We start from the raw sequence: 72,089 nt of genomic DNA on the forward strand, positions 1-72,089 counted from the left end.
AATCTTTTCTCCTCTCAGTTTTAAAGAGTTGTTTATATATTAGGTATATTAACTCACTATCTGTGATATATGTTGAAATAATTTTCCAAGGTTACTAGTTGTCTTTTGACTTTGTGTATATGGAGAAGTCTTTCATGTAGTTTAATTTATTAATTTTTTTCTTTTATTGCATCTAAGTTTTGAGTCATAGTCAAAAGCCTTTCCCTACATCCAGGTTCAAGGAATCCACTCATGTTTTATTTTAGTACTTGTAGGGTTTTCTTTTCTACATTTAGATAGATGATCCAGTTGGAGTTAATTCTTGAATATGATAATTCTACCTTTATTTTTAAATTTTTTTAATAGTAAAGAAATCTATTTATTTATTTACAGGTGTGTGACCTGTATCCTTGAGGACACCTGTAACCTGCCTACTCAAGCAGGTCCTGCATCTGAGTCCAATGTCACAGTGTCTGGCAGGGGTACTCCCATAGTCTGTGGGGGTGGTAGCTGCTTCCTTGTTTCATTACATATTATGTCCACTCCCCCTCAGTTTTTGGTTATTGTTGCTTTGGTGGGTCTTAAGTAAAGGGGGTAGAGTAAAAATTGTCTGTACTCTGCCATTTTTAACTGGAAGTCAGTTAAATATATTTTAAATATGACATTTTAGCTCTATAAAATAATTAAAGGTATGGTTTGAACTTCTATGAAAACTAGAGACCAGCTGTCTGGGGGAAAGGCCTCCTGGGATTAAAAGGGAGAGAGTTAAGCCCAAGTGAGAAAGTAAGGGTGGGGCAAAGCAGCTAAATGTGTAGTAAAAGACAGGCTTCAGGGATTCCAAAACCTATGGAAGTATGAAAATTCCACATTTCCTCCCATATTATTCCAACTGGCTGAGTTAGATTATGTTATTCTTCTCAAATTCGCAATAAAACCAGATGGCAGAGTTAGTAAACAGTCACTGAATAAGGTTTTTGTATTTTCCCAAATTATGCTCTGAATTATATACCATCCTTCCAAAGGTAAACTATGCTAATATTAGTAATATTACTATTAGTGAATAGACTGATCATTTTAATAAATTCTGTTTTAGTAGAAATAACTCAATTGGGTAGAAAAGCATGCTAATTTGGGGATTTTTTTGTGTGATAACTTTTTATTCAGAAATTCTGGCCATTTGGACCATGTCTCTAGCTTAAGCGCCATTATTTATCTGTTGGAAGTGACCCAAATTTTAGGCATGAAACCTAAAAAGAAAGAAATAGCTTCTATGTGTAAACTTAGTCAAACCCAACCTATAGTATGGAAGGTATTATTAAATCTTAATCCCTAAGACTTTACTGAAGATTATTTTGTCAGATCAATGTGCTGGGGGACATCCAGGTAACCTGGGAGCAGTTGGCACATTTTGGGGGGTCAGAAAGAGAAGACACACTGAAAACAAGCAAATCCTTCTTTACAGTTTTGCCTGACGCAGGCCTTCTCTTGATATCCAAAGAGACTGTTATTTATAACTCATATGGCACCAAAGAACTGACTGAGCATCTTCCTGTAAGAGGGGGTTGCCATGAACACACAGGTCAAAAAGTGCAGGTGACCCTGACTTGTCATTCTGCCCTTTACTCTTCAGCAAAAGAAGGAAATAGGTAGGGGAGAGTGTATGGAGCTAAAGATCAAGTGTTTCATTTTTTTAATTTTCAAGTTTAAGGTGTTTTAGGATCATCATCCAACTTTTTCAGAGTCCTCCCATAAAGCAGAGATGGTCTAAATTAGATGAGCAACTGCAGTTTCCAGACAGCGGAGAGGAAGCATAAAGGTCCATCACTTGGTAACTGGTCCCGTCTCCCAGTCCACGGCATGACCTCATGGATCAGGTGTCCCCTGAGTTCTCTCTTCACCACTCACTTGGCAAATGCTTACCGTCTACTCTGTGTGCTCAGTGTTATACTAAGTGCCAAGATCCTGTGAAAACAGTTTAGTGGATTTTTGCAATGTTTCTGCATTAGTCTGCTAGGGCTGCCATAAAATATCACAGACTGGGTGGCTTAAACAACAGAAATTTGTTTTCTCACAGTTCTGGAAGCTAGAATTCCAAGATCAAGGTGCCATTGGGTTGGTTTCTGGTAAGGCCTCTCATTCTGGCTTGGAGATGGCCGCCGTCTCTGTGCCCTTACAAAGAGGGATCTTTAGTAAGAGAGACAGAGATCTCTGGTGCCTCTTCCTCTTCTTATAAGGTCACTGGTCCTATCAGATTAGGGTCCTACCCTTATGACCTCTTATAACCTTATTACCTCTGTAAAGGCCCTATCTCCAAATACAGTCATATTAGGGATTAGGTCTTCAACATATGAATTTTGGAGGACACAATTCAGTCCATAACAGATTCCTTCTGGAATTTTACGATTTTAAAAAAGAGTTTGAATCACAAATATTTTTAGTCCAAGTGCGATTTTACTTTGGCTAACACATCCACCCTCACTTAAAGTCTGTGGGATGACTGGGCAAACCGAATTAAGGACTTTATATTTCCAAATACACAACGTGTAAATCACTGAGGTGGGTCCACACAGTATTTACACCTACAGGGCCTCTCGTAACTTGCAGGCTGGGGAGTCATTTCAACAGCCCTGTAAGAGATCACTCACCCTCCTAGCATGCACAGAGCAGGTGCTCCACCAAAATGGGCTGAATGAATGAACAAATGAGTGAGTGAATGATGATGACCTCTGCTGAATACGGTGAATGCCAAATACACAGGATTTTAATAAAAAGAGACTTGCTATCTCCCTTGTGTCTGTCATTCACACAATTCTGAGTTTGAACCTGAACATCTCATTTTTTAGCTCTGGGTTTATTTTACTTCGTGTGCTTTAGGAAGGGCAGAGCTCCCTCCAAGTCGTTGTGAAGCGAGCCTTAGACAAACTGCAGAGGTGTGAAGAGCACCTGTCTAAGAAGATCTATAATACATCTCCTGTAGGTCTTTAATCTGGTTCCTCCAGGGTGTGTGGCACTGGCAGTTCACAAAGGTTCAATGAGACGCAGAGAAGTGGAAATGGATTTCCTCTTTACGCAGCTGGCTAGACAGTGAGCTTCTTTTCTTTCCTTTCTTTCTTTTTTTTTTTTTTTTCCTTCTTTTGCTTTGCAGTGTTCACAAGCTTATTTTGAGATCTAAGATGGCTGGGACTCCAAAGGATCAGACTAATGCTATTCGATAATCAAGGAGAAAGCTGTTTTATAAAAATCTGTTTAAGGATTCTGCCAGCTTAACTTTAAACTGCGTATGAACTACACTATGTAAGAAAAATGTTCGGCCTCAGTCTAGTTCACAATGACTTATGTTAATGACAAAATATTTTATAATTTTTCAAGCTATTTGCGATAAATTAAGCAAATTAAGTCTACCCTGCAAAACTTGAATTGGAATAAAGCTATTAGAGTAGGATTCCTACTCTAGCAAAACTATATCATTAAATGTAGAAGACAATAAATATTTGATAAACTCAATTCAACTTACATCCACCAAGTGCCTACTATGTATGTATAAGGCATAATGCTCAGTGCTACAAGGTTTACAAGAAAAGAATAAAACAGCCTATCAAGGACCCTTGGCTTCTCAAGTATTTTATGTCACAATAATACAAAAATACACAATTTTTTAAAAATCAGCTTATGCACTGTTTCTTTAGGACTCAGCTTCCCCTATATATAATTGTACTTTTGTACAATTGAGGTAAAATTGTACCCCAGAGGAGTTCTGTGGAAATGAACAATTTTAAAAAAGTCCCGGCCTAGGGCTTCCCTGGTGGCGCAGTGGTTGAGAATCTGCCTGCCAATGCAGGGGACATGGGTTCGAGCCCTGGTCTGGGAAGATCCCACATGCCGCGGAGCAACTGGGCCTGTGAGCCACAACTACTCAGCCTGCGCGTCTGGAACCTGTGCTCCGCAACAAGAGAGGCCGCGACAGTGAGAGGCCCGCACACCGCGATGAAGAGTGGCCCCCGCTCACCGCAACTAGAGAAAGCCCTCGCACAGAAAGGAAGACCCAACGCAGCCAAATAAATAAATAAAATAAATAAAAAATAAAAAAAGTTCCAGCCTTAAGACTAGCTTGTCAAATGTTAGTAGAGCTTAAATAATACTATTAAAAACATTAAACATGGTGTTCTAGCTGAGAGCCAAAACAAAGGAACAGAATTCATTTATAGGCTTCTCTGCCAGGGGTATACATACACACTGTCATTTGCTGATCTGATTCTCTCATCGGCTTGAAATGTTTTCCCAAAGCTCACGATGAGAAATCCACCAAGAGAGAAGAGCGTTCTCTCACCTACAGAACTCAATCTGGATTCGAGAGCAGATGAATAACACTAGTTCCTCTCAGAAAGGCCCTTATTACTGATAGGATTCTTTTTTTTTCCCCCTCTCCCTTCCTGCACTCACCAAAAGGCTCTACAGAACGTCTCCATAATTTGCTCCTTTGTATTTCTCATTAGGGCCTGAGAGGAACCCTATTGAGCTTCCCTGACATTATCTCAGTCCACCTGATGCCTGTGTGTTTCGAAATGTCATACTGCTTGAGAGATAATACCAGTCCTGATTGTGTCAGTCACAGAGCTGGGCATGGAATAAGTAAGTGAAAAGAGACTACAAGAAAGTCAAGGTCGTTCACACATGTTGAAGAAACTGGGCCCTTCCTATGCTCCAGGAAGTTTGGGAGCCAAACTGGTGTTACCAACGCAATCTCAGGGTGACCTCAACATATGCTGTTGGTGATGGGTTTCTGGGCCCCGGTTAAGAAGTGGGTTTGAGCCCCTCCGCCATGAAGAGGAGGAATCAGGGGCAATGAAACCTCATAACAATGACAACCACAGACAGCAAGAGAGAGAGGTGAGCTGGACCCGTCAAGGTTGACACTATGCAGGCGAGGCTGGTCGGCATCCAGTGGAACGGTTTCCACAGCTTCATGTGGTTTGAAGACTGCAGGTGGCTCCCACGTGCCCAGGCAGCTCCCACGTGCCCTGGTGCAGGTACCCCCGCAACTGTGGGCGCTGCCAGAAAGTACGGGCACTCGTTTCTGCTCGTTGCTAACGTCTCCCTCCCGCAGCAGGCATACCACCCATGGCTCATGTCCTGTGAATGAGAGCAGAGCATCGCACCCACCTCCAGCCTCCCAGCTGGAACACACCGCCACATTGTCCTCCTTGGTGCTGTGGAGTGGGCAGCACTGGGCAAGGCCAGCCAAGCATCTAAGATCCCAGGACACTAAGAACGTGGAGGGTCAGCAAACCACCCCTGCTCCCTCATTTACTCTGCCTCCCCCCAAGTCTGGGGGTCTCGCATCTCCTTGGCTCAGGGATTCCTGGGGGAAATATACATGATTGACCTGGGGTCTCAGAGATAATTTAATCTCAAATTTCTAATCTCAAAAGTCTATAGGGACCAGGTGAGTACATAAACAAGTGTTTCTGACAGTAAGGAGTCATGGGGCAGCGTCTGAAATGGCCACCTCTTAAAGGAATTCACCCCCTCACCCTGAAAAACCAAGTCAAAACAAAATGAAACAGGAAGCCTAAACAAAACACATCTGTGGGCACCAAGTGTCCCTCAGACCACCAAAATGCAATTCCTGATCTGGTCGACACCCTCATTTTATAGATGGAGAGACTGAGTCACGGGGGAAATGTTGCTTGTTTCTCGGACAGGACTAGAAGCCCTGGTTGACAACCCCACAAAGCCTACCTCATTACTTGTTGGGGGCAGGCAGGGGATACTGCAAGGTTTCTAAGTCCCAAACCTTCAGATGTGTTATCACCGAGGCCACCTTTACCAGGGCTCCCTGGGAAAGGCTGAGTCGCCCATCATGGGAAGGGCTCAAATACAGGTTGGATGGCCTTTGTGGCTCAGTTCCTCCATCTGCAACCTGGAGATGAAGCTTCCCAATTTGCCTACTTTATGTCATGAGACGTTTCTTAATGAGGTCTTAAGGGGGATAGGGCTCTACAGATGAGGCCGTTGTGTGGATGAAATAAGCTAATTATGGAAAGCCCTGGGAACAGTGCCTGACACAGAGTTAAGCACTCATTACGTATTAGTTTTCACTGTAGTGTTGTTGTGTTAATATTATTGTTTGATGCGGTCTAAAACACTATTGGTAAAATGAAAACGTTGCCCAGAAGCCTAACTAATAGCAAATGATTCAAAACAAGCTTAGTATGTGATCCACACAGCATACCAAGAAAAATTACATGGAGAGAAATTACACAGCACAGCCAGGAAAACAGAATAATGAAAACCAAGCAGTAATGCTATCCAGGGTAAACCTATTCACCAGCCAGGAAGATAAGAATTGAGCAAATTTGTTCCCAAGAAAGATATGGCAGAGAGCTTTCTCTGAAAAAGAAAAATTGAACAATCTGCATTCTAAGACCTCTTAGGAAAGAAAATTTCCTTTAGTAAATACTTCATATTCAAAATGATCATGAGCCACAAAAGGCATTTTTCCTCAAGTGAACTGATAGAAAGTTTCTTGTAAATTAAAAATTTTCCAAAAAAAAACCCCCAAAAACGTGGAGCAAGTTCATTGTAAGCTATTAAAATGAACATACTTTTTTAGCTATCTGAAGCTTTTTGTCTGAGGTTGGGTTTCTGCTGCAGGAAGTTTACCGGGCAGTGTGAACTTCTGTACCTTTGGGTTCTTTCTTCCACATCTGCCGCAGCAGTTCGGATATTCCTACTTCGCTGAATGCGCACCCTTGCTTTCCTCTAAGCTTCCAAGATCTGTCCTACTAGCATGTTGGCAGCTTCTCCAGCGGATCTTGTTAGGGTGTCAAGCCCAGTGGACGTCTGTAGGGGAAGTGCTTTCACATCAACAGACTCTCCCTCGTCCAGTCTTATGCCCCCTCTCTGTGTCAGCTCCCTCAGAATCCAGTCCCACAGTTCTCTCCTCCTGGGGACAGTCATCTTCATCCCTTAGCACGCCCTGTACTGCCGCAGCTGGGTTGTGTTAGGACATGGCCCCTGATGTTGGCCTGGTGCCAGGAGGGGAGGTGGGGGCATATCCTGAGAGGGGTACACATTGCCTTGAAAGGTTGAGCCTTCTGCATGGTCTCCCCACTGGCCTCTAAGCAAAGGGGTGGGCCACAGCTGCAGGGTCAGGGGGTTTCAAGGGGTCTGGGGCTTCAAGACTTTCAACTGCATTTGCCCAGATGACCCCATCTCAGTCTTCAGGGTCCCACTCCTTCCAGCTCAGGTCTTGAGTTGACACAGCAGATTTTCTGGGGCTGAGAATTCACTCTGCTCTGAAGGATCGGGGCTACTCCCACAATGAAGTCCTGGGCCTGACTTTTCCTGCCTTCTGGATGCAGAAGATAAGAGTCTCTTTATAAACTGTTTTGAAGGCACTCTGAATTTCACACTTTTTTTATAGTCTTTCTCCTAGGCATCAGTGGCACTCATTAAAAAGCATCTCATTTCATTGGGATCATTCATTTCATTATAATATAATATTACCTCATGCTCTTGACCTCTCAAAAGCTGAGCTATTGGCCCTGCCAGGACACCCCACCCCATCCCAGCCCCATTCACCAGGGACAAGCTTTCGCAGCTGCCCCACCACAGCACACCAGGGCCATCAGAGCACCACACCACCAGCGATACAGCCTCAGGCCAGCCAACTGGTGGGGGACTGAGGGCCAAGGTCCAATTTTAGAGTCTTCTTCCCTGGACCACTCCTGATCCCAGCTGTTCCCCGGGAAACAGGCTCTGAGACTCAGACATTCAGGTAAGAAGTTTCCTGGGGAGCCCTAGGGCCCAACGTCTGTGGGGAAGGAAGGATGAGGACTCTGAACAGGGATGTGGCTGCAATTCCACAGGCACTCTGGAGCTGGGATGGCCCTTCAGAGTCATCCTGCCTTGAGGTGACAGGGCCTGAGCCTTGATATTGTCCCGTCAATCAGTCGTTTGATGTGGCTGCCCTGGGGAGCAGTGAGACTTTGGGTGAGACATCTCTCTTTAGCTAAGGATGGTTCCCAGACAGGGACTTGGCTGAGGGCTAAGGACGGCCACCTCCCCAGCCAGCTGAGTGACGAGTTGGCCCTTGGGGGCCCCCTAGAGGCGCACACATGTGGCACCACCTCCATTTGTTAATGCAGACGGCCTCTCATGACCTCCCTCCACCCAGGCGGGTCCCTCCTCGCTGCAGCCAGTGACCTTTCCAAAATGCAAATTTGATCCCAAGATTGCCATCCTGCCTAAAACCACTTCACGGCCTCCCAGTGCCCTCAAAATACAGTCCAGTTGCCTTAACATGGCTCATAAGACTGCATGATCTGACTTCTGCATGATCTGACTTCTGCCTCATTTTTGGACACGTCCCTTGAATGTTCTGTTTCTGGCCTTAGGAAGGTCTTTTAATGTCATGGCTGCACCAGGCCTGTGCATGTGTGCGTGTGTGTGTGTAAAATACCCTTTCTGCCCTCACCTCCTCCCTCCTCATAGCACCTCCCTCAAGCACCTTTGACCTGCTAACACTTCCTCTCCTCTCTTTACTTCTCACCCTCTCTAGAAGTCTTCCCTGATGCCCCCGTGTAAACTGGGTGCTCCGCTTCTGTGCCTCTCATCCTCCTGCATTTGTCCATCAACCACGCTGTTCACACACTGCTTTAATTGTTTGCTGCTCAGCCTCCCTGGGAGGACAATGACCGTCACTGTCATATCTATCACTGTATTTCCAGCTCCTCGAGGGGTGCCCCGCTCAGTCTCCTAAGTGAAGGAGTGAACGTATATATGAATATATGTTCAGTGGAGAAAGAAAAGACACATATAAACTACTGCAGGCAATTACACTTTTGGTCAAACAGGCTTAGAGAGAGAGTGGGACTGGTTCTCAGTGCAGATTCTCTCTGAGCTCAAAGGAGAGCGGTATCTGTCAAGAACGGGAGGAAGGGGAACTCACCCAGCAGAAATGGGATTCAACACTGACCTTTACAGAAGTGCGCAGCGCCACTCTGGATGTGGGAACTTGGGGCAGAAAGGCCGTAGATCTGGAGGGAATCGCAAAGAAGGCCAACCAAATAGTCAGGGAGTTGATGTGATTCCTGCAGAAAGAGAGACTGAACAAGTTAGGAACCTGGCTTAGAAGGTTTAGGCCAAAGGGCAGGTGGAAGTCTCTGAAATAATGCAGGACGTGTGCACAGACCAAGGCGTGGAGGCTGCAACACTGGAATCAGAGGTGTCCCCGAGGCCTAGATGACATGAACGTAAGGACATAGGAAACACTTTACAAGGCAGGAAGGAGGCATGTGGACAAAGGCAAAAATGAGCACATCCATCACTTTGAGAGGACCTGGGTAGTCATATCACTTCCTCGTCTCTTCAACAAAGGTGGGGGGGGCACTAAACATAGGCATCACCCTTTTCTTGCTGGAATTGCTCCTCAGAATAGCCCCACACAGCCTCAGAGGCATCCAGAGTAGGTATCTAATTGGTGTTTGCTAACAGGTCCTTTAGTTACTGAAAGGACATAAATAATTTGGCAAAATACCTTGGCCTTTAGTAAAAAAAAATAAAGAAACTCAAGGTGGGGTCTTTGAGAGCGCTGAACCCCTGTAATGTGATCTAACCTCTCTGGACAGCCAACTATTATCTTGAAGAAAAAAATCTATTCCTCTGTGCCCCAGTTTCCTTCCCTGTAAAACTGGATTGCTATAAGGATTAAATAACTTTTATGTGAAGTGCTTAGAACCATACTTGGCACACAGTAAGTACTTAATAAATATATGCTATTATTCTTATTATTTTAGAAGCAGCAGTATGGCATCGTGGAAAAGGTATGCCATTTCTAGAAATGTGGCTTCTAATGCTGGCTCCACAACGTACTAATTATGGGATCTTGTACAGCCATTTACAAACTCTTTGGCTTCCTCATCTCTAAGAAAGAAAGTACCGCCATGCAGGGTTGTTATGGGTATCAAATGGCAAAACAGCTAAGAAAATTCTGCATGTTTTAAAGTGCTGTGAGTTAGGTGTGTGTGTGTGCACGTGCGCGCATGTGCTTGTGTGTTCCTTTCAGCAGTTTTTGTTGTGTGTCTGTGTCTTTTAAGAATGATAACTTGAGACTGGGAGTGATGACTGGTGGGTGTTTTCTGAGGGGGTATAAGTAGGTAGAGATGCCAAACTGACGTGGACAAGCCCATGCACAGATCCCTGGAGGCAGCCTTTCCACCTCCCTCTATGGCATAAGGGTGTAGAAATCCATTGAAAGAGCAGGGATATCACCTCTCTTGTCTGTGGCCATTCCCAGCCTCTCATGCCCTTATCCCATGGAGGACAACAGCTATGCCCTGCTATGGCCATCTCAGAATGTGCCTCTGGTCTGGCGGAGGTGGAATCCTCTTCTTACACCAGGGTGCCAGATGCTAAGCCAATAGAAAACCACATGCTTCGATGTGTCACTCTTATTTGGGGTGTTTTTGTTATCTCTTGACAACAGACTTTCGTATCTGAATTGCTTCCATGACATTAACCAGGTATTTGGTTCGCGATGTTTTCAGTGTTGCAACGCAGTAATGGACAACCTCCAAAGCCATGAATTGCCATGAATGTATGGAATCCTCTTCTGAACCCATGTCCACTCTCTGCCCTTCTCTTACTATATTTGCCTGGTATCCCCTATAAACTGTGAACTTGAATCTTTCCAGATACTGTTAAATATGTTAACAACGAGAAGTAGATAAGAGAGGCTTTCAAACCTTGAAGCTGTGTTTCAGATATAGTTACAGATAGAGATATAAGCCATTAGGTCTTTTCCCAAAAGGCCATGTGTAGAATGAAAAATCCATCTCACTACGGATGAAAGAAAAATAAATAGGATTCTTTTTTCACAGAGTATTGGTATAATAAAGGGCAAACTGAATGCTGAACATGTACAAGTCCCTGGCATTTATGAGCCTCGATGATATCACTTTATTAGACCTCTTCATTTTTGTTGCTACCACTACTACTACTAGTACTAGTATTACTAGTCAAGTATTACTACTACTATTACTACTACTAATAATAATAATTAGTGAGTGGTGCTCTTTACCAGGTACCATGCCCTCCACTTAATAAACAGAGAGTATTTCATCTAATCCTTGAAACAACCCGATGAGAAGATATTAATTAGTTCCATCTTACAGGAGAGGAAATTAAATCTAAGCAGTTAGGTACTTGGCTCCAAGTTACAGACTGGTAGTGATACAGCCAGGGTTTGAACACAGGTTGTTTAATCTGAAGCCTGAATTCTTCAACTCTATACAAAGCCACTGCTGGCTGTGGGCTTTCTTTTTCAGCATCACATTCACAATTTAACACAGTTATTCTTCACATTATGAGAAACACTGGCTACATGAAGACAGAAAACAACAGAATCCCCTGCAAAGTAGATGTGAGGCCAGCTTCAGTGTGAGCTTAATTCACGCTCTTGCCTTAACAAAATGCGTAGTGTTATTGACTCTCAGAATAAACTGTGTGTATTCCTCATTCACTTGGGTATTAGCCAATGGATTTCAACCATTCTTTAGTCTATCCTTATGCTAGGTGGATTTCTAGGCTGGTAACAATTTTTTTCCTCAGAATTTTGAAGGTGATGCTCCACTGCCTTGTAGAGAACAGCCACCTGGTTGTTCAGGGTGGGGAAGGGAATCTGAGCACCCAGAGCTTCTTGTGCAGACTTGTGGCCAGGCTTCCATTTCCCGGCATCACCTTCACACCCACGTGCAGAAGTACCTGGGCCCCCAATTCTGCAGCCTGAGGTTTTGTACTGGAAAGCAGCCAAGTTTGGGGCCTTTCTCCAATGTCCAGTTTTCACTTCTCTGGTTTCCTAAGACAGTTGCAGCTCCCGCATCTGCTTTCCAGTCCCGAGATTTTATTGTTCTCGTCTCCTTTGCTGTTCTCTTATCCTTGCAGCTCATGTCCTTTTTAGTCCCTCTGCTGCCATTTTAAGTGAGGTTGCAGGAGGATATTTAATCCACCAGGTTTTACTGAACTCTCATGATATAGATTAAGTGAATAAAGCACACGACAGGAAAAAAAACACACAAGGATGTCTATTTTCCATATACGACAAAGGAAGAAAGAAAAAAGAACAAAACCATGATATATGAATTCACCTATTTGTACATGCTTGTATGTGTATTTTAATACACGGTATGGAAGGATGTACTCCCCACCATTGACTTTAATTACTACTTATATCAGGGGAATTGTGTTAGAGAGGAGGGGGAGGGGGAACACTATTATTTTATAATTTATTTACCCCTGAGTTATCTGAATTATTACAAAGAGCAAGTATTACTTGGGAAGTTTTTAAAATATTGAAAATATATTTGCTTCGCACAAACTGACCTTTTATTCACACAGTGACCTGTGTGATCCACCCAGGGGATGGTGGGCATGGGTTTCAGGGAAGAAATAGACCTAACTCCCAGATGTTGTCTCAGATTCAGGCTGGATGCACACAAAGCCAGCAAGATCCAAATATTCAAGTACCTGAGGTTTGGACTGTGGCCTGTTTTTAACCTGATATTTGATGGTATATAAATGTAGGGTTCTCAGCCCTGACTGCACATTAGGCTTGCCTGGAATGTGTAAGAATATGAGCTGCAGAAACAATGACAAAATCCCTCACTGCCCCACCCTCAGACTAATTAAATCCTCAGGTGATTCTAATGTACAGGCAGGGTTGAGACTCATTTATGCAGATATTTTAATCCATTTAAAAAATCAGTTAAACCAGCTCTCTGATGTCACTCAGATCTTAAAAACAGGTTGAGTTACTAAATGTTTAAAATTTTTCAACTTTCTGACATCATATGGCACAATATCATGGAAGTTTTTAGTCTGTGCCTTAAAATATGGCCTTTGCTAGAATCCCACTGATCAACTGAACAGTATACCTCACACCATTTCCAAGCTGGATGCTCTCTCATGGGCCTTAGAGATAATGCAACTCTTCATTTTACAGATGAGGGAATGTCACCCAGAGGTATTCTTTCACAGATTTACTGTATTGGGGTGGGTAGGGAGGGAAGAGAGAGAGGCAAAAAGAATGTGTGTATGTGAGAATGTGTTGGGGGGAGAGAGGGAGGGAGAAAGAGAAGGAGGGAAAGTGAATGGTATAAAAGACTCATATTAGTTTCACAATTTTATGTAACTGTTTTTTTCTGTATTATGTCAGGAAGGTTCTCTAAGGATCGGTTTTACTAACCTTGAAAAAAATCAGTCAAGGTCCAAATGAATTGTTAAGAATTGCTCATCTCTTGCTTCCTTGTGGATTTGTACTAACTCAAGTCCTGGCCTTGGCCTCTTGCAGAAAGCAAAGAATAATTTTTTTAAAAAATTTCTATATCTTTACCCAATGTGCTTCTCTAAGAGGTGGTGTTTTTTTCTTTGTGGCTTTACTGAGAGTATTTTGTTTCAGAGAGTAAACCTCTTGACTTAACCTGCAATGTCCCAGAACAAATGGTGTGCTGTGTGAACAGGCTGCCAGCTTATATCTGAGAACCATGGAAGGCTTGACTATTGTGTTTTCCTTATTGAGGTCGAAGTGAGTAATAAGACAAGGTGATTCACAGCAGGAAATAGGTTACTCATGTCATGAGCCAGGACTATTAGTTCAGGAGGGAGGAAGGAAATTAACGTTCACTGGATGAAAATTTATTCTTTGGTTTTCCTCCATTAAAATCACATTACATTTCCATGCTAGGCCATTACAAATGTCATATCATGTGATATGTTATCTCAAATGCACATTTATGGCTTCTCAGGTGTATCTGTTAACCTTTATGTGCAGTTATATTGCATTATTTAGATTTACATACTCCCATATGCATAAAAGTGTGATCTCATGCACAAGATCTCATGTTTATTCATGTTACATCAGATGTACACATGATCACTGGCTTATGCTCTTTCTCCCATTTTTTATTATGCTTTACTGAGGTATAACTGACATGAAATAAACTTCACATATTTAAAGCGTGCAATTTGGTTAAGTTTTTACATATGTATACACCCATGGAACCATCACCACAATTGAGATAATGAATATATCCATCATTCCCAGAAGTCTCCTTTTGGCCATGTGTAATCCCTCCCAGCCCCCTTCCAGTAGCCTATTCCCCTTGCTTATCTGCTTTAATTTTGTACTTTGTAGAATTGTATATAAATGGAATCATGAGTATTACTCTTCTTTCTCTGGCTCCTTTCAGTCAGCATAATTATTCTGAGATTCACCCATACTGTTGCATATACTGATAGCTCATTCCATCTTATTGCTGAGTATTTACCACAAGTTACTTATCCATCCATTTATTGATCAACATTTGGATTGTTTCCACTTTCTGGCTATTGAAAATTAAGCTGCTATAAACATTCATGTGCAAGTTTTTGTATTAACATAGCTTTAATGTCTCTTTGGTAAATACCTTGCAGTAGAATGGCTGGATCCTATGTTCAGCAGATGTTTAACTTTTTAGGAAACATATTTTTCCACAGAGGTTGTACCATTTTATACTCTACACAGGTGTATGAGAGTTCAGGCTGCTCCACATCTTTGCCAACACTAGGTGGGGTGAGTTTTTTAATTTTAGACATTCTAGTGGGTGTGTAGTGGGATCTCATGGTTTAAACGTGTACTTCCTCAATGACTAATGGATGTTGTACATCTTTTCATATGCTTACTAGTCATCTATATATCTTTGGTGAAGCTTCTGTTTAAATCTTTTGCCACTTATTTGTTGGGCTGTTTCTTAAGATTAAGTTTTAACACTTCTTTACATATTCTGATACAAGTGGTTGGTCAGATCTATAATGTGAAAATATTTTCTCCGCATGGCTTAAAAAATTCATTAAATACTGCCTTTAAAAGAGCAAAAGTTCTTAATTTGTGTGAAATCTAATGTATTACTCTTAAAAAATGGATTGTGCTGTTGGTGTTGTATCTAAGCAATCTTTGCCTAACCTAAGGTCACAAAGATTTTTCTATGTTTCTTCTAGAAGTTTTTATAGCTTTAGGCTTTATATTTAGATTTATAATCCATTTTTAATATTATGTGGGATATGGACCAAAGTTTGTTTTTTTGTTTTGTTTTTTTGCATGTAATCAAAAGAAAAATTTTTTAAAACCTTTCCTTTCTCCACTGGACTTTGCACCTTTGTCAAAAAATCAATTGACTACTGGGACTTCCCTGGTGGCACAGTGGTTAGGAATCCATCTGCCAATGAAGGGTACACAGTTCAATCCCTGATCTGGGAAGATCCCACACGCCTTGGAGCAACTAGGCCAGTGGGCTGCAACTACTGAGCCTGCGCTCTACAGCCGTGAGCCACAATTACTGAAGCCCTCGCGCCTAGAGTCCGTGCTCCAGCAACGAGACGCCACCACAATGAGAGGCCCATGCACCGCATTGAAGGGTAGCCCCCGCTCGCCGCAGCTAGAGAAAGCCCGTGCCCAGCAAAATAGACCCAACACAGCCAAAAATAAATAAATAAATTTTAAAAAATCAATTGACTATATATGTGGGGTCTACTTCTGGACTCTCTATTCTGTTCCATTGATCTATTTACCTAGCATTACTCCAAAACCACATTATCCTGATTGCTTGCAGCTTTAAAATAAGAACTTAGGTAATGTAATTCCTCTAATTTTGTTTTTTTTTCAAAAGTTTTTTGGCTGTTATAGGTTCTTTGAATCTCATATGAATTTTTGAAGTATTGATAGATTATCGATTTATACAAAATAGCTTGTTAGAATTTTGATTAGGATTGCATTGAATCTACAGGTCATACCGGGGAGAACTGACATCTTAACAATGGTGAGTCTTCTAGTCCACAAACATGGCATATTTCTCCATTTACTTAGGTCTTCTTTAATTTTTTCTCAGCAATATTTTGTAGTTTTTAGTGTACTAGTCTTGTACATCTTTTGATAGATATTTCTAAATGTTCCATATTTTTGGTGCTCTTATAAATCTAAAATTTTTAATTCCTAATTGCTGCTAGTATATAGAAATACTACAGATTTGTGTATGTTGATTTTGAATCCTAAAATCTTCTTAAACTCACTTATTAGTTCTAACAGCTTTTTTGTAGATTCCATCGGATTTTCTCCATAGACAATCAGGTAGTCTATGTAGTTACCGTTTCTGGTATGCATTATTCCTTCATTTATATCCATATATCCACCTGGTATAATTTTTCTTATGCCTAAAGATTTCCTTTAATATTTCTTATACTGAGGTCTGCTGGTGATAATTATTTGTGGCTTTGAATATCTGAAAAAGTCTATATTTTTCTTTAATTTTTGAAAGATATCTTCATTGGCTTATAGAATTCTAGACTGACAGATCTTCTTTCAGTTATTTAAAGATGTTCTAGATATTTTAAAGATTTTTCTCTTTATCACTGGTTTTAAGACATTTGATTATGATGTGTCTTGGTGTAATTTTATTCATGTTTATTGTGCCTGGGATTCTTAGCTTCTTGGATCTATGAGTTTATAGTATTCATCAGTTTTGGAAACTTTTAGGCTATTATGTCTTCAAACATTTTTTTCTGCCCCCTTTCTTTTTCCTCTCCTTCAGGGACTCCAATGACCTCACTGGCTTATTTTAGATTACCCAAAAGATAAACAACTGTAGCCCACAGTTAAGACATAGTGAAGGTAATACAATTGGTCTTCGATACATCCTTGCAGAAGAGACAGAGAGAAATAATCAAGGTGAGGTGGGGAACATGCTGGATGAAAAGTCAGAAGTTCCTTGTTCAAACTGCACCAAAATTAACTATATCGCTTCAGGTTAGACCCTTTATCTTTCTGGATCTCAATATTCTCAACCCTGAAATCTGGGAGTTGTTCTAAATGACACCCAAGGTTCCCTCCAACTTATACCTTTTTTGATTCTGGGTAAATTTTGGTGAGAGGAAAGGGAGGGAAAGGACTGCAATCTCATATCTTGATCCATTCATCTTCTCCCCTCTTAGTGTAACTAGTTTGAACAATTTGAGCTCAACAGAATTAGGGAACTAGGGTATTTGGACCACTCGTCTCACTGAAAACAACTAAAAGCGGTTTTTAAAAATCCCTTTGGGGGCTTCCCTGGTGGCGCAGTGGTTGAGAGTCCACCTGCCGATGCAGGGGACACGGGTTCCTGCCCTGGTCCGGGAGGATCCCACATGCCGCGGAGCGGCTGGGCCCGTGAGCCATGGCCGCTGAGCCTGTGCGTCCGGAGCCTGTGCTCCGCAACGGGAGAGGCCACAACAGCGAGAGGCCCGGGTACCGCAAAAAAAAAAAAAAATTCCTTTGGTAGGGAGGGATATATTAGGAGTTTGGGATTAACAAATACACATTACTCTATATAAAATAGATAAACATGGGGAACAATATTCAGTATCTTGTAATAACCTATAATGGAAAACAATCTGAAGTATATATGTGTATATATATAAGTATACTTTATATTGATATATATATATATAACTAATATATATTATATATAATATATATATTAAACTAAATCACTTTGCTGTACACTGGAATCTAACACAACATTGTAAACCACTATACTTCAATTTTTTAAAAATTCCTTTAAAACATTAAAGAGCCTGACAAGATAGTAAGAAATTACTAGAGAAATCAGAAACTTAGAGAAATATGCAGAATACTGAGGCCATACTTGCCCATCCAGGGAACTGATTTATTATTGCCCTAAGTCCCTAAAGATAGGGGTGTTCCAGTGACTGGTAATTTGATGACATAATTTACCTTCACCCAATTTATGGGATAGTGACCGAAAGAACAGGATCCACTTCCACAATGAATCCCTTATTTAGTATTAGTCATGTTCAAAGATTAGGATGTTCAGTCTGGAATAAAAACTGGCATTATATAAGAGGGCACTGGTTGAGCTTTTAGATCATTAAGCTACTTGACATGACCTCCCAGTTCTTACTTCACAGCCAGAAATTTTTAAACATATTCCCTAGTCCTTCTACAGGTACTAGAAAAGATGTGAAATTTCACTGGTCAGGCCCTCCCCCCACTCATCCTGCTGCTTACCCTCATGGTTGTTTTTCATTTCTTCCACCAGTAAGGCATGTTGCGAAATTGAGTTTCAATATCATTCTTTTCCAATCTGTCAGCTCAGATACTGATCACAAAACAGGTCAATGCGCTAGCTCTTAACAAAGCCATTTCTGTTTCAGATTTGTCAAAATAGCCTTCTAAAGGCATGTGCTTATAATGATGATTGATGATTCAACAAAACTTTAGGGGGGTCACTTTTAATTTGGGTTAAGAGGACAAACAATCCTTTTGTATCTCTGAGCTATCAATGTTGGTGCATGGGGTTAGGAGGATCATAGAAATAACTCCTGTTCAGCTCAAGTCAACCCACAGATTGTGCTTACGGTAAACATTATAGCTCTAGAATAATGGCAACCAGGGTACAAGCAATAGTGGAGGTAAGTGAATGCTCTCATCCTTTTGCTTTGTATTTGCAAAATTCCATTTGCAATGTCTATGTGTCTGTGTAGCTTGGGTGGTGGCTGAGGTTCCATAAGGAGTGTTAACTGCAATCATGTAGAGAGAATAGCTGAGGCTTATTCCACTGGAAAAGGCTTTTCAGGCCTAATCTGGTTTTGAATCCTTCCCTCCAAAGGAGGCCCTTTCAAGGTTTTCATTCTCTGGGGCAAGGCCATTCCTCCATTCTCTAATTCCCTAAGAGGAAATCAAAATTAGGAGGGCTTCTATTGCTCTAGTTTTTCCTGGACTTACAAATTTCCACTGTGTAATTAAAACTGCAATGTGGTAGTCTTGCCTATAGTTTTCAGAAGCAATAGGCCATCGGTAACCTTCTGTCTCAAGAAGTTAGGAGTCTTTTACTCTAAACTAGTATACTACCTATTCACGGAGATACTTGGTGAAGCATACAGCCCCTCTACACAACAACACATCTTTCACAACAAATATTCATTGTGCACTTATGATGTACCAGGCACTATTCCAGGGCTGGAGATACAGAAGTAAACAAAAACAGTCTTTATCCTTTATCATTATCAACTAGATAATATTTCCTGGCCAGTTTACTTTATAAGCAAAAACTTCAGCAAGATTTGAAGCATCATGAATTGCATTTATGTAGTATTTGAGGATTAATGTTGATTTCAACTGCAAAGGAAATTACAATCTCCCCACCCCACCCCCCACCCCTGCCATAGTCCTCAGCAAAAACACATTCTTTATACTTCTTGGCCTAGGCTGTTTTCAAATCAGGACTCATATACTGCTTATTTGTTTAAAAATAAAGATTAAACATCAAAACATTAGCTGCAATTTCAAGTAACATACTAAATACATATTTATTTTGTTATGAGGTTTGGAAATTGAGAGAATTCTTTTTAGTGCCAATATGGCAAAGAAAAATATGAAATACAGTAAAAAGAATGAAGTCTAAGCTTTGACCTAAAATATCACACATTGACTCAGATTCTTTTGCTTTCATATGTCATGAGAGGTTTTTAGTCTTTTTTTTTTTATCATTAAATTGACCTTATCTGTCAAAGACTCAAGGCTGCAGTACAGCATTAAGCCTTTGTTCTCAGAACCCTTTTACTATTTTATGTAGTTTTCAGGAAGCAAGACTTAAAAACCAATCATAACACAGTATCTCTTTCCACAAAAGATTTTTTCTTCATCCTAAGGGTCTTTAAATATTTCTTAATAAATCCCAGCTGGGATTCATTTGAGTTGGGGAGTGAAATAAAGATTGTTTAACTGGCTCTTGTTGAAGAGGAAAAAGAATTGGTTGGAGAATTCATTTATTTAGGTTGCTTAAGTTTCAGGGAAATGTCCTCTATCCCCTTCCACCCAGAAGGGCTGTTCATTAGCTGGACTGAATCACAGAGCAAAAGAAGAAAGAGTCTGGGTGGAATAAGCTGCCATCTCTGCAACAAAAGCGGCGATGTACATGAAGGGTTTAGTTCGCTTCGTGTGGTCTAGGGCTGAGTGGAGATGGCAGTAGGACATCTGGAACACACACGAGCATATTTTCCTGATGGAAGCTGGTAATAGTGCAATTCCTCTCTGATTAGCAATCTAAAATATGTCTCTTTGCACCTCTTTGCACCTTTTTTCAGCGAAGGAAGAGGCTGTCCCAGGTATGAACATCAGGATTCTAGGGGGAATAACTGATTCAGCTGAGATGAAAGAGCCAATAAAAATTTTAGCTCGAAGCTCAAGGATGTACTGAACCTAAAGTGTTGAGAATAAACGTCATTGCAGAACTTATTTTTTCTCTGACCCTCGAACTTCAGTTGCTCTTAGGGCTCAGAACCTCTGACAGTGCTAGGATAGAGTTTCAATCTTTTGTAATTTCACATTAACCCCCAGAAGAAAAAAAAGTCGCTAACCCTCCCCCCACCATTTCTGTGACACTTCCATCTGGGTAGCCAGATGGGAGAATTTCAGAAAGTCTGGAGTGTGTAGACATTTCAGACACCAATTCTTTCTTTTGCTCAGTTAAAAACTGAACATTGTTACTACTCACACTTTGTGCATTCTTGAAAGTAGCTATTGTGGTCACCTGGCCAAAATAACGACCCTGTCTTTCCTTATGGATGCTAGGTGAGTGATAGCTACTGGAAATGAGATAAATTTGTCTTAAGGTATCCTTGGAAACAGAGAACAGACTTGGAACAGAGGACTAAAAGTCAGAGATTATTAACTACATCTCTTGTTTTCTTCCCAGTGGCTTTAACCTTCCCTTCTCTTGCCTGCTCCTTTAGATGTCCCACACTTCCTATCTTCTATGCCTTTCATTATCCTTTTCAAGGGCTAATTCTCAACTTCTCCCTGAAAATGTCCCCTGCCATTCTTACACAGTGACTTTCTTCCTGCAAAAACACAGATCATGTATTGAGCAAAATTGTCTTTGTTTCTCTTCCATAGCACTATTATTGTTGTACACAAAGATATCCAACAAGATATTTATTGAAAAGAGAGAGTACATCAGACCTAGATGTGGCCCTTAAGGAGCTCACAGTCCAGTAGAGAAGGTAATTATAATAGAGGCTGAAGTAGTAAGAGAAATAAAGAATGCAAAGACAAACTACTGTCCTTTATAATGTCACTTTAGACTGAGTAAAATCATGTAAACTTTGTGGAGAAGGAAACACGTATGGCAGAGCTGTGAAGGATGAATGAGTTTTATGGTTCCAGAATTGGTAGGAAGGTCAGTACAGATGTAGGAAACAACCTGAACTCCAAATCTGAAGGATGGAAAGTGTGGGTCATGTGTGAAAAGCATAGTTTACCTTGACTGGAAGGAAGGGTAGATTAAGAGATGAGGTAGAAAATGGGATTGAGGGACTTCCCTGGTGGCGCAGTGGTTAAGAATCTGCCGGCCAATGCAGGGGACACAGGTTCGAGCCCTGATCCGGGAAGATCCCACATGCCACGGAGCAACTAAGCCCATGCGCCACAGCTACTGAGCCTGCGTGCCTAGAGCCCGTGCTCCGCAACAAGGGAAGCCACCGCAATGAGAGGCCCGTGCACCGCAATGAAGAGTAGCCATCACTTGCTGCACCTAGAGAAAGCCTGCGCGCAGCAACGAAGACCCAACGCAGCCAAAAATTAAAATTAATTAATTTTAAAAAGTCTCATAAAAAAAGTAGAGTTGAACAGTAGGTTGGGAGGCAGATGATGGAGACTAAAGAGTTTACAAACATGCATAGGGAAATACTGAGTTTTCCGAGCAGAAGAGTTAAATGATTTAGAGTTGTGCTTCAGGAAAACGGATCTGGCAATAGAATGTATGCTGAAAGGGAGGTGGTAGAGTTGCAGAGTTTACTTAGGAGGTAATGGTATAGTTTAGAATAAAAGTAATGAGGTTGTATCAGTGAAGAGAGAGTTGACATATTGTAAAAATAGAATTAGAACTTAGAAACTGACTAGAATTTGAATGGATTTGGAGGGTGGAAGAGGAGACTACAGAGTTTTAAATTTGAATGACTTGGGAAACATTAATACATCAGAAATAGGGGATACAGGATGAAGAAAAGAGGAATGGGGAAGAGAACAATTCATTTAGTTGAGGACATATTGAGTTAGAAGTGCTGGTAGCATATCCTTGAGGTGTCCAGCATGCAATTGGTTTATATTCTGGAGCTCTGTATGGATCAGGGAAAGAGTCACTAACATAGAGATCAGAACTAAAAGCACAGTAGAGAGTATAGTGAAGGGAGAGAACTATGACAGCTCAACTTTAGACACGTGCAGGTAATGAAAGAAGATCAAGAAAAGAAAGAAAAAATTCTCTCAAAGCAAGAAGAAAATCAGAAGAATACAATATCATAGAAACAAATAATGTTAAGTTTTAATTTAAAAAGGACTTAGCCAACAATGTTGAATGCTTTAAGTTCCAGGAGAAATGCATGAAAATGGTCATTGGATCTGGTATGGCAAATTATTAATTTTTAAGAAAGCTGTTTTTGAGGAAGCCAAGCATTTTAAAGGGTTAATGAGTAAGATAGGGAGTGGTACAGAGAAAAGGGCTCTTGACTGGGAACCAGAGAACCTGAGTTCCAGCTTGGCCCTGCTGTTAAGTGGCCATATGACATTTTGACCTTTCTTAAACTATTTCCCAGTCTTCAAAATTCTATAAAATCTCCTTCAATCTCACTTTCAGAGATTGAAACAAGCTACCTGTGTGCCTAAACCACACGGAGATATTGAGTTACAGATATATGTCAGTTTTACTGCTTGTAACTTGTGTAAAACTGAAGCGCTTTCTAAGTTTCCTAATATAGAGAGATTGAGACTACATTCTAAGAGTATTTCCTCCAAGAAAACCAAGTTGATGGGGTCCCTTCCTCCAGCTCATCCCATCCCCAGTCTACTATCCTTTACTTTTAAAAACTGAGCTAAGACATTATCCTCAGTTTATCCAGTATCTTGTTCTACTGCTTGAAATCAGAGAATGCCACCAAAAGCCCCTTTTTTGTTTGCTGAAATCAGTTGGGTAATATTAATAATCAATCCCCCCAAATCATGGCTTTCCAGCCACATGTGATCGTACACTAGTACAGGAACACTTCCTGAAACTCAATGTCTCATATCACATGCTCCCAAAATTAAACCAGAAATATGTTATTTGAGAAGAACCCAGATGCACTGAAGAGAGAACATTTGCTTTATTTAGTGGCCTTATATCTATTGGGATCTCTTAGCAATACAAACTCAGAATCACTGAAATGTTAAGGACTCTAAATCTTTTAGTTGGGTCCAGGCACATAGTCTAGAGATTTTAAGTTAGTGTAGATGTAAAACAGTTCCCATTTTGACTGAATTCTCTGATTAAAGTTAATAAATACAATGCTTTATCTTAAAAAAACAACACAAAGTAGGATAACATTCTCTTGCTGAGACACCAATAAATTTTACTTAAGTTCTCATCCCTTGCCTTTCCTCCAAAGAGGCTGGCCTGTTCTTTCTCAAGAATCCTTTCTTGCCTTATTTTATTTCAACTTGATGTCATAGAAAATAAAGGAAAAATTTTAAGTTTGTTTTTTAAAAAAATGTATATAATTCATCTCTGAATTCAGTGGTGAAGGAGGGAAGAAAAGGACAATTAGGATCTATTGTGCACCTGGTATATGCCAAACATGTTCACATACATTATCTCACTCAAGCCTTACAATACTTTGTAGTAAATTTAGCTTTGAAGTTAGAGATGAGAAAACTGAGGCTCAGAGAGGTTAAGCTATCCTCTCAAGGTCAAATGGCAAGTTATAAAACTAGAATTGAAACAAGAGCTGTCTGACTCCAAAGCTCAAGCATTTTCTACTCTACCATGCAGTTCATTCTAGTGAAAAATCCACTCTTGAGGGGGGTCTTAGTATTTTAAGCATAAAAGATGATTAGTTAGGAGTCTCTGGAGCCTCCAAATTTTGTTGTATATGCACTGAATCCTACATTAAAAAAACAAAAAACAAAAACACCACCAACCACACACTCTTAGTTCTGCACCCCCCCACCCGCGCGCGCGCACGCGCGCGCACACACACACACACACACACACACACACACGCGCGCGACTGAAATTCAGAACCAAGGGCAGTTCCTGAGTCATGTTTGCAGGAAGTTGTCCTTGGATTCTGTTATTGAGCTCAAACCCCCATTCTTGACTTCCCAAGTGGCACTGAGAAAGAGAGAAGGAAATGTAAAAAAGTATAAGATGGATCCTCTGACACCATTTCTGGGAAATTAGCACATTTCCCAGAAGACCAAGATAAAAATGCATGTGAGAAGAACAAGAGAACCAAACAGATGGGGCAATAAAATAGAGGTGGAATGAGCTCATCAGGATTCCCAGCACACGGTTTAAGTCCATAGTGGGCTCTCAGCTAACCTGGGAGCCAGGAGACATAGTGAATGAGTGGGTGGCTACTATGCTGCAGCATAAGTTACACTAAGAGATTAGGTGGAGCTGATTCACTGCTACAGATCTGCATGACTTTTCAAGTGAAGGAGATTCTGTGGGCCCTGGTCTCTGCCACTCATGCAACCATCTCCATGGGTAGCCTGAGTCAGAGATGCAGGATCCTTCAGGTAGACAAGGTTGCTGTGCTGTCAGTAAATCGAGGGCAAACCTCCATGCTGCCAAGAGCGGATTTCAACCCCAGCCATGGCCTCTCCCTGTGAGAAGGGTTACCTGCTGTATCACAAACACCCTGCCTTCCCATAGCCACCCTTGGCTACAGGTGGTTCACAACACAAACAGAAAGGACAAGGCTCTGGGACATTCATCACACCAAACAGTGATGCTTTCTCAAGCTACCAGCTCGAGCATCATCAGAAGGGCCTTCGGAGAGTCTAGTCTCATTCCCTTATCTTATACACAAGGGAACTGATGTCCAGAGAGGAGAAATGACTTGCCCCCAAACCATTTAGCTAGTGACACAATTGGTATGAGGACTCCTTCCTAAGCCAGCAGACTTTCCACTGCACCAGGAAGACAAAACAAAGCCCTAAATAGCATATACCCTGTTAACCAAACCCTCTAATTATACTGCCTCCAAAAGAAATAACATCTTAAATGCCTGGGTCGTTCCATCTGGGCTTTGGCAGTTTCACTGATCACTTCTCATACCAAAATCTTTTGAGAAATTTCTGAGTAAATATTTTGGGATATATGCTTTGTTATTTCTATGTCTTCTTGTACACTGTTTTCTTTATTCAGGAGGAAATTAGAATTCTGGAAATACACTTGATTTATTTAATTATGAAAGGAACAAGCCTCTATTTCAAGCTGTAAATATGAATCTATCAGTCTATGCCAAGAAAGGATATATGGGAAAATATAGGCATACTGCCCTAATTGCCACATCCAATTAAGATCCACCCAGGTCTATGAGTTTAAAAAAACCTTGGACCTCTGGGAGAAAATTGAAAAGTCAAATCCTTATCTGGGTAATTCTCAACACGTCTGGATGCAGAACACTGTGGAATTATCTAAAATGTGACATTTTATAAAGTGCTTTGCAACCTTGTTACTTCATTATTGCAGCCTGTGTATATGAGGGCTCATTTGAACTTGGGGAGTTTCCAAAGAGTTGAAGTAAGAAGGATGTAGGAGGAACGAGTCTATTCAAGGTCATACTTACAACCTGAAACTGATACCTCCGGGTGGTGCAGACCAACAGAGACATTAGCCCATTAGCCACCCAACCCCCACTCCACACCTTCTCTACTATAGTGAATATTCTTACCTGAACCATCATCGCTTCCACTGTCCTCTGCCTTGAGTGTTGTGGAGACCAGATTTCCTGTCTCTAATGCTTATGCATGAAGAGATTTTCATGTATAGAACTTTTTCTTGTAATTTAGCAACATTATCCTTGAAAACCCCACAGCTATTTACATAACGGAAGCTATTGTTCGAAGTGCAAAGCAGGTTAAAATTCGGTTTCTGGAGATTAATCACTGCAGTCTATTTCATATTATCATAATAATTTCATTTACTTTGATACAGTTTGTTTTCAGAATCAACCTCAGCTTCTGTGCAGAAGTGACAAATCCATTTGTTTCTCATATAATGGATAATATGATTAATGACCTTGCCACAGGATTCCTTAAAAACAGAAAAAAATAAAGATTTCCACTTATAATGTGCAGTAACCCAGTTCCGTCTGTAGCTTTGCACCAAAATCTCTCTGAACTTGTTTGTAAACCACAGCCCAGATTCTGAAACAAATTTGCTCCTGCCTTTGGGGGTTTCTGTCCGTCGATGTACCCTCCAAGAATCTGAGGACAGTGGTTTCTAATGGGGAAACTGGACACGGTGGGCACCCCATTCACAAGGGTGACGCACGGTTTCACCACATGGCGCCATCTCGACGACTGCGGTCGGACCAAGGCCCATCCAGCCCAGGGCTTGCTGCATAAGGTCACCAGCCGGTGGGCTGTCGCCGGACCCGCACGGCAGAGCCCTGCGCGTGGCCTTGAGACTTCGGGCCACTGAACGTCCCTAGCTGGAGGCAACGTGGCCCGAGGGTGCGCGGGCGACTCCTCCTCGCCCTCCTGCGTCTGGCGCCTGTTTCTGGTCCCCGCAGACCTGAGAATTCTTTCCGAGACGGGGACGGGGACGAGGCCGCGGAGGGCGTCCCGGAGGCGGCCGTCGTGCGTCTCTTTCCCGCCTTCTCAGTGAGGGGGCCGCGGGCGGGGGGCGACGGCAGCCCAGGGTTCTAGTCCCGCCCGGGCGCCTCCTCACTTTCTCCACTTGTGAAATGGGGGTCGCCCCCGCCCCGGGGCTGCGGCAACCGCGGAGCGAGGCCTGGCGCCGCGCCCGCAGCCCAGAGCCGCCCCAGGGGCCGCCGGGGCACCAGGGGGCTCTTGGCTTCTCCACAGCCCGCGACGCCCGCGTCCTCGGGTGGGTCAGAGGGGCGCCTGGACACGCCGGCCGAGGCTCCCGAAGGCACCCAGGGCCTTTTTTACCTCAGCCCCTCGGTCCTGTGGGACCCGGGGGCCCAAGCTCGCGCCTCAGCTATGGCCCACACGCCCACCCCCAGGTCCGCCGCTCCGCCGCTCCGCCGCTCCGCGAGTAGGCGCCCCCGCCCCGCCCCCTGCGTGACGTGCACCAGGCCAGGCCAATCAGAGCTCGCGGCGCCGCTCCCCATGCGCTGGGGCCCCCCCACCCTTCCAGCTTAAGAAAGGGCGCTCGGGCCCGGTCTGGCCAGAGCCCGGAGCCAGGCACAGCGTGCGAGCTGTACGACGGCTGGCGGCTCCGCGGGCTCCCGCGCTCACGCTGCCCTCGAGCGGCGCGCCCGGTCGCAGACCTCCGCGCAGGCGCCCCCGCCGCCCGCCCCGACGGCGCCCGCTAGCCCGCTAGTCCGCCCGGCCGCGGATGCTGGAGTGAGCGCGGCAGCGGCGGGATGCTGGCGCTGCTGGCCGCTGGCGTGGCGCTCGCCGTGGCCGCCGGGGCCCAAGACGGCCCGGCGCCCGGCAACCGCTTCGTGTGCACTGCTTTGCCCCCGGAGGCGGCGCGCGCCGGCTGCCCACTGCCCGCGATGCCCATGCAGGGCGGCGCACTGAGCCCCGAGGAGGAGCTGCGGGCCGCGGTGCTGCAGCTGCGTGAGACCGTCGTGCAGCAGAAGGAGACGCTGGGTTCGCAACGCGAGGCCATTCGCGAGCTCACGGCCAAGCTGGCGCGCTGCGAGGGGCTTGCGGGGGGCAAGGCGCCGGGCCGGGCCGCCTCGGGCAAGGACACCATGGGCGACCTGCCGCGGGACCCTGGCCACGTCGTGGAGCAGCTCAGCCGCTCACTGCAGACCCTCAAGGACCGCCTGGAGAGCCTCGAGGTAGCAGGGCGAGGGGTCCCTGGGTTAACGTCCCCGAGGCTCAGGGCAGAGGAGGGGCGCATGGTCCAGCCACCAGGTTGTGCGGAACACGGCCGCGCGGACGCGCTCAGAAGCAGGGCGAGCTGGGTTCGAGGTCAGGGGCGTTCTCGGTCCTGCTCCGGAACTTACTTGCTTGGCTCGCATCCCTCCTCCCCACCTCCTTACTGGAAGGGAAGGGTTAAATCGTCCCGCGCGCCAGGACTGCCAGCTGTGCGGCCACTCACTTCCCGAGGTCCGGGCTGGCGAATGCGGATGGCCTCCTCTCTCTCTTTGCAAATCTCCGAGTCTCCCCTAGCAGGACGCGCTCGTGAAGCTTCTGTCGGGTGACGTGAGGCTGCCGCGTGAGGTCAGCAGCCCTGGGCGTCCGGTGTTTCCTTTCATAAATCAAGTTGGGCTGGACGAGAGCAGGTGGTGGTCCGGGGGTCTCGGCGGGAGGCGAGCGCGGACGGGTCACCGGCCATACTAGACGCGACTTGGAGGAAACCTGGTTAACTTCAAAGCCACTGTCCCCAAATTGAGCGGATCTAAGGTGCCCTTCCCGATTGCTTTGGGGGAAGGGACCTTATTCCCTTCTCTCTTGGAAGGCGTATGCAGTTTGGAACTTTGAGAGAGAAATGTTCATTTAATTTCTATCTTTACTTTCCGCCCTGTTTAAGCAGTGTGGATGTTTCTGTTATACACGTTTACCAAAATACTACTTCGCAAAACTAGGTTTCAATTACAGGTGGTAATTATTGCAAAATTACTTGAGAGTTTCCCGTGGCGTGATGGCTAAATACAGTATTTCCAGCATCTGTATATACTTCGATTCATTATGATTAATAACAGCTAACATTTCTGGAACACTAAATATGCGCCAGGCATATTATCTAATTTTAACCCGTGCGACAACCCCCTGAGGCAGATCCTATAATCTGCATTTAAAATTTGGAGCACTTAGAGAGAGGGGGTAAATAGCTTGCCAAGGACTCATGGCTAGACAGTGGCTGGCTGCCTTCAGAGCCAGCAAAATGGTAGAGGAGTGAAAGAAATAAAAGCAAAGATTTCTGGAATTCAGAATAGTCACGCTTTAGAGTTCTCATTTTCCAGTAACATCCCTGCCACCCTAGTCACGCACCTTTGTGCCATACTGGAGCTTGCGGCGGGGGGGATAGATGAAAGCTCATCAGTTTTGAGGACCATTTGATTAACTCTCTCTCTCTCTTTTAATCCTAGCTGTATTTTGGTCTTTACTTGAGAATGACAGATGTTGGTTAAATTTTTGACCTTTTAGTAAGAGGAGAAAAATAGCTTTCTCAGCGGGGAAATGAGATTCCTAAGTTTCAAGTATCGCAGCAGAGCAATTCTTGTCTGACCATGAAATCCTTTCCATACCCCCAACCAAAAAAAAAAAAAAAAAAAGCATCAGTGAAATGCTCCCCTTCCTACCACTGGCACTATTGAATACTCCCACTTTGGAAGCTTCTCCCCGTGGGGCGGGGGGCCATTAGAGCTACATCTCACACTTTCTTTTTTTTTCTTTTTGCGGTACGCGGGCCTCTCACTGCTGTGGCCTCTCCCGCCGTGGAGCACAGGCTCCGGACGCGTAGGCTCAGCGGCCACAGCTCACGGGCCCAGACGCTCCGCTGCATGTGGGATCCTCCCGGACCGGGGCACGAACCCCTGTCTTCTTCATCAGCAGGCGGACTCTCAATCACTGCGCCACCAGGGAAGCCCCTCACAGTTTTTTTTTAACTGGCCTTAATACTTCTCCCACTTGTGTCCGCTCCTCCCCCACCAAAAGCACCAGCTCCGAGTAAACGTGTCCAGCGCGGCGCTGCCCAGCGACTTTCGGGAGGTGCTCCAACGGCGGCTGGGGGAGCTGGAGAGGCAGCTGCTGAGCAAGGTGGCTGAGCTGGAGGACGAGAAGTCCCTGCTCCACAACGAGACTTCGGCTCACCGCCAGAAGACCGAGAGCGCCCTGAATGCGCTGCTGCAGAGGGTGACCGAGCTGGAGCGAGGTGAGTGCTTCACCAGTGTCTCTGTGGCCCCTTGGCTGACATCCATCCGGCCCCCCAGCCCACTGTCTTCCTTCTTGGCTGCCCCTTCTTGGCTTGGAAGTGGGGCTCAGAGTAAGGGAGGGCAGGCCGGGAGGGGTCCGCAGCACAGCCCTCTTGCCCATTGACAGACGAGGCCACTCCCAGAGCCCTGCCTGCTGACTCTTGGGCAGTGGCTCTGCTCCCGAGTTTCCTGAGTTTGCTCAGCTCTGAGGCTGCTCTTCTGTCACCTCTGAACCTTCAGTCCTGGGTGCAGAAAACCACCTGACTCCTTACCATCCAATCAACAGTCCACCTCTCCCTTCTGCCTCTCGCTGCTCAGACGAAGTGTTGCTTTTTCAACCTGAGTCGTCTCATGGTGCACAGAGTTAGGGTTTCTGCCCCACAGGTGGACCGACTTGGCCTTGTTGGCACTTGTCAGAGATGGTGGGGATGGAGGGGGCTGGTGGCTGATGGGAGTGGCCTGGTTTTCATCACTTGTGCTCAGGCCCCCGTTTTCAGTGGTGATTGTGGCACTACATGGTTCATGGCTGTTTTTTGTTGTTGTTTTATAGTCTGTAGTTAGACTTACTCATATTCCTTTTATTGCATGATAAATTATAGGAATATCTGACTTAACAGATGTACTATAGCTCTGAAGATTCTGGAAAGGATTCCTCAGCCAATTGTAATAGCAAAATAGTGCTCATAAACAGGACTAGGTTCTGGTTAGGAAAACGTGTCCCGAAATCCAGCTGGGTCAGTTGTGACCAGCCAGGTGGCTTTTCTTTTAGCCAGGTTAGAGACCATTGTACCTGATAGGTTGTACTTATGTAGTCCCAGCAAGAAGTGTTTGTGTTAGCCCAATTTCCTCCTTGCCCAGTTATGGCTGATGAATTTAAACTGGATTGCTAGGTCTCCAAAGAAGAGCTTGTCGTTAATGTCTTTCTAGGGTGAGACATTACTGACCACTTTCCATTTGTATTATTCCTACTATGCGAATCCAAATTGCACAGCATGCATGAACAGCAAGCAAACAATCAGGGTGACTGATAACAGCCATTTCCAGAATTAACCCTGCCCCCAGCCCCACTGGCATTGTCCGTGGAAAAGCAAGACACTCAGGATCGGCTGGGACAAACAACCTAATCCCTGACCTCCTGCCAGGTGGGCATTTCAGTCCCTTCTTAACTAGCCCCTGCAGCAGATTCTGAGTATCTTTCTCTTCTCTGCTCACATTCTGGTGGGTAAGTTTCTTCCACAGACAGGAAGGGGAGGGATCAAGGGCCCTAGGTCATTCAGCTTGCACTGGGTGTGAAGTTTTAGGTCTGCTGGTAGTGGATATAAGATTGTAGTCTTTTCAGATACACTAACCTGACAAGGGCAATTTCTCATGACTCAGTTTTATGAATGGGTAGGTGAATGTTCAATGGCAGAATGTCCACTTACTCTTTCAATGACGTCGGCTCCGCAGGGCCAGATGGAGTCACCCAAGGGGATGGTGTTTCCGTTTCATTTGATTTAGTCGCTTTTACAGCAGCATCCCAGAAGTCACAGGTCTCCTTCATCCCTTTCCTGTTCTCTCCCTCCAGAAAAGTCTGTCCTTCCTTCCTTACTCTTATTATTACACTTGGATTCTTGAGTTAAAAAAAAAAGTCCTTTCTGCCTCACCTCCGTTGCTGGGTGACCTCAGGAAGCTCATTAGGTCTCAAGAGCCTTCCCTGGAGGCAAGGCAACTGCAGCTCAGGCCTTTGTCACAGAACAGGAGGAGAGGAAGGCAGCGTCAGGGCCAGGGGAGGGTGGCTCGGGTTCCCTTGCCCAGCCTCGCCCTCATGGGACCTGGAACCTGCAGGCTGAGGGAGCAGGGACACTGCAGTTACTCAGTAGCTTGAAGCAGGGTTGGCTGTAGAATGAGGGGAGGGCTTTGCCAGAGACCTTGGTGGCTGTATACCCCGCGCGTCATGGCAGCCGAGTGGCTACAAGGAGGTGTGTTAATAGAAGTGGGTTAGTAGAAGTCCACTGAGTTAGAGTGTGGAGACAGGATTCCTGTTATACCCATTTCATAGACCAGAAAAGTGCTCCGAGGTTCTCAGCCAGACGTGTTGTGGGGAGAGGGGACCGGCTGGTGAGCAGCCGCAGTCACATAAATCCCGCCCCTCCCCGTTTTGTTCTGTGACTCCAGGGAGGTTGTGAGTTTCACGTGGCTTCCTCTAAGTTTCTTCATCATGGCTTGGGCCACCCAGGAGATGCCACTTTGTGACTCTCCCTCCCATCCTTAGCCTGTCTGTTCACAGCCAGAAAGCAACAGTCAGGCCTCACCCCAGCCAGTCTGATTCCTGCACCCATGCTCTTTGGTGCTACAGAAAGCCCTCAGAGCTCATCTGGCCCAGAGGGGAAGTCCATGTTCGAACTAGAGCTGGACTACACGACATTAAGTCCCCTGGCTGGCCATTCTTGCAGAGCCCGCAGGCCCTGGCACTGGGCAGCAGCTCACCTTTTGCTGTCCTCTGCCTTTTGACCCCACCGCGAGAATTCTCGAATCCTGTTTGCTTCCCCCAGCCATGGGATGAGTCTTTGAGGGAAATTATCATCTGCTGACTGATTTGCCTTCTGGGCAGTTCTGAGTTTATGTCTGTCATGTATGAGACAAGTGTGAAGGGATATGCAAACTCCCAGGCCCCAAACATGCCATGAGTAAGATATACACTGTGTTCCTTAGAAGTATCCTGCTGAGCCCAGAGGAGAGAGACCTCCACCATATGCAAAGTGGGGGCTTTGGGGTGCTCTGGCCTTCAGTGCATCGTCCCCTGCCCGTTAAGTGCCTGTTCTGCACCAGACACTGGCCTCTGAGCTCCACATTCTCTATCCTCTGTAACCCCTGCAACAACCCAGTGAGATGGGATCTAGTTAGGCGAGGGACTGAGTCAGAGCTAAGTGATGCCTGCATTCACGTGGCTGGCAGATTGCAGAGCTGGGGTTAGTGGTGACCCCCGAGGACCAGAGTCATGAAGGCTGCAGCCTGGAGGGGCATGTGAGCTCCGGCCATGCTGGGCGGGAGGCTCCTCCCAGCCCAGTGGTGTGCATCCAACCCTGCGTGTGCCCCTGCCACCCAGGTCCCACGGGTGCTCGTTTTCTTTATTGTGAGACCTCCTCATCTGTGGCTGCCTCCAGACCTGGGTCCGCCAGCCAGGCAGAGCCGAGCTCAGAGTTGAAGTAAACGTTGGAACCCTTGTCTCTTTGGCCTCAAGCCACCCCCCTCCTTGGCTTGTCTGCCACCTGCAGTCTCTGATTTATTGGTCAGGGCTTTTCATTCCTTAATTGGTTTTAACTGAGTTTCCTCTGAACCTCCACGCTGTTTTATATAAGTAGAGGGCACCGGCTTTCGAGGTATGGCCACCCCTCGGCTCTCCCAGCGCTGATGAAACCTCTGTTGTCACCGAGCTAACGAAATTACTGACACCGAGCCTTATTAAGTCAGCAAGTCTGCCCACCTGCAAGGAGAGAAGCCATTTCTCTCTATTAGATAATCACATCTCGTGAAAACACGAGCATTTGCAGATTAAATACTCACAGCTGCGCGTAGTGGGAAGAGGGACTTCTGTTCCTGGTTCTGTCACTCACGGGCTGCGTGACCTGGGGTAAGTCCCACGGTGCCCCCACTGTGCAGCCTGCAAAATCGGGGAGTTGGGGCTTTCTGGTTCTCTCTCTTAGCTCTGCTTCAGCCTCATGTGGGGCCCGTGTCGGCCTAACCTCTAGCCTGGCCCCATCCTCGGCTTCCCCAGGCAACAAAGTCTTCCCAGCCCTTGCCAGGTGCTCCACAGCCTTGGGAGGTCAGGATGGATCAGGCAAGACTGCACAACCAGCAGATAGAAGTAAATACTACGTGTGAAGCCCAGATTCTAGTATTTCTATGCTGTCTGTTCCGGAGAGGTTGGAAGGGTGACACTGGGCCCTGCTGCCTTCCTTTGCAGAAGGTCCTTCGGTAGGTGTGAACCGTGGCACCGAAGAGCTTCTCTCACGTGTTCCTTACCATGGCAGAAAATGAGTTTGGGGGATTGTGACGGAGAAAGTTCATCCACTCTGGGTCCTGTTCTACAGAGCGGGGCAAGAAAGGGACAGATTTAGTCCACCAGTGACATGGGCAGTTTGGTTCCAGGCCGGGAAAGCCTGCCTGTCTTTGACAGAGATGGGGACCATCTGGCCCCTTGTGGGTGCTTAATAAATACTTGTTGAATGAATGAAAGGCATTTAGGTTCCTTCCCTGGCAGCACCTGGTTCCCAAATAAGAGGGAAGCTTTTGCCGTGACAGCTCCCGGAGTCACCAGTCCCCTGCAAACTCTGAGATCTGTGATAACCAGGCAGGGGCTTGCCTTCTTGCGTGTTTATTTATGATGTTGCCATTAATTTTGAGCTTAAATCAAAACTGTACTGAAAATGACTTAGACCTGTTTAAGAGTATCACTCATTTTCAAAAGGTCTGGGAAGTGCCGTTTACATGGGGACGGCCCCAAGCAGGCCTCAAGGGTCAAGACCCTGGCGAGTGGGTAGCCTCCGTAGAGAGGGAGCCTCTGCATTTCCCTGCCTCCCATTGCTTCCAGACTGCAGAAGACGGTCCATCAACTTGGTTTCCTCTTGAGGAGAGCAGGGCAAATCATGAGCAAAGCAATTCACACCAGGGATTTTGTCCAAAAGCCCCTTCTGAGTTAAGTTGTAGTGTCGAGTCATGGGTGCCTGGCTCCGTCGCCTCGGGCGGTGGTGATTCTTCAGGGGGAGAAGTGACATGGACTCATTGAGAGACAAGTGTCTATGGAGCGCCTGGGTTCCTGTAAGATGTCCTGCCTCCAAGCCCAGGAGGCCCCTGACCCAGCCCTGCTGAAGGGGCCGGGATTTCAAGCAAACAGTGGAAGGAGCAGGGTTTCTGGCTTAATTTAACCAGAAAGTTAAATCCAGCTTGCCCCTACCCACTTCCTTGAGCTTCCAAGAGTGAGGATATGCTTGTTTCCCACTGGAGCTTTAGCACTGAACAGCAGCCGGTCAGTAGCAGGTGCTCCATTGCTTGGGGGACCCGCGGGTAGGCCGGGCGGGGGTCCGGGTGGGCTGCCGCTCTGGGCTGTGGTTGAGAGGGAAGTGGGGGGGCTCACATGCTGCTGCCCCTCTCTCCCACACCCCAGGCAACAGTGCTTTCAAGTCGCCTGATGCCTTCAAAGTGTCCCTCCCCCTCCGCACGAACTACCTGTACGGCAAGGTCAAGAAGACGCTGCCCGAGCTGTACGCCTTCACCATCTGCCTGTGGCTGCGGTCCAGCGCCTCGCCGGGCATCGGCACCCCGTTCTCTTACGCGGTGCCCGGGCAGGCCAACGAGATCGTGCTGATAGAGTGGGGCAACAACCCCATTGAGCTGCTCATCAACGACAAGGTGAGGCCTGCTGGGACGGCCACCCCCGCATCCTGGTGGCCACCGAGGTTGGGATGTTGCAGGGAGCCTGACGTCTGGCCACGGGGCTGTCCTCCTCACAGTGGGGACAGCCCTCCTCACAGTGGGGACAGTTTTGCCCTGACTCAGTCCCACTCTGGGCAGGTGGCTGGGTAGGGGGCGGGGGGCAGGCAGCTGCAGCTTGTGGAGATCCAAGCTGTGAATCCTGCCAGGAAGCAGCAGAGGGTCCAGGCACAGAGGCCACAGAAGGAACAGAACGAGCTGGGTCTCTGCGTGCTAGCCTGAATTGTCACGGACCCTCAGGCCGGTCAGTGAGGGCTGTTCCCCGGGGCTGCACCGATTAGGGGAGGGTATTTGTGTGTGTGTGTATGAGTGTGTGATATTTCTCATGAGCACATCTTTTAGTGGGGGGGCGCTTGAAATATATTTATAGACAATAAAATTTACACTTTTTAGTGTATAGTTCAACCAGTTTTGACAAATGCATACAATTATTGTATCCACCACAATTAAAATCTAGAACAGTTTCATCATCCTCCAAATTTCCTCATTGCCCTTTGTAGTCACCTCCTGCTCCTACCGCAGCCCATGGCAACCACCCACCTGTCCCCATCCCTATAGTCCTGCCTTTTACAGAGTAAATGTCCCCTTTCTGATGGACTGGCTTATTTCGACATTCAGGAACGCGGTCTTCTCAAGAGATCAGCTCTGAGCATCTGCGGGGCCCTCCAACAGCCTCACCTAAACTTAAGTCAGGCTCCACGTCACCCGCACTGCACCCTCACACCCTCCTTGCTGGAGCTGAGTGGTGAACGGCTGCACCAGCCCCCTGGCTGCCTGAGCCCCCAGAGCGCTCACCAGGCAATGGCCTCCCACCCTGTCTGTCTTTACGAAACTGCCCTGGCTGGAACTGAAGTGGGAAACGCTGTGGAATCCACCTTCAGGGCTCTTTCCAGCGGTGACCACATCCTTGAGCTAGGGATTAATTATTCTAAATAACGCCCTTGGACGAGGCAAGGCCGAGAGCCTTGTTTTCCTCTCCTGTAAATAGCCCGTTTCTGGGAGGGAACTCCAGGTTGCTAGGACACCAGTAGTAACAACACAGTGCTTCACAGGCGAACTGGTCTGTAGAGCGCTCACAGGACTGCCAGGAGACAGTGTGGGTGGGAAAGGCCCTCCCCCCAGTTCTACGCGCATCCCCCTACCCCCCTCCACTCACATACATGCAGATCCCCAAGTGCCACAAGGGACTTTGCGTGCAGAGGGTAGATGCCTGGTCTGTTTTCCAAAGAAACTGGTCCAGTAGAGTCCTGACTTCCCTTTAGGTTCTCCAGTAAGGGATGTTCAGGACCCGTATGCGGGGTGGTGAGCCGTCTGTCACATTTGCTTGGTCTGCACAGAATCCTAGTCCCTTAACCAAGCCCAGGTCCAAGGGTGTCCAGTTGAAAGCAGGTCACCCTGGGGTCAGGGTGTGTACCCAAGCTGCCCCTTTCCTCTTAAGAGTCTGTGACACACGTGGTGTCTCCAGCCCAAGGGGTCACTCTGAGCTGGGCAAGATCGGGCATGTTACCCACAGAGCATAGAAGGGGAGCAGCAGTGGGCCCAGGGGCTCCGTCCCCCCAGGTCAGACTCCTGGGAACCCCAAGGGGGCCCTCATCTGCACGTTGCCGCCCACAGGTCGCACAGCTGCCCCTGTTTGTCAGTGATGGCAAGTGGCACCACATCTGTGTCACCTGGACAACGCGGGACGGCATGTGGGAGGCCTTCCAGGATGGGGAGAAGCTGGGCACCGGGGAGAACCTGGCCCCGTGGCACCCCATCAAGCCGGGTGGTGTGCTGATTCTCGGGCAGGAGCAGGTGGGTGCAGGTGGGGTGCCGGGAGGAGCGGCTGGCAGGCCAAGCAGCACACGGCCGGGCCTGCGGGCTGCCCCTGGCCCTGCTCAGCTGTCTGTCTGCCTGCCGGACCTGGCCCTGGCCACCGCAGCGCGACGACCAGCCTGGATGGCCAGCATCCCTGCCGGCTCAGCCCGTGCTATCCTGTGGCCTAAGGGATGAGAGCAGGGTTGGGGACACATCCTGCCCTTTCTGGCAGGGACCAAGTCGGTGTGGTGGGTTCAGACAGATTCTAGAATGGAGTCTGTCCGATACAGGTGAGCAGGAGTGACCCTGGAGTCCCAGGGTTATGTAGCAACCCCGGGCCATCTCTCCAGCTGTTTGGCCTCTGCCGGCCACTGCATTGACTCTGGATGCCGGGCACTGGCTGGTATTGGCATCTTCCAGGAGCTGCCTGCTCAGGGTCACGACCCTGATCCCCAGCAAGGGCACCTGGGGAATAACGCCTGTGGGTGAGATGGGGCCAGGCCTCAGAGACCACGCTCAGAAAACTCGCCATCTGGGGCAGAGGCCGTCTGCTCTTGGGCAGATGAGAATTCATGTTTCAGTCTGTGTTTGGGGTTTCCTGGTGGAAAACGAGGGAATAGACTGCAGGTCCTCTGGGGGGCTTTGAGTCTGGGCCCTTGGCTCTCCCCGCTCCCCACTACCCTGTTTCTTCTCCCCTGGGAGGGGCTGGGAGTCTGGAGACCCGGGTCCGGTCCTCGCTCTGGGGCCTTGGGCAAGGATCTCTCTGCTTAGTTTTCCCTCCCTAAAATGGGCCGGTTTGAGTCACGCCATTTCCCAGGCCTGACGTGCCCTAAAGCTTTGGACCTGGCAGGAATCAGTGGTCACGGGCTGCGATCTGAGTTGGCGAGTCAGGAAGATGCCCCAGTCCCCATCTCCCTCCCAGGCTGGCATCCCCCCCACCTCCCCTGAAGCCGGTCACGCACTGGGACAGGTAGCAGATGTGTCTGCCTGTGAGCCTGCCCCGATGCAGTCTGTTCCTCTTTCCCAGGACACGGTTGGGGGCAGGTTCGATGCCACGCAGGCATTCGTCGGGGAGCTCAGCCAGTTCAACATATGGGACCGCGTCCTTCGTGCACAAGAAATCATCAACATCGCCAACTGCTCCACGAACATGCCGGGCAACATCATCCCCTGGGTGGACAACAACGTGGACGTGTTTGGAGGGGCTTCAAAGTGGCCAGTGGAGACCTGCGAGGAGCGTCTCCTTGACTTGTAGCCACCTGCTGCTCTGTCCAGGAGGCGGGGGTCGGGCCGTTCCTCTTACTCCCCCGGTGGAACTGTGTATAAACCTCCTGCCATAGTGCGCCGGGACCCCCAAAGCCCGTTCCCAGGGCATCTCTAAGCCCTGAGGCGTTTGTCACCAGCTTATTTGTTCCTAACCAAGATTTTGTTGGTTTGGGGGAGGGGGAAGAAGCCCTGAGCCTCAGGTGGGTGGATTTCTGACTTCTGCTGTGAAGGGACTCTTGTCCTTAAAGCCCTGTTCAGCACCCCTGTAAATGCTAGCGCACCCCAGCCCTGCCCACCCTCTCGGATCCTTGGTGTCTTGTGTGCGCCGTCTGTCCGTCCCCTTCAGAGGCTGTGCATCCGTCCCGCTGGAGTGGCCGCATCCCTTGTGTGTTGAGTACACCCTGCTGTCAACTGAGCACGCAGCAAACCGCCCCCCCCGTTCCACCCTCCCCCCAAAAGGGCCTTTCTCTTGATGTTCTTTATGCTGTGAATCTTTCCGTCCCAGGAACTCTTGAGTTCACTGAGGAAGGCAGGCTGCCCGGACAATGCCCTGCCTTCTCCAAGGTGGAGGGGGCATCCATGGCTCCAGAGAGGGGGCTGTGAGTGGGAACTCAGAACGGAGAAGGGCCATGGCAGCTGTCCCTCCCCTTCTGTCACCTCTCCCTCTGACCCATGCTTTGGCAGAATCCTGGTTGGGTATGGCTTTGAAAGGTGTCTTTTCTCCACTGGTGCCAAAAGTTCAGTTGCAGCTTTTACAACCATTCGGTGTGGTTTGGAGAATTGATTTTTTTTTTTTCCCGACAGAAAAGAGCAGCCATTAGCTGGCTCCCATTTTTGATGTCTCGCCCCACCGTGAGGAACGTGCTGTTTTTTTTTGTTTTTTGTTTTTTTTTGGACGTGCTAGTTTTAATTCATGTTGATTCCTGTAAGCATTTGACTGTCTCCAGTATTTCCCCCGGAATGTTTTCAGGAAACGGATGTCATTTGGCTGATGTCTGCTTAGTGACTCCAGGCTGATTAATTCATTGGACAGAGGTAGTAATTTATTTTAAAGATAAGGTGATTAGTGGGGAAATTTATACAGCTAAATATTATATATTTTATTTTTCATACATGTTTGAAGTGCAAATCTGTGGATATTCCATTTGTAGGACCAAGTCGACATGCCCATCCTAACACTGTATGCTACAAGAACTCTTCTGATGATGGAATTTTGATTAAAATGCACTGGAAGATGCCTTGATGTCTGCTTTCTCCTTGTCCGGGGCTGAGGGCAGCGAGGGCTAGTGCTTTGCAAACCCTGGCAGGAGGTTGTCCTCTCTGGTTAGACTGGGCCGAGCCCCAGGGGGTGGCCCCAGGGGAGCTGAGGACGCTTGGAGGAGGGTGTGGTGCTAGACTGTGCCCTTCCCTCCTCAACTCCAGGCTCCATCTGGGGATGCCCCGCAGGCTCTTCCCAGCCTCTCTGTCCCCAGCCTGTCCCTGTCATCTCAACTGGGAATCAAGCTTAGCTAGATGACCCTCAGTGCCCTGTCCCAGATGTGACACCTGTTCAGCATCTACTCTGTGTGCTCTGCATTAAAATCTCGTTTAATCCTGTTCACGACCCCCTGAAAGAGTTTATCCCAATTCACAGGTGAATACGTGGAACAATTAAACAGTGACTTTGGGATCATACAGCTGACAAAGGGCAGAGCTGGGATACAAGCCGGCCTGTGGCTCTGAAGGCCCTTCCACCCACCCCCTGCCTTCTGGCTTTTGGCTCCGAGGGGACCTCTGAGGGCCGATGTGTTCTCCCAGTGCTACCTCTCTGTGTCCACCTGGCCCTGGCAGGTGTGTTGATATTTTCCCCATCTCCACAAACGTTAGGTATGCCTCCCTCACCCCCACTTTCTATTTTTGTATCTTTATTTCAGTAGCTGCAGGGTATAACTCAGCTTGTCCCCGTCCCGAGTGGCAATGTCTAAATTTTTATTCTAAGGGAGCAGAGTCCAATCTTGGGGCCAAATGACGCAATGCGCTTGGTGTACCGGATGGGCCAAAATGGAAGCTGTGGCTTCTAAAACCAAGACCATGACTGGGTCACTGAGGTTCCTGGAGTCTATTTTCAATGTTGTACGTTATGACTTGGCAGGAACTCAATCATTAGTGTTGGGCTGAACATGAAATTATTAGGCCAGATTCCCTGCTTGGGGGGTCTTTGGAATCCAAAGTGCTGAGGTCAGGTGGAGAGCAGTTTATTTGGAATCTCCTTCATGATGAAGCTACTCAGATCTCCCCCTGAAAGGCACTGAGGAGTTACCTTATTTCATACCCATGCCAGACACTGAGCTTACCTTACTTGATTCCCCGGCACTGCTTCTAACAGGAGCAAAACTTTGCATAAGGGCTTTGAACCCCTGCTGAGCCAGGTAACTTCCTTCCTACAACTGGAGAAGCTCTGAACCCAGAACACGGGACCAAAGTACTTCCTGACGCGATGTGGGAAAATGAAACATTTCACCTCTCCTTACCACTGCTGCAGGCTGGTCCTCCTATTGGAGGTTTGGCTTTCCTGACATAAAAGCAGAAACAAGAATCAGCCATGAAATCCAGTGAAAAGCAGAAACAAGAATCAGCCGTGAAATCCAGTGACTTTCTTATGCCTTGAGCCTCCCATCTAAAAGAGACCCAAGGCCTCTGTTTCCCCACCCAAGACTTACCCTTTGCTAGAGGCTGGAAAACACCTTGATAGTGAACTGGGTGCTCTGACAAGGCTGGGTTAGAGAGTGTCCTGGATGATGGAATATTCTGCTTAGTTGAGTGTTGCCATGGAAACTGTAGCTGGATGATCAATGATGAATGAATTGAAGTGATAAAATGCAACTCAATCGAAGGCAAACTGGGATGAAGTCTCTGCTGGTGGTGAAGGCAGACCTGGACCCTCTATAGACTTAGGGGACTCCAGCATCAACTCTCCTTATACGGAAGGCCTTGGAAGAGGTCTTCCTGTTAAGCACAGGTATTACCATTCATTCTATTCACTCAACAAGTATTTGGGGCACCTACAATGTGTCAGGCCCTATTCTAGGTGCCAGAGATACAACGGTGAGGAAGATAGCCAAGTTACTCTCTTAAATGGAGATTAATTCCAGCGGACAGTGTGGATAGAAGACAAACATATAAACATGAAAAAAACTCATGATGTGATAGAGAGTAAGCGGGGAACATCTTCCTGAGGTTACATTCAAGCTGGGACCTATTTGAAGACAGGGAGCTAAACTTGGGTGAAGCCCCCAGGCAGAAGGAACAGCTGGTGTGAAGGCCCTGAGGTAGTTCTGAGCTTGAAACATTCAAGAGAAGAAACAGTCAGGGTAGCTGCATACACTGGAGAAGGGAGGTAAGATAGAGAAGTAGCAGAGCCAGATCATGAAGGGACTAAGTTCAGAACTTATTCAAAGTGAAATGGGAATTCTGGAGGTTTTAAGCAGGGAAACATAGTAATTGGACTAATATTTTAAGGAGACTACTCTGCCTGATAAAGAATGAACTGGAGGGCTTCTCTGGCGGCACAGTGGTTAAGAATCCGCCTGCTAATGAAGGGGACATGGGTTCGAACCCTGGTCTGGGAAGATCCCACATGCCGCAGAGCAACTAAGCCCACGTGCCACAACTACTGAGCCTGTGTACCACAACTACTGAAGCCCGCATGCCTAGAGCCCGTGCTCCGCAACAAGAGAAGCCACAGCAATGAGAAGCCCATGCACCGCAACAAAGAGTAGCCCCCACTTGCCACAACTAGAGAAAGCCCACACAGCAATGAAGACCCACCACAGCCAAAAATAAAATAAATTTTAAAAATGAAAAAAAATTAAAAAAAAAAAAAGAATGAACTGGAAGCAGAAGCAGGGAGACCAGGGTGGAAGATACTCCACTGGTCCAAGTAAGAGATGATGATGACTTAGGTGAGGGTAGTAGCAGAGGAGACAGAAAGAAGTAAAAGATTTAACTATATACTTGGAGGTAAAGTTACCAGAACTCACTGATATTTGGTATTTGGGGAGTGGAATTAAATGTGATGTTTTTAAAAGCTCAACAAACTCCAAGTAGGATAACCTCAGAGAGAAATACACCTTGAAACATCATGATCAAACTGTCAAAAGTCAAAAACAGAGAATCTTGAAAGCAGCAAGAGAGAAACGACTCATCACATATGAGGGCTCCTCAATAAGATTTACAGCTGAATTTTTATCAGAATTTAGGGAGTGCAGAAAGCAGAGGAATGTTATATTCAAAGTGCTGAAAGAGAAAGATTGTCAAAGAAGAATTCTATGTCTGGCAAAACTCTCCTTCAAAACAGAAAGCAAGATGAAGACATTCCCAAATAACCAAAAACTGACAGAATTCAATGCAAGCACATCTACCCTACAAGAAAATACTAAAGGGAGTCCTTCAGGCTGAAATGAAAGAATATTAGATAGTAGCTCAAATCCACAAAAAGGAATAAAGAGCAATGGTGGGACTTCGCTGGTGTCCAGTGCTTAGGAGTCTGCCTTCCAATGCAGGGGACACAGGTTCAATCCCTGGCCAGGGAACTAAGATCCCACATGCCCCGGGGCAAATAAGCCCCCATGCCCAAGAGCTGCATGTCACAACTAGAGAGCCTGCATGCTGCAACTACTGAGCCCATGTGCTCTGGAGCCTGCATGCTACAACTAGAGAGCCTGTGCACCACAATGAAAGATCCTGCATGCCACAATGAAGATCCCATGTGCCGCAACTAAGACCTGACACAGCCAAATAAATAAATAAAAATAAATAAAATAAAAATAACAACAACAAAAAAAACCCAAGGATTTCTTTGGAAAAAAAAAAAAAAACCAAAGCGCAATGGTAAAAGTAACTTATAGGTAATAATAAAAGATGGTATAAATGTATTTTTTGTTTGTAGCTCTTCTACCTGATTTAAAAGATAACTGTATAAAGTAATAATATAAGCTTGTGTTGATTGGCATACACATATAAAGATACAATTTGTTATATCATTATTGCTGTTATTGCTGACATAACAGCACAAGAGGATACCAAAGCAATGAAGCTATGTAAGAGTAAATATTTTGGATTATTGCAAGTAAGTTGATATTAATCTGAAGTGGATTGTTATACATTAAAATGTCAATTGTAATCACCAGGACGACTACTAAAAAAACCCCACAAAATAATATATTTAAAGAAACAACAAGGGAATTAAAATGCTACCCCACAGAATATTTATTTACTATAAAATAAGGTAGCAATGAAGGAATAGAGGAACAAAAACTACGTAAGATATATAGAAAATAAATAGCAAAATGGCAGGCATACGCCCTACCTCATCTGTAATTATATATATATATATATATATATTTTTTTTTAATGTATTTATTTATTTATTTTTGGCTGTGTTGGGTCTTCATTGCTACGTGTGGGCTTTCTCTAGTATGTGGTAAGCGGGGACTACTCTTCATTGCGGTGCACGGAATTCTCATTGTGGTGGCTTCTCTTGTGGAGCACAGGCTTTAGGTGCGTGGGCTTCAGTAGTTGTGACACACAGGCTCAGTAGTTGTGGCTCGTAGGCTCTAGAACGCAGGCTCAGTGGTTGTGGCACACGGGCTTAGTTGCTCCACGGCATGTGGGATCTTCCTGGACCAGGGCTCGAACTTGCGTCCCCTGCATTGGCAGGCAGATCCTTAACCACTGCACCACCAGGGAAGTCCCAGTAATTATATATTAAATGTAAATGTATTAAACACTTCAATTTAAAGTAGACATTGGAAGAACGGATTTTTTAAATGATCCAACTATATGCTATCAAGTGACACACTTCAAAGACACAAATAGATTGGAAGTAAAAGAATGGAAAAAGATGTATCATGCAAATAGCAAGCAAAAGAGAGCTGCAGTGGCTATACTTACAACAGAAAAATGGACTTTAAGACATAAATTGTTACTAGAAATAAAGAAGGACATTTATCATTTTATAATGATAAAATGGTCAATCCATCAATAAATTATGACAATTATAAACACACATGCACCTAAAAGCAGAGCCCAAAATTACATGAAACAAAAGCTGACAGAATTGAAGGAGGAAGTTCTACAATTATAGTTGGAGATTTCAATACCCCACTTTTAGATCAACAAGGAAATAGAGGACTTGAACAATACTATCAATACAAACTTACTAGACATAGTAGTACTCCACCCAACAACAGCAGAAAATATATTCTTCTCAGGTGCACATGAAACATTCTCCAGGATAGACCACATGTTAGGCCACAAAATGGTCTCAATAAATTGAAATCATAATATATTTTCTCTAACCACAGTGGAATAAAACTAGAAATCAATAGCAGAAAGTAAGTTGGAAAATTCACAAATATGTGGAAATTAAACAACAAACTCTTAAACAACCAACGAGTCAAAGAAGAAATCACAAGAGAAATCATACAATACGTAAAAATGAATGAAAATGAAAACACAACATACCAAAACTTATGGAACACAGTGAAAGCAGTGCTAACAGAGAAATTTATAGTTATAAATGCTTACATTAAAAAAGAAGAAAGAGTACTTCCCTGGTGGCACAGTGGTTAAGAATCCGCCTGCCGGGCTTCCCTGGTGGCGCAGTGGTTGAGAGTCTGCCTGCCGATGCAGGGGACGTGGGTTCGTGCCCCGGTCTGGGAAGATCCCACATGCTGCGGAGCGGCTGGGCCCGTGAGCCATGGCCGCTGAGCCTGTGTGTCCGGAGCCTGTGCTCCGCAACGGGAGAGGCCACAACAGTGAGAGTCCCGTGTACCGCAAAAAAAAAACAAAACAAAAAAGAATCCGCCTACCAATGCAAGGGACACGGGTTAGAGCTCTGGTCCAGGAAGATCCCACATGCCGTGGAGCAGCTAAGCCCGTGAGCCGCAACTACTGAGCCCGCGTGCCACAGCTATTGAGCCCATGTGCCACAACTACTGAAGCCTGCGTGCCTAGAGCCCATGCTCCGCAACAAGAGAAGCCACAACAATGAGAAGCCCATACGCTGCAATGAAGAGTAGCCCCCACTCGCTGCAACTAGAGAAAGCCTGCATGCAGCAATGAAGACCCAATGCAGCCAAAAATTTAAAAATATAAATAAATAAAATTTTTTTAAAAAGAAGAAAGATCTCAAATCAACAGCTTACAACCTAATGTATTAGCAAAAGAAAACTAAATCCCAAAGTAGCAGAAGAAAGGAAATAATAAAGATTAGAGCAGAGATAAATAAAATCGAGAATAGAAAAACAATAGAGAAAATTAAGAAAATCAGAAGTTTTTTCTTTGAAAAGATTAACAAAATGACAAACCTTTAGCCAGATGGACCAAGAAAAAAAATACACAAATAACTAAAATCAGAAATAAAAGAGAGGCCATTGCTACTGACCTTATAGAAATAAGAAGGATTATAAGGGAATACTATGAATAGATGTATGCCAACAAATTGGATAATCTAGATGAAATGGAAAAATTCCAGAAAGACCCAAGCTACTGAAACTGACCCAAAAAGAAGTAGAAAATCTGAATAGATCTATAACAGGTAAAGACATTGAATTAGTAATTTTAAAACTCGCCAAAAAAAAAAAAATCCAGGACCCATGGCTTCACTGGTGATTTCTACCAAACAGTTAAAGAAGAATTAACATGAATCCTTCACAAACCTTCCAAAAAGTAGAAGTGGAGATAGAACTTCCTAACTCATTGAGGCCAGCATTACCCTGATACCAAAACCACAGACTGCACAGGAAACAAAAATCTATAGACCAATATCCCTTGTTAATATAGATATAAAATCCTTAGCAAAATACTAGCAAACTGAATCTAATAGGAATTATAAGGCTTATATACTATGACCAAGTGAGATTTATTCCAGGAATTCAAGGGTGATTCAACACAAGAAAATCAATCAATGTAACACACTGCATTAATAAAACAAAGGAAAAAACCTACATGATCATCTCAATAGATACAGAAAAACATTTGATAAAAACCAACACTACTTCACGATAAAAGCATTCAATAAACTAGGAATAGAAGGGTACATCTTCAACATGATAAAGGGCATTTATAAAAAACCCACAGCTAACCACATGCTTAATGTGAAAAACACTCTCCCTGTAAGACCAGGAACGAGACAAGGACTTCTACTTTATCACTTCTATGTATCATTGTGCTGGAGGTTCTATCCAAGGAAATTAGGCAAGAAAATGAAATAAAATGAATTTGTAACAAATAAGGAAAACTATTTTTATCTGCAGGTGACATGTTCTTGTATATAAAATCATAATGAAGCCACCAAAAAACTACTACAGTGATTAAATGAGTTCAGCAAGAATGCAGGACATAAAGTCAATTGAAAAAAATCAACTGTGTTTCTATACATTAGCAATGAGAAATTGAAATGTAAGAAAACAGTTCTATTTGCTACAGCAGCAAACAATTCAAATACTTAGGAATAAATTTAATAAAGGAAATGAAAGATTTGTAAAACTTTCAAAAACTGTAAAACATTGTTGAAAAAAATTAAAGAAGATCTAAGTAAATGGAAAGATAAACATGCTCATAGATTAGTAGACTTAAAATTGCTAAGATCACTGCTGTGGACTCTTGGCAGAAAAAAAATTGTTTCAGTTGTTGAGTCTGATGACACCCACCCCAAGGGTATGAAAAAGTTTATTACTCACATAATGAGGCTTCCTGGGGAGATTGGGGTGGCCCCCAAGCAGGTCTGAAAATGGCTTGAGACAGCAGGGAAAGAAGACTGGCTTGGGTTTTGTATGGTGGTCAGAGGGTAGGGCCAGAGTGGTGGTTCCCCCATGTATAGTTTGGACTGCCCACTTGGCACCAAAGGAGAAAGAATTTAGGCTTTCTTATCACTTGCCCAGATCAGGGGCACAAGGGGAAGAGGGTGGTGAGGCTTAAAAGCTGTCAGCAGTCAAACATCAAAACCTGGAGTCAGACCCTTTGTTACAATTCACCTCAAGGTGTTTGATGAATGAAATGTGCCATGCTGCATTTAATTGAACTTGAACTTAAGTAAGCAATTATGAAGCATATAGCTTGAGGCTGGTAAGGGAGGTGAGAATTCTGCTGAATGCTGGTTCAAAAGCCCAGAATTGTGTATTTTGAGAAGTGCAATCAGTGTCTTGGTCATTATCAATAATATCTAGAGCTGAAGGAGATAAGGAGTATCTTAGTGAGCTCTTGTATTATGGCTTTAGTAAGCAGAGATATGTGTGATCTTGATTTGTATTTTGAGCATCTGTGAGGCAAGAGATTTCCAGAGTTCTTTACCCCAAAATGGTCAACTTGGCTCAAGAGTATGTAAAAAAGTGCAGATGGGTCAAGTCTTGGCAAAGGCTTCCAGTGCTAAGGAAAAATATTTGCAATCAGATATTTGATAAGGGACTCGTATCCAGAATATGTAAAGAACTCTTTACAACTCAAAAACAAAAAAGGACATATAATCCAATTTTGAAGTGGACAAAAGATTTGAATAGATATCACCCCAAAGAAGATATACAAATGACCAATAACACAGGAAAACATTTTCAATATCATTAATCATTAGGGAAATGCAAATTAAAACCACAATGATATACTACTGCACGTCCATTAGGAACAGCTATAATTAGCCCACAAAAAGGAAAATAACTAGTGTTGATGAGAATGTGGAGATATTGAAACCCTTATACTTTGCTGGTGGGGGTGTAAAATGGTGCAGCCACTTTGGAAAAGAGTCTGGTAATTCCTCAGAAAGTTTAACATAGAGTTACCATATGACCCAACAATTCCACTCCTAAGTGTATATTCACGAGGACTGATAGCATATATTCACAGTAAACTTGAACACAAATGTTCATAGCAGTGTTATTCATAATAGCCAAAAATTGGGAACAACCCAAATGTCTATCAACCGATGAATGGATAAACTTGTGGTATATCCATACAATAGAATATTATTCTGCAATAAAAAGGAATAAAATACAGATCTATGCTATAACATGGATAAACCTGGAAAATATTATTCTAAGTGAAAAAAGCCAGTCACAAAGGACCACATATTATATGATTCCATTTATTTGAAATGTCCAGAGTAAGAAAATCTGTAGAGACAGAAAGTAGATTAATGATTGCCAGGGGCTGGGCGTAGATGTGCTGTTAGAGGGAAATGGGGAGTAACTATTAATGGATATGGAGTTTCTGTCTAGGACGATAAACATGTTCTCAAATGGATTGTGTTGCAAAGTCTGTGAATATTCTAAAAACCACGGAATTTTACACTTTAAAATTAAGGGTGAATTTTATGGCATATAAATTACATCTCAATTCTAAAAAGAAAAAAATGTGAGGTTTTGGACCTGAGCAGGTGATGGATGCCATTTACTGAGACAGGGAGATGGGGGAAGGCAAAAAACAAGTTTGGGGGTGGACAGAGTCAAGAGTTCTGTTTTATATATAAATTTGAGATGTCTAGAACACATTTTAGTGGAGCTGTCTGGTGGGCAATTGGATTTTTTGAGAAGTCAGGGCTAGAGATAAAAATTGGGGTTTAAAAACATGGCCCCTGCCCTCTAGGCACTCCCAGTGTGTTTACCCAGCCTCTGCATCTTGGACAGTAAATGTAAAGAAAAGTAGGTGTCCTCTTCCTTGAGTGGACTGTAGGCTCCTCACTGCTAGAAACCATATTCGTTCACAAGCCAAGTTAATTAAACATGTATTTATGGATCCTACTGTGAGCAGCATTTAGAAGGATGGAAGTGCACCTCTTCTATGGTCTACTATGAGAGATAGACAGTTAAGCCAATTAAGCAAATAATTTTCTCAAAAATCCTGTAGGTGACCAATGCTGGGGAATGGGCATTTTCCATGGGGACTTCTTTAATGATTTCTTGCTCCACATTCAGCTGCAAACTGAACCAACCCAGCCATTGACATCAACCTTGATGACCCAAATAGCCGCCAGTTGACTCTGCCCAGGGTTGGTGTTGGGACAGTCACATAGAAGCAATTTGATTGTTACTGGGGATTTCAGTATGATAAGGCAGCTTGTCAAGGCCAGGATTGCACATGTTTGGTTATGTGACTTTGGCCTTGACAGGCTGCTGGCTTCCCATTATTTTCTCAAGGAAGCACAAGGCAAATTTACCAGGTAGTTTTACTTCTCTCTACAAAGCAGTCCTGCTCTCTGTAGTTGTCAGTGCAGATATTCATGAGCACATTTTAAAAGCCTGTTCAAGCAGAAATAAAACACAGAAGACTGAAGCTTGTGGGAAGATTGACATTTTCTTGTCACTGTCATCATACACCAGAGACCATGTCCTGTGGGAATAATGTAGTCAAAACCCTGGCTTGCTGTGCTTAAGGGAGTGGCATACATCGTGAAGGGTCTGTATCTTGCCTCAAGACTCAGAACTTGCAAGAAATACCACATTTATTTTCTTCAAAGGCTATTTATCGTAAGACACCATATATACAACAAAGTGCCAGCATATGCACAGTTTAAAAGATAATCATAAATGAAATGTTGTGTACCAACAACTCCATTTAAGAAATGTTTGTTCAGTGCCTACTTTGTGCCAGGTACTGTTCTAGGTACTTGGTTGACATCAATGAACAAAAGGAAAAGATTCCACTGCTGTGGATCTAACATTCTGGAAGGAGGAGATTGACAATAACAACTGGACACAATTAGTAAGCAAATTATTTAAGTTGTTAGCAGTTGATAAATGCTCTGGGAAAAGGAAATGTAGAGCAGAATAAGGGGCGGAAAGGAGTATGATTGTGAGGGGCTGAGGTTTACAACTTAAGATAGGGCAATGGAAGAGGCCTCATTGAGAAAATGACATTTGAACAAAGACTTGACAGAGGTGAGGGAATTGACCACTCAGATCTTTATTGTGTAATCAAACTAGTTGTGTTCTTCTGTGACTTGCTTTTTTTCAACTTAATATTACGCTTATGAGATTTCTCCAGGCCGATGCGTGTGGCTGTAATTCATTAATGTTCACTGTTATGCAGTCTTTCTTTAATGCGCATACCGCATTTATCTATCCATTCTTCTGCTGAGGAACTTTTGGATGGCATACATCTAGTAGTGCAATCTGCAACAATTTTCTCTGTGGCCAGTGCCTAGGTGTGCAATGGCTGAGCTGAAAGATGTGAGCATCTTCACTTTTTTTTTTTTTTGGCCACACCACACGGCATGCAGGATCTTAGTTCCCCAACCATGGATCAAACCCGTGCCCCCTGAAGTGTAAGTGCAGAGTCTTAACCATGACCGCCAGGGAAGTCCCAGCATCTTCACATTTAACCACATGTTATAGGTTGAATTATGTTGTCCCCCCAAAGATGTTGAAGCCCGAACCCCATTATCTGTGAATGTGACATCATCTGGAAATAGGGTCTTTGCAGATGATCAGGTTGAGATGAGGTCATTAGGATGAGCCCAAATCGAATATGACTGGCATCCTTATAAAAAGGGGAAATTTGGATACAGAGATAGACACATATAGAGGGAAGACAATGTGAAGACACAGAGAGAATACCACCTACAAGCCAAGGAACACCTGAGGCTATCACAAGCTGGATGAGAGACCTAGAACAGATTCTCCCTCACAGCCCTCAGAAGGAACCAACCCAGTGCACACCTTGACAGACTTCTGGCCTTCAAAACTGTAAGCCAGCAAATTATTCTTGAAGACATCCAGTTCATGGTACTTTGCTACAGCAGCCTTAGCAAACTTATACAAGTTTTCATACCAGATTGTTTTCCAAAGAGTTTGCATCTATTTGCATTTCTTCCAGCAACCCCATTATCGCTCCACATCCTCACCAACACTGGATATATTCAGACTTGTAATTTTTTGCTAATATGGTGGGAATAAAATAATATTGAATTTGCTTTAAATTCACAGTTTACTGTTTATTCATGCAGCTGAGCATCTTTTCATGTGTTTATGGACATTTGTGTTTCCTCTCCTGTGAAATAACTGTTCATATATTTTGTCCTTAAGTTGTTTGCCATTTTCTTATCGATTAGTAGGAGTTCTTTGGGTTCTAGAAACTTATGTTTTGGCAGTTGTATGTGTTGCAAATACTTCCTTTTAGTCCATGACTTGTCTCCTTGCAGTTCTATTGGTTTTTGTTTCAGGTGTTTTGTAGCTCTGTTACTGGGTGCATATACGTTAAGGATTGTTATGTCCTCTTGATGAACTGACACTTTTATCATTACAAAATACCCTCTTCACCTCTGGTAATATTCTTTGCTCTGAAATCTACTTTGTCTCATGTTAATATGACCACTCCAGCCTCACTGAGAGCTTTATTTTGATTAGTATTTGTATGGTACATCTTTTTCTACCTCTTTAGTCTTAACTTGTTTGATTTTTTAATATATAAACTGTGTTTATTGTAGGCAATACAGTTGAGTGTTGCTCTTTTATACAATATGACAAACTCTGCCTTTAACTTGGGGGATTTAGACCATTTCCATTTATTGTGGTTGTTGCTAGTGTTAGGTTTCAATCTGTCCACTTACTGTTCATTTTGCATTGATCCCATCCTCTTTTGCTCCCCTTTTCCTCTTTTTCTGCCTTCTTTTGGATTAATTATTTTGTATGATTTTATTTTTATCTCCTTTTCTGGTTTATTAGCTATAATTATTTTGTTAAAATAAACTACTAAAAGGTTGCTCTAGGGGTTATGGTATACATCTTCAACTTATCAAGTGTACGTTCAAACACCATTATACTACTTCATGTATGGTACAAGAACCTTAGAACTTTATACTTCCACCTTTCCTTGAGGTAGTTTTGTCATACATTTTACTTTTACGTATGTTATAAATGCCTCACTACATTATTATTTTTTGCTTAAAACAGTCAGTTATATTTTCAAGAGATTTAAACAATAGGGGAAAAGTCTTGTATGTTTACCCCATGTAGTTATCATTTCCAGTTCTTTTCATTTATTTATTTTCATTCCTTTATTTCCATCTAGTGTCATTTTCCTTCTGTCCAAAGGATTTCCTTGGACACTTCTTGTAATGTAGATCTGCTGGTGATAAATTCTTTCAGCTCTTGTATGTCTGGAAAAAGTGTTCATTTCACTTACATTTTTGAAAGCTATTTTTACTGGGTGGAGAAGTCTAGACTGACAGTTTTCTTTATCTTTCAGTATTTTAAGGATGTTTTTGCACTGACTTCTCACTTGTGTTTTTGCCAGCAAGAGTTCTGCTGTCATCCTTAGCTTTTTCCCTCTATACATATTGTGTTTTTTCCTCTGCTGCTCTAATATTTTCTCTCTATCACTGGCTTTGGGCAATTTGATAATGATGAACCCTGGAGTAATTTCTTAATTTCTTGTATCTGGAAATGTTTCAGCCATTATCTCTTCAAATATTTTTTTTTCTGCTCTCCTCCTCACTCTAAAATTACATGTTTGTTAAGCCACATGAAATTGTCCCACAATTCATTCGTTCTCTTTTTAATTTTATTTTTGATTTTTTTCTTTTACTTATGGTACTGCCTATTGCTGTATCTTCAATTCACTAGTATTTTCTTTTACAATTTCTAATGTGCCATTAATTTCATCCTATGTATTCTTCACCTCTAAAAGTTTAATTTAGGGGTTTTGATATCTACATGCCTATCTAGGAGAAACTCACTGATTTCCATTACTCTCACACTGAATACTTCTGACACCAGATGTGTTCTACAATTCAATTGTGTTCTGATACTATCTGCCTGGCATTAGCAACAGATCCTACAGGTTAAGGGCTCAGTCTCACAAGACTGCTCCCCTTCAAACACCAATCACAAGTCCCAGGTTGTCACCTGTACTTCTGACCAACTGTATAAAGTGGGGTTCTCACAACCCCCCACCTTGGGTTCAATAATTTGCTAGCATGGCTCACAGAATGTGTGGAAACACTTACTTACATTTACTGGTTTATTACAAAGGGTATAATAGGGGATACAGATGAACACCCAGATGAAGAGATACATAAGCCAAGATCTGGAAAAAAATCCCAAGCTCGGGAGTTTCAGTCACCATGGAGCTGGGGTGCACCACCCCCAGGCACATGGATGTGTTCACCAGCCCAGAAGCTCTCCAAACCTCATACTTCAGGAATTTTTATGGAGGCTTCATCACATAGGTATGACTAGTTATCAGCTCCATTTCTAGCCCCTCTCCCCTGTCCAGTGAGTGGGGCTGGAGCTGACAGTTCAAAGCGTCTAATCGTGGCTCGGTCTCTCTTGTGACCAGCCCCTATCCAGGAGCCCAAGAGTCACCTTATTAGAACAAAAGACGCTCCTATCACCCAGGAAATTCTAAGGGATTTAGGAGCTCTGGGTCAGGAACTGGGGTCAGAGACAAATGTGTGTGTGTGTGTGTTTTAATTTCACAATGCCTCACAACTTTTTGTACACATGGAGAAGAAAACCTTTTTAAGCCTACTGAGCAGCTATAATCATTGTTTTAATGTCCTCGTCTCATTACTTTAACATCTATGTAATTTCTAAGCCTGGCTTCCAGGAGCCCTGTGCCACAAGTCCTCAGCAGCTTCCAGTCTGGGGAAGAGTGTGGTCTGTCTACCATCTCTGACTCTGTCTGCCTGTCTGTCTACGGACAGTGGAATGACTGAAAGGTATCTGTCTGCTCCAAAAAGGGCAATGGGTCTGACTGGGAAGAGGGACTCTCGGATGCCCTTCCTCTGGACACAGGCTCCACGAGACCCTGGAGTCCCTGCCTGTTTGGAGCCGGCGGTAGGCCTGGGGTGCCCGTGGAGTCAGCCACGCCCCTGGAGATGCAGCCACACCTCTGGAGGGGTGGACACGCCCCTGAAGATGCAGCCGCCCCCTGGCGATGCCGCCACGCCCCTAGAGACGTGGCCATGGCCAGCACCTTCCCAGTGCGTGCAGTCCCCCTCACCCGGGACCAGGGCCACTCGGTTGATGCACACACAGCCTTCATTTTCCCCCAGGGCTGCAGCACTTCAGCTGGTTCCCAAGCCACCCATTAGAAGCCAGGGCCCCTGGCAAAGCGGAAGAATCCAGGTATGGCGTGGACAAAGTTGGTAACCAAAAAGGCCACATTCTCCTGGACCCAGGGCAGGTCTGTGTGGCGTGGGTGTGGAGGGGTGAGCTCAGGGATTTCCACCTCCCTCCCTCCTTGGGCAGAACCCCAGTTGCCTGTGGGCCCTCAGAGAGGAGCTTCCAAAGCCCAGGGACCTCTCCTCACAGCCCCACCTCCTGTTCTATTTTAGGAGTTTCCAGTGCAAAAAATAGGAAAATGGAATAAATAAATATATTTGTGTTTCCAGCAGAGAGAGGAGGCAGAGTGGAGAGGGCTGCGAGGAAACTTTCAGAGCAGTGTCTCCTGAGAACATTCAGACTCACTCCCAGCTGGGGAAGGGGAGGGTCCTGTTTACCTGTGGGGAAGCTGAGGCCCCAGATTTCTAAAACAGCCAAGACTCAGTTCCAGACCTTTAGTATATTCCGTGTGCTTGGTCTGTACACCTTATTCTCTTAATAATATGATGTAATCTTTTTTACTAGGATGTAATTTAAAAATAAATGAAGCTTTTGGCCTATTGACAAATCAAGGTGTGTATGTGGACCGGTTAACCTGGAAGCCCCAGGTGAGGGGGATGGCCTGCGGGGAGAGCCCTGGTCCCTTCCGCAGGCTTCTGCAGGGTACACTGAACCCCTTCCCAGCAACTCAGAATCTGCTTCCCCGGCTTCTCTCTGCCGAGACACTGTCCCAGGCCCTGACCCAGATTGCGGCTAAGCCCCAAGCATGTCCACAAGGAAGCACACAGCAGCCATCGTTCACAACCGCCCAGCTCGTGACAGCTGGTCAGAGAGGGCCTCCTGGCCTGAGATGACAGCAGGCCTGGGTGGCTGGGTTCTGGGCCCAGTTGCACTCGCTGTGTGGCCTTGAGCAAGCCACCTCTCCTCTCTGGGCCACCCAGAGGGTGGCCTGGAGCTCTTGACATCCCTTCATCCTGGAAGCCAGTTTGGGAAGTGGTCTTTACCACAGTTCTCATGAGGATGCTCCAGGGCGGCTAGACTTTACTTAAGCTACTGACATCCCTAAAAAGGCAGGCAGCCTTGTTATTCCTGTTTCACAGATGAAAAAAACTGAGGCTCAAGTAAAAAGAGGAACTTATTAGTGCAGAGGAGGCCCACCCAGAATCTGGCCCTGGACATGCTGTCCTGAAGGCGTATTTCATGCAGAAACCCAGGGAATGGGCAGGAGGTGGAGGTGTGCTTCCTGGGCAGAGGAGTTATTACTGGCAGCATCTGAGTGCCCCCTGGGGACAGCCCCCAGGCCATCTGCAGGCGCCCAGGACAAAGCCCTGCTCCCTGTTTCCCTCCTACCTGGTTCCTTCCCTACCTGGTTCTGTCTCTCTTTCAGCAAATATTTGCTATTGCTTGGTGAGCTGCTGCCATGGTTACAGGCATCCCAGGAGCTGAGGGTTCAAGTTGGACTTTAAACTTCTTTAAAATTCAAGACCTAGAGTAAACAGCTTCTTGAAACCTCAGTCTTGTAGGTGACAGTCCCCATCACGCCAGGCTGTGAGCCCTTTGCTGGCTGAGGGGTTGGGGAAGGTGGAGGAGGGGCCCCACAGTCCTGGGTGGGAGAAGAAGAGCCTGAGGCCACACACCAGGGCTGATCCCGGCTCTGAAGAGGTGCCACCCCTGGGCAGCTTCCAATGACCCCAGGGGACTGAGTTCTGATGGGGCTCCCTCCACCCCAGCTGTGGATCCTGAGCAAGTCATGGTTCTTTAAGCCTTAGTTTGCTCATCTGTAAAATAAGGGTGATTAGCATCCCCGGGGCTTATTTTGAAGAGTAAAGCCCTCAGCTAAGGACATGCTTTCTGAGTAGGAACATGTGGTTGTAAGTGGATGGAAATCCAGAGATCTGGTTATAATGGATGCAAACGCCCAAGCTCACACTCCGCTACACAACTTCTCTGGGTGACTTGGGGCCAGTGATTTCACATGTTTGAGCAGCAGTTTCCTGCCTATATAATGAGACAACGATCACTACACAGCATAGAGTTGTTCTGAGTATTGAAAGAGCTGAGATGAGTGTGTTAGTCATCCGTTGCCACATAACAAATTATTCTGAAACAGAGCAGCTGAAGACAGCAAACCTTTACTATCTCATGGTTTCTGTGGGTCGGGAATCCAGGAGTGGCTTAGCTGGGTGGTTCTTGCTCAGGATCCTTCATGAAGTCGTGGTTGAGATGTTGGTCGGGCTGCAGTCTCTGAAGGCTCCATTGGGCTGGAGGACCCCCTTTCAAGATGGCGCCCTCACACAGCTGTGGGCAGGAGGTCTCAGTCCTTCACCACGTGGGCCTCTCCAAATGGCTGTTCCAGACATGGCAGCTGGCTTCCCACAATGAGTATTCTGAGAACAGGCCAAATCTTTTGGAACCTAATCTCAGAAGTGGCATGCCATTGTTGCAGGAAGGGGGGCCCCTGCCAGGGCCCGAGGGCGGGCTCTTGTCTAACCCTCGGCAATGAATTGTCCGAGGAGACACAGGTGCTGACAAAGCAAGAGACTTTATTGGGAAGGGGCGCCCGGGCGGAGAGCAGCAGGGTCAGGGAACCCGGGAGAACTGCTCTGCCACATGGCTCCCAGTCTCGGGTTTTATGGTGATGGGGTGAGTTTCCGGCTTGTCTCTGGCCAATCACTCAGGGTCCTTCCTGGTGGCACGCGCATCACTCAGCCAAGATGGATCCCAGTAAGGATTCTGGGAGGCTGGTGGGACATATGGACTGGAGTCCCTCTCTCCCTTTTTTTTTTTTTTTTTAAGAAGATGTTGGGGGTAGGAGTTTATTAATTTATTTTTGCTGTGTTGGGTCTTCGTTTCTGCGTGAGGGCTTTCTCTAGTTGTGGCAAGCGGGGGCCACTCTTCATCACGGTGCGCAGGCCTCTCACTATCGCGGCCTCTCCTGTTGCGGAGCACAGGCTCCAGATGCGCAGGCTCAGTAGTTGTGGCTCACGGGCCCAGTTGCTCCGCGGCATGTGGGATCTTCCCAGACCAGGGCTTGAACCCGTGTCCCCTGCATTAGCAGGCAGATTCTCAACCACTGTGCCACCAGGGAAGCCCTACCTCTCTCCTTTTGACCTTGCCCGAATTCTTCCGGTTGGTGGTAGCTTGTTAGTTCCGCATTCCTTACCAGGACCTCCTGTTGTAAGAGAACTCATGCAAGTGGCTACTGTTGTGCCTGGCCAGGGTGGGCAGTTTCCGTCAGTGGTTCCCCTCACACCATCACATCTGCTGCCTTCTACAGACCCCATGGACCAACCCTGGTGCAATATGTGGGAGGGGTCTGCTCAAGACTGTGCATACAGGGGGCAGAGATCATGGGGGCCATCTTCGAGGTTGGCTACCACCTGAGGAAAGGGCACACCCAGTACCAGCATGTAGTGAATACTTAGCATATGGGGGTAGTACAGTCGTTATGTGGGATACAAACCCAGAACTAGAATGACTTAGGATAGAGAAGGGAATGCAGGAAAAAGACCAGACCCAGAACGAGGACTCAAGGCCCCAAATGAGGCACATTCGCTGGGCCAGGCAAAGAGACTTGGCAACCAGATCAAGGACCAGGGGGAGAAGGGGCAGGAGTTGTGACCCAGCAAGGAATGAGTGACAGGAGTAAGGTTCCAGGTAGAGCCGCGCAACCTGGGTCAGGTATGGCTGAGAAGCCGGGTGGACCCCCACCCTGTCTTCGCTGAGGGTGGCCAAGGCCCAGAGGGCACCCTGTGGCGCTGGAGGGCAGGCTGGGGTGCAGTGGACACCCTGGACCCTCTTGTCCTTGGAGACTCTCTGAAGTTGCCCATCGCTCTGTGAGCAATCCTGGTCCCTGTGCATGCTCTGTCCACACTCACCTGAGGCCTGATGAGCCAGCTCTGCTTGGTTTCTTACTGTTTCTTTCTGGTGTGAGTATATGCCAAGCCTCAGGCGCAGTTGCCTTCCCCGTGGTTTCCGGAGTGCCTCATTACTCGCCTGTGTTCCTGCTGCTTCATTCACCCTCCTTGGGGCCCAGGAATGAGTTCAATAATCATCCAAGCGCTTGAAAGATGCAAAGAGCCTGGAATGAGATTCTCTCCATGCACCAACGCCCTCCCATCACCCAGGAACCTGCTCCAGTGACACTGCTCCTGAGAGGCTTCCCTGGACCCGGTCTCAAATGCTCCATCCTTCCTTTCTAACCTTAACTTTGTTTTACCTTCTCCAAAGCACAAATTGCTCTCCACCATTACCTCATATAATGATTTATTGATTTCTTGTTTTTGATTGATCGATTGATGACTTGATCATTATCGTCTCCCCTAGGGCTGAAAGCTCCTGGAGAAGCAGGAAGCGGGTCTGTCTTATTCATTCTGCATCCCCTGAGCCCAGCTCCGTGCAGCACCCAGTAGGTTCGCACATAAGTATCTGTAGAAAAAGTGAATGAAAAAGGGAAGAGGCTGACACTTTCTAGGTGGGAAGAGTACCTGCCAGGCCCGATGGAGTAGTCATTACGTTTTGAGATGGGGACAAAACGGTGGGACCAACATGACCCCTGAGGAGACCTGGGATCAGCTCAGCTTTTCCAACTACAATTTCAGACCCAGGCCGTGTTGCCTTTTAATCACAAGAGAAGTTGTCCCATTTCCATCTCCATTGGTCTGGATCATTCTAGACTCATAATCACCCCCAGACGAGTGGCAGGGGTACCACATATTAAACTCTAATTAGCTGGGAAGCAAAGGGAAAAAGGAGACAAACACCAGCCCCACTGGAATGTCAATCATGTCTCCTGCATCAACATGGAAATTTTAACATCTTTTCTTTGAGCCTGAGTTTTTAGGCTGTTCTATTGGGTGGATGTGGGCGATCACTTGTAAAAGTGGGGGAAGCAGTGTGACTCAGCAAGAAGAATGAAGAGACTTCTGGTCTACCCTCCTGCTGCTGTGGGTACAGTTGCCAGCTGTGCAGTTATTAAGTGCTTGCTGTGTGCTAAGCCCTGGGGAAGGTCCTAACAACATCCCAAGATGTCAGGCCCTGCTCAGGCTATGGCCCCAAGGGAATGCCCTTTCTTCTCCATCTCTCTAAACTCTGCCCATCCTCAGATCCCGCTCCTTTCCCACTCCTCCAGGAATGTCCCTGACCACAGACTTCTCCCCTGCATTCACACAGCAGTTAATCGAGTGTGTGCTGGATACTGTGGCCCCCAATATTCTTTACACCCTCTCCTCCACTGTGCCTGGGGTGGGGGGAAATGGGCCCACACCCATCTCCAGGGCTGGGCCCTATCTGTCCAAGCCAATCAGGGCAACCCCACTGGGTCCTGGGCATGCTGGTGGCAAGGAAGCATGTCATCAGGCTCCTGCTGTCTTCAAGGAGCTCGACCCACCCTGGGTGGGTAGGGACAGTGACTCTGCCTGCAGGAGTCCCCAGGGCCCCAGGAGTGGCTGTGACCCAAGCATGGACCTGCTTTCTTTGGGCCTTGCTCCAGACACAGCCAGGGGCTGCTTTCTTTCTGGGGGACCTCCTGGGATCACAGATACATCTAGGAAGGAGGCTGGCCTCCCTCTGATCCCTCTCTGTCCTGAGGTCACTTCCTTACTGAGGTGGGGCAGGGCTTAGTTGCTCCGCGGCATGTGGCATTCCCGGACCAGGGCTCGAACCTGTGTCCCCTGCATTGGCAGGCAGATTCTTAACCACTGCACCACCAGGGAAGTTCCAAGAGATGGGGTTTTTAGGAGGTTAAATGAGTTCATAAGTGTGGGGCCCTAATCTGATAAGATTGGTGTCTTATAAGAAGAGGAACAGTATAGTCAATATCTTGCAATAACCTATAAGGGAAAAGAATCTGAAAAAGTATATATCTATATCTATATCTATCTATCTATATATAGATATGTATAACTGGACATTTGCTGTACAACAGAAACATTGTAAATCAACTATACTTCAATAAAATTTAAGAAAAACAAGAAGAGGAATAGTCAGCAGAGCACTTTCTCTTTGCCATGTGAGGACATGGCAAGAAGGCAGCTGTCTGCAAGCCAGGAGAAGCCTCAGAGTGAAACTTATGGGGCCAGCACTTTGACCTTGGACTTCCAGCCTCCAGAACTGTGAGAAATAAATTTCTGTTGTTCAAGCTGCCCAGTCTGTGGTATTCTGTTATGACAGCCTGGGCTGAATAAGACAATGATGATGCCTTTAGCTAACACTGTGGGGCACCTACGATGTGCCAGGCACTATTTCAGAAGCTGAGGATGCAACAGGAAACAAAAGAAATTCCTCCTATCATGGAGTTCATATTCTAATAAATATATATAGTAATATGTATGCAGTATCTATCTATCCATCCATACACCTATCTATCTATCTATCATCTACCTACCTATTTATCTATCTATCAATCTATCAATAGATGTAGTAAAATACTTAGAATGTCAGATGGTAATTGTACTAGTCAGGGTTCTCTAGAGAAACAGAACTAACAGGCTATATATATATAAGCAGAGGGAATGGCAGGTGCTGAGACCCAGAGTTGAGAGTAACACCAGGGCAGGAAGGACCCATGTGGCAGGAAGAGGGAGGTGGTGAGACATGAGTGGGGGAGGTCTGCGGGGCCGAAGCTTCTGAGACCTCGACACCGCAGGTAAGGACTCTGGATTTCATTTAGTATCATAGAAGCCACTGGAGGGTGCAGACCACGGTATCATCTGACAGGTTTTAACAGGACCATCCTGGCTGCTGCAGACACAGGATATAGGTGCCCAGAAAGAAGGCAGAGAGGACGAGGAGCCTGTTCTACCAACTTGGGAGGGAAATGACAGTGACTGAGCACAAGAAGGTGGCAGTGGAGGTGGTGAGAAGGGCTTGGATTCTGGATTGGTTCTGAAAGTAGAACTGACAGGGTTTCCTGGCAGATTGGCTGTGGGTGCAAGAGGAGGAGGCCGTGAGGATGACTCAGGTTTGGGCCAGAGCTCAGGGGACGCTGATGCCATTGGCTGAGACAGCGCACCGGGGTGGGGGGGGGCGTGATGTGGTCGGGTGTCGGTGTTGGAGACGGAGGTGTTTGTAGGAATCAGGTAGAGGTGTGTGCAGGTGTGTGCAGGTGTGTGTGCAGACTTCAGAATTTGGGAGAGAGTCAGGTTGGGGATAGGAATGTGAGAGGCCCAGGCATGGGGCTTGCATTGAAGGGAGGAGGGGGGGCCGCTGTGTCCTGGACACTACCAGGTTAGAGGTCAGGAGAGCAGAGGAACTGAGCAGTAGATGCTGGTGACAGAAAGAACATGTGGAGGGTAGAGTCCTGGGAAAATGCATTCAGCGTGTTTTGGGAAGGAGGGAGATACCAGCACCTGACTGAACAGTGTGCTGGGTTGGAGAATGTCCCCCCAAAATTCACGCCCATCTGGAGCATGTGACCTTAGACATAGGATCTTTGCAGGTGTAATTAGTTAAGATGAGATCCTACAGGATCAGGGTGGGCCCTACAACCAGTGACTTATAAGTAAAGGAGATGGGACTTCCCTGGTGGCGCAGTGGTTAAGAATCTGCCTGCCAATGCAGGGGACACGGGTTCGAGCCCTTGTCCAGGAAGATCCCACATGCTGCGGAGCAACTAAGCCCGTGCGCCACAACTACTGAGCCTGCGTGCCACAACTATTGAAGCCCACACGCCTAGAGCCCGTGCTCCGCAACAAGAGAAGCCACTGCAATGAGAAGCCCGTGCACTGCAACAAAGAGTAGCCCCCGCTCGCCACAACTAGAGAAAGCCCTCATGCAGCAACAAAGACCCAACGCAGCCAAAAACAAACAAATAAATAAATAATTTTTTTAAAACAAGAAGAAGAGATGACACACAGAGAGATGCAGAGGAGAAGGGGAGGTAATGAGAGGGCCAGAGATCTGAGTGATGTGTCTACAAGCCAAGGACACCAACGGCTGCCGGGAACCACCAGAAGCCAGAAGAGGCCTGGGAAGGGTCTTCCCCTAGAGCCTTCAGAGGGAGCGTGGCCCTGATGGCATCTTTTTTTTTTTTTTTTTTCTTTTTGTGGTATGCGGGCCTCTCACTGTTGTGGCCTCTCCCGTTGCGGAGCACAGGCTCCGGACGCGCAGGCCCAGCGGCCACGGCTCACGGGCCCAGCCGCTCCGTGGCATATGGGATCCTCCCAGACCGGGGCACGAACCCGTATCCCCTGCATCGGCAGGCGGACTCTCAACCACTGCGCCACCAGGGAGGCCCTCCTGATGGCATCTTGACTGTGGTCTTCTGACCTCCAGAACTGTGATAGAATAAATTTCTGTTATTTTAATCCACCCAGTTTTGCAGGTGCTTTATTCCCACAGCTCCAGGAAACTAACAGGTGGGTACCCAGGTGGCCCCCATCCCACCGCTAGGGGACATCCTTAGCCAGAGGGTCAGCACCCTGACCCACTCTGCTTTGCTCCCTCTGTCCCCCTTCCACCCTGACCCACTGTAGCTGGGACACTAGTGACCCTCTGTGGGGAGACTGTAGAGGTGACCTCTGTGTCCGGGGGGCCGGGGTTGGGGTCCTGCTCTGCCACTTTTCAGCGAGCCTCTTCCCTACCTTTTTCCTTACATGATGAATGAGAGTGACAGCATGGGCTATACTTACACTGAAACCATTTTTTCTGTTTATCTGAATTCAGATTTAACCGGACACTTTGTATTTTTATTTGCTAATCTGGCAACCCTGCTCACCCCTCGACGTGCTTCTGGCACCCAGGACTCGTGGCCAGGTCCACGACGGCCTCACAAAGAGGCCACCTGACCACATTTGGCTAAAATCATCCCCCCACCTGCCTCTGCCTCCTTCCACCCCCACTGGTTGGTTCTTGTCGGCTGTGTGCAGAACATGCTTTCCTGTCACACCTACGTCTCCACATATGAGGAATCAATAACAACTTTACGGAGAAAATACAGTTGTCATGGGGGAAAAAATAGAGTGAATTTAGTGTTCATCAGGCAAGTTAATCAAATTGCCCAGCCATGCCTCGCCGCCCCTGGGAGCCATCTGGCCCTCCCCGACCAATGCAGGGCCAGGGAACAGGACAGGAGGGCCTGGGAATTTGTCACCCCATGCCCGGAAGGGGCGGCTTTGGTCAGGACCCTCCACCAGCTCTTACACTCCATCACCTTGAAGTTACACGCCCGGACGGCTGCCCCCCCCCCACCACAGGCAGCGGGCCAGCTGGACAGGTTTCCCTCCTCACAGGGCTGATATTCCAGGCGGGGAGAGGCAGTCATCACAGAAGCAAGAACTTGCAGAATAACCGCCTTTCTGAGCTGCAGGGCTGCTGACTATGCGCCTTTCCGCTCTGCAACACACACCCAAGTTCCTTGGCTTCCCAACTCCTCCATTTATAGGGAAGCCAGCCTTGGGTGAAGCCCGCGGCAAAGCAGAGAGACAGAAGAATCCGGGTCCTTGGTGTGGTCAAGCAGCTGAACGGAGACTGGTTTTGAAGCCCACCCTCTAAGCACTTTTCAGTTTTGTGAGCTAATAAAGACCCTTTTCATTCAAGGACGTGTACGTGAGGTTTCCGCTTCTCACAACTTAAAAAGCTCTGACCCATACCGTCCTTCAGCTCAACTGTTCCTGCTGACAGGGGACCCAGCAGTTCTGTGACTCCCAGGCCGGTGTCGATCATGGGTCGTGGCAGCCCACAAGGACAGCTGCAGAAAACACAGGCACCCCCACACCTCCACCACTGAGGGCATCCCCAGAGCCTCCCACGTCACAGGGACAAATTCACACCTTGCTTCTCATGACTCTTAGGCTCCTCGGGACAGAGTCCATCATGGGGTGACAAGTGTCACCTGCTGCTCCAGCACGTTGGGTCCAGGCTACAGCTGAGGTCTCTGAGTGGCTGGGTACCAGGGTCTGGAAGGATGTATGAGAATGATGCTCTGGCTGGTACTCAGGCCCTAAAGAGCCCTGCTTGATCCTGGAGTCTCACGTGGTCCCTTTCAGCTTCTGGCCCTGACACCTGTCCTCAGGTGGGATGGGAGACGGAGATTGGAGATGAGGGAGGGCACACCCCATAGGTCACTCATGGTCCCCACAGGAAACAGGCACACCCTCATCTGGGATTTTTTTTCCAATTTTTTTTTATTGTGGTAAAATACACACAACATAAAATTTATCGTGGTATTAAATATAGTCATAACAGGGAATTTCCTGGCAGTCCAGTGGTTAGGACTCGGCGTTTTCACTGCCAGGGCCCCAGGTTCGATCCCTGGTCGGGGAACTAAGATCCCACCAACCAAAATAAATAAATATAGTCATAACGTTGTACAACCATCACTACCATTATCTCCACAACTCTTTTCATCTTGGAAAACGGAAACTCCATACCCCTTAAACCCTGACTTTCCATTCCCCCTCATCCCAGCCCCTGGCAACCACTGTTCTACTTTCTGTCTCTATGAATTTGCCTTCTCTAGGGATCTCATATAAGTGGAATCATACAGTATTCGGTTTTTTGTGTATGACTGGTTTATTTGATTTAGCTTAATGTCTTCAAGATTCATCCATGTTGTCGCATGTGTCACAGTTTCCTTCCTTTTTAAGGTTGCACAATATCCCATTGTATATGGATAGACCACATTTTGGTTTTCCATGCCTCTGTTGATGGATGGGTTGCTTCCACATTTTAGCTATTGTGAATAATGCTGCAGTGAACATGGGTGTACTTTCCTGGAATTTTTGAATGAGGGGCTGTTTACAGACGTAGGGGCAGGACTGAGGAATCAGGAAGGGTGATACCCAGAGACTCCCAAGAATGGAAAGTCATCATCACCTCCAGGCCTGATGGGCATGGAGAGGGAGGGGTATTTGCAGAGCCCAGGGATTGTTTGGGGCTACACAGCAGGAACTGCAGCTTCTGGAACCACCACAAAGCACAGAGGGAGAAAGGCCATTGCTGATGGGGCCATGCTATCCCGACACCTCCTCCAGCTCTCTGATCTGCTGGTGCTTTCCAGTGGAGCTTGAGTGTATTAGTCTGATATTGCCATGATGATGCTGGTAACAGACTACCCCAGGTTTCAGTGGCTGAAATAACAATCATTTATTCTCACAGCTTGGCAGCTCTGTTCCCACATCTCATATCTCCTTCTGTGGCCCAGTCTGAGGGGCCGTAGGTGCCCAGGGTGTGTTCTTCCCATGCAAAGCAGAAGCCCAAAAAAGCAGGCCCAGCTGCACAAGCACATTTAGAAGCTCTGTGCATCTCATGCGTTAGCCTCCTCTTGGCCACGCCCACAATTAGGGGGTGGCAAGTCCACTCCGCCTACCCCCAGGCCCTGGCAAGGGTGTGGCAGTGCATTTCTGCTACAGGGGAGTGAAGAATCCTGACCAGTAAGTCAGTCCACTGGGGAGGGTGGGGTAGTCTGCAGAGTCAGGCTCCGGAACCCAGGCAGGGGTAGAGATGGGAGGAGCGATTAAAGAGAGCAGCCAGCAGCTTGATGCCCTCTCGGGTCTCCTCTGAGCTCCTCCCAGGTGAGTCAGCATCAATCCCCCTCCCTTCCCCCAGCATCTCTGCAGAGGGACCTGATGTGCAAGCTCTCAGCCACCCCTGATCAGAGGCCAGGAAGGGTTAACTGGAGGACTGTGCTGAATCACAGTCGGAGAGAGACTTTTTCAAAAACCTGATAAATAAATCACTGCTCATGTTTAATTCAAAGCCCCCGCTGCCTACAGAGAACACAGGGAAGAAGCCATCTTTCGATTAAAACAGCTCTGAGGGGCTTCTCCTGCTCTCCCAGGGCCTTCCAGCCTCTCCACCCACACCCGGTTGGAGGCCCTGGCAGGGAAGGTCGGCGTGATCCTGCCCCACTCCCAGGACAAGCTGAGAATAGAAATCGGACTCACATCTGGGTCACCTGAGGTCGCAGCCTCAACTGTGGTCACCCTCCTCCCTCATCTCACCATATCCCATTGTCCTCTCCAGGTCACTTTCTCATACAAGCCAGTTTTCTTTTCTCCAGAGCACTTGTCATTATGTGATGGTTTTGTGGGTTTTATTTGTTTCTTTATATTCTGTCTCCTCTGATAGTATTTCATCTCCGTGTGAGCAGAAACTGGGCTCATGTGCTGAAGCCCCAGCACCCAGAACAGCTCTTAGCACATAGTAGGTGCTCAATAAATGTTTGCCTGTTTGTTTCAGAGCCTTTTCTCTTCCAGGCTAAGCAACCCCAGGTCCTGCGGTTTCACACATGGGGCAGGAAGCTGAACATCGCTTGACCCCACGCAGTGCTCTAAGCTCAGAGTCTCTGAGGAACAGCAAGAAGGCCAGAGGAGGTGCCGAGCCACATCCACGAGGGCCTGTTACAGGCCAGTGCTGCTCTGAGCACTTGGTACAGTTGGACCATCTCAGCCGCCCCAGAGCCCATTTTACAAATGAGCAAACCAAGGCACATTGAGATTAAAGTCACCTTCCCCACATGGCACCTTCAGTGCATTGGAGGCAGGATTTGAACCCAGACCCAGTGCTTCTACAGCAGGAACCCTGAGTCACTCTTCGAGAAGATGAGAGCTTTTTATAACCACCAGCTGCTGGGAAGCATGAGTTATCATATCCCTCAAGAGTCTGGCTTTCTGAAATCCCAAGTGGCAAAAATCAGGCCCAGGGATGAAAGAAAGATCAACTCTTCCCCTTGTGGACTGATAAACTCTCAACCAATATTTTGGACTTGAAACCTCTTCTTTTTTATTTGCCAAAATCACACTGAATCACTGTTTCTAGCATAGCACCCGCTTTTATGAGCGGGTCTATGTGCCAGCATTCAGCAGACTTTAGGTGATTTAATCCTCTCACTAATATCGTGCAGTTGATGGTTTTAATCTCCATTTTTCCTATGAGAAAACTGAAGCCCTAAAGGTTGAGTACCTGGTCACCCTGCTAGGGAGTGTCAAGAGTCAGGAATTGAACCGCTGGCCTCAGAATCATGCTGTTTCTACAGTAATCCCACAGTGGACATACTAGGAGCTGTAATCATCATCACTAACATTTAATGAACACTTACTACATGCTGAACTGGGTGTTTAGCATTTATAGTCATTAACTCCTTTGATCCTAATTACAACTCTAGGAGGAAAATACTATTTTTATCCCCATTTTAAAGATGAGGAAATTAAGGTCCAGATGGTTAAGGAACTGCTTTAAAATGTATGTTTTATTATTATTCAGATATGATGAGGCCAGCAGCTTAAGAGATGACTGCCATTGAAGCGACAGTTTGTCACACACAGATTCCAAGAGGAGGGGGCATGTCTTGTAGGGCCACACAGGGGAGCATCAGGGTCAGCCAGGTGGTAGAGGGAATGAGGGGGCAACACGGGCAAGAGCCTTATTGTGGTTTCCACAGGGATGTAGACTTAGGATGGGCTAATTTGGATAATTTCAATGGCTCTGAAGCATAAGAGCTGTCCCTACTTGCCTGTCACCTGGCCCTGGGGTGATGAGGGCAGATGGATTCTGGGCCAGAATGTGAGAGCCTCATAGAGGAAGGTGTTGAGGGTATGAGCTCTGGGTTGGTTGGTTTGCATATGGAAGATGCACTTGCAGGTGAGTCCTTTACTATCTCTAGGAATTGGTGAGCCCTGGGTGGGCAGTTCCTCCAAGGTCAACATGGCTCCAGATGTCAAAATGTCTGCTTTACCCGCTCAATACAGGAACTTAGCCCAGGTCACTCAGAACAGGATTTGAAACTGTAGATCAGCTCATTTCTGAGCCCTCGCTTGTTACCACTTTACAACCAGATTTCCTGTCTGTAGTCAAATACTTGATCATGCAACATAGGGGGAAGTTACTACAAATATCACCATCTGAACAGAGATGATGCTGGGATGAAGGCTGCAGAGGGGGACCAAGCGGGAGCCAGGAAGGCTGTTAGGGGCTTTCTTCAGCCAGCCGAAGAGTCCCCAAGACAACTGTTCTGAGCTGGCTTCCCTATTGATTCTATTGTCATCTCAGTTTGGGAGGAAACCAGGAACATCTGACAGAAACTCGAATTCCACCCCCTTCCCTTAAACAAAGAGCCCAGATTGGATCCAGTGGTCCCCGCCGCGTGGCTGACCTACATCCTAATCATGTTCTGACACGGGAGTGTTGCATCTACGTAATTTGGGACAGGCAGCTGGAAGGGAAAGCACAGCCCGGATTGAAATAGCGACATCTGTTAGTATCTCCCAGGAGAAAAATTCTCCTTTTGTTGCATATTAAATCATTAAAACACCAAAAAGAAAAAGGGACATTCATTTCCCCACCATATTGCAGACAATACTTTAATGCAAAGGTACCAAGGGAAACGGGCCAGGCCTTCAGATGACAGGCTGTAGAAGGAATGTCAGGCACGGGGGGCTAGCCAAACACCCGAGACCATCTGTCCCCTGCAGGGCGGGTATCAGAAGGCCGGGCTGGGTCTACTCAATCCCACATTCCGGGTTTCTCTCTACTTCCCAGGACTAAGGCAGGCTTGGAGGTCTGGGGACCACATGGAGGTTTCAGACTCATGTCTAAATCATTGTCTCAGACCCTTGCCCAGATCCCTTTTGAGGCCATGATCATTTCCCCAAAACTGCTTCCAGCCTCCTGGATCACTGAGAAAGGGATCCCCTCCGAGCTGTCAGCCGTCAGCCACCTACTAGAAGAACAGGCTTTCCAGCCAGCAGCCCTGGGTTTAAAAACCTGTTCCGACCACCCAAATAGCCATGTGACTTGGTCGGGACTTGACATCTCTGGGCCTCAGTGTCCTCATCTGTAAAATGGGGGCAGTGACGTGTGACATCTGCCCCCATGGTGTTGTGAGGTCCAAAGCCAGTGCTGGCATCTGTCAGAGCTGAGCACTTCCTAGGGAGCTGGGGGAGGTAGCACCTGGTTCCTCGCCTTCTGATGGCTGATGGGTGATCCTTGTTCTTTTCTTCCCATTGTGCTCACCAGGGATCTTGATGGAAGAGCAGGTGGCAGCATGGTCACGTGACCCTGTCATGTGGCCCCTCATCTCAGGCCCTTTTGCCTCTAATACCTGCCGATGATGTCACGAAACCACTGCGAACCTGGGAGGGCGGCTGCCTCTGTTTCTTTACTGAGGGAGCAAATTGTCCCTGTGCTCTTGCCTCTGTCCTCTGCTTTCCTGACCTTGTTGGCCCAGAGCACCCCTCCTGCTCTACCTCCCAGGCCTCGGGGCTCCACCTCTGTTCTCTGCCCATTGGGCTTGGATGCCCAGAAGAGCTTCCGCAGACTGTGCTTCTGCAGGCTAGGTGGCCCTCGGCAAAGCCACTTTGCATCCTGTGCATCAGCCCAGCCAGAGCCACTGGCTTGTGTGCCTGTGAGGACCCGCCTGAGCAGATTAGAACCAACATCTTCCTTCCAGGATATCCCCAGCTCTCCCTCTTAGGAATAGAGGTCATTTTTTCTACCTTAGGAACAAAAGGCTTAGAACAATGTTTCATTTGCAATGGTAGCTACCACTCCAGCCAGGATGGTTTATTGATTTTATTATCAGTTTATTAAAGAGTTTACTTGGAAGAGTGTATTAGGTTAAGTTGGGCTTTGAAAAGTAATGAACAGCTCCCAAATCTCGTGGCTTTCACCCAGGTGATGTTTATTTCTTGTTCACCTAAATTCTACCTCCAGTCCAGGTGGCTTTCCAGGCAGCTGTCCTCTATGTGTTGTCCCATAGAGGTGTTGTCCCAATGTGAGCTGCTTAGGTCTTGTGTATCCTCCCCATCAGCATGATCTTCCCAGGGAAGAAAGATCTGGGAACATTACACACTAGCTTTTGAAGTGCTTCCCTATGGAAGGTCACATGACCATCTGCTCACTTCTCATTGGCCAATGCAAATGACACATCCATGCCTCACTTCAAGGGGGCGGGAGGTGCCATCCTCCTGGGGTCCAGGAGAAGAGGGATGGAGAGTGAGAAACAGCAGTAATGCCCCTCACAACACATAATAATAATAATAATAACTAATAAAATAAAATAAATAACATTTAAAAAATAATAGAATAAAATTTAAAAGTGTTTACAACTGCTGTATTGAGCACCTCACATGTGTTACCTCATTTTATCCTTATGCTAATCTTGTAATATAGAAGTTATTTTCATACCCATTTTACAGATGAGGAAACTGAGGCTCAGAGAAATGAAGTGGCTCGCCTGAGACCTGCACAGCCATCCAGCTAGTGCCACCTCCAGATGAACTGCCCTGATAAAGACAGAGGGAGCAGACCTAAGCTTCTTGGATTCCCCTCAAAGCTGTCTGGGCCTGGACCACAGCATTGTCTTTGTGTCCCCCCTAAATTTATATGTTGAAGCCCTAACCCCTCAATATGACTATATTAGGAGACAGAGCCTCTAAGGAGGTAATTGAGGTTAAATGAGGTCATAGGGAGGACACTTAATCCAACAGGACCAGTGTCCTTATAAGAAGCAGAAGACCTTTCTATCCCTCTCTCTCCCGGGACACACATAGAAAAAGAACCACGTGAGGACAGAGAGAAGGCAGCCTTCTACAAGCCAAGAGGAGAGGTCTTGCCAGAAACCAACCCTGCCAACATCTTGATCTTGGACTTCCAGCCTCCAGACCGTGAGAAAATAAATGTTTGTTGTTCAAAGCACCCAGGCTCTGCTGTTCTGTTATGGCAGTTCGAACAGCTGAGACACTGAGTAATTTGCCAGATTGCTGTGGGGCCCAGGTATGACAGAAAACATGGCACTGCCACAGTTTCCCCAAAGTGGGAGAGGGACAGTGACAAAAGCAGCCTGGAGGGCATGACCTGAAATCAGCACAAGGTTTGTTGACCAACTGTGCTCCAAGCAGGAGCCTCCTAACTCTCCTGTAAGAAGCAGGTCCTCTGCAGAGACCTCAAATTCTTTGACCCCAGAAATGACATTGTTGGTCCACCCCTAAAATTCTCTGGACACTCTGGTGGTATTTTGTGGGTCAGAATCCTTGGCTTTTGACAAATTGCAATTTATTCTAATGCCGTTTCCCAGGGCCCAGCCCAAAGTCCCCTTGATGGGCAGCCTCGAAATTGGGTAACACTATGAGCTTTAGAAGCCAGGTCTCAGTTATGATTTTGTTTGTTTGAATGAAACCACAAACCCAATAAATGGTATATTAAATAAGTAAGAAGTTTATTTGCCTCATGAAACAAGGATCCTGGGGAAGACAATCCACTGATGTCATCAAAAAACCCAATTACTTCTACCTTCCTACACAGCAATTCTTGGCATGTGGACTTGACCTCATGGTCACAAGATGGCTGCTGTGCATCCGGGTATCATATCTACACTTCAGATAGAATAAAGGGAGAAATTTAAATGGCTGAATCTGTTCCAAGAGCTTCTGCCTGGTCCTTTTTGTTTATATACAGATGGCCAAAACTGGTCACTTGTCCACTTCTACCTGCAAAGTAAGTCTGGCAAGATGAGTATTTTAGCTTTCCATCTCTTTAGAAGAAGAAGGCAAGGGAAAGGGTGTTGAGAATGGCTTTGGGCATCAGATC

General features: G+C 46.2%; 1 protein-coding gene across 1 annotated transcript; it reads left to right on the forward strand.

Moving 5' to 3' along the window:
• Positions 1–27,447: 27,447 nt before the first annotated feature.
• On the forward strand, positions 27,448–38,476 carry NPTX2 (neuronal pentraxin 2; the record flags this gene model as incomplete). Its single annotated transcript, XM_081255668.1, has 5 exons — positions 27,448–27,873; positions 29,696–29,912; positions 35,099–35,343; positions 37,039–37,218; positions 38,249–38,476. The coding sequence occupies 5 exons, from the start codon at positions 27,448–27,450 to the stop codon at positions 38,474–38,476; spliced, it is 1,296 nt and encodes a 431-aa protein (XP_081111794.1).
• Between the last annotated feature and the right edge of the window lie 33,613 nt (positions 38,477–72,089).

This window comes from Mesoplodon bidens (genome assembly GCF_964165515.1).
Source record: "Mesoplodon bidens genome assembly, chromosome: 15".
NCBI classification, from domain to species: domain Eukaryota; kingdom Metazoa; phylum Chordata; class Mammalia; order Artiodactyla; family Ziphiidae; genus Mesoplodon; species Mesoplodon bidens.